Consider the following 72,089-nt stretch of genomic DNA (forward strand, 5'->3'; position numbering starts at 1 on the left):
TTGTGTTGTTTTTTTAGTTTTTTTTCAATGTTTTGGTCGTCTTTTACGACACTTTTGTCACTTTTCCAGATTTCTTTTTTGTTTTTTCCCCATGTTTTTTTAAGCCTTTTTCAGAATTTGTCGCTTTTTCAGATGTTTCAGCCAATCTCTGCTCTTCATCGTTTTGAAGCTTTTCCCAACATTTTTCGTCACTTTTTTTCCGATGTTTTTTTTTTTTTTTTTTTTTTTTTTTTTTTTTTTCTGACATTTCTGTCCCTTTTTTTCAACGTTATTTTATCTTTTTTTTTTTTCTTTTCATCAAATGCTTTAATACATTCAGTGAAAGTAGTGAACTCATTTGTTTTTGCGTGTGCAGACCGTTTGGTTGAAAGAAGTGTGTGTGTGTGTGTGTGTTGCACAGTATTCCATATGAACTGAAACACTACTGTCACAGAAGTTATTAATCATATGTAGAAGTGAGATATTCTGAGCAATGCAGAGTTTACATGAATCAGAGCCCTCTTATTTAGTGTCTGTTTAAAATTGTCGTCCCATTTTCTTCCCTCAGAAAGCGCTATGAGAAGGCGGAGGCGGAGTACGTGACGTCCAAGCTGGACCTGCACAAGAAGACGGAGGTGAAGGAGCAGCTGACGGAGCACCTCTGCGCCATCATCCAGCAGAACGAGCTGCGCAAAGCCCACAAGCTGGAGGAGCTGATGCAGCAGCTGCAGCTCCACGCCACTGAGGAAGAGAGGGGCGGCTGCGCGGAGACGCAGAGAAACGGTCCGGCGGAGAGCGGGGAGGGAACGGAGCAATCGTCCAAAGACTGTCGACCCACGGAGGAGGAGACTGCGAAGGAGGAGAATGGCGGGGGGGGCGTCCTGCAAGAGCCCCGCCCGATGACCGAACCACCAAAGACTGAACCGAACTGTAAAACTCTAGAAAACTGTGTTCAGAGTGAAATCATGGCCTCCTGATGCTCAGAAATACAGATTTAAACATCTGAACATTATCATTATCACACATGTCGCACTGTAGGGATCCATATGGAACACTAACGCTAATGTTTTCCACTAATACTGTCGGCTAGATGACGCGATGCTCGATGCTGTAGCGTCCAGGGCTGGGTATCCAATAGGGATGCACCGAATCCAGATTTTTGGGGTTCGGCCGAATACGGAATCCTCGTCCCGTCCTCAGTCCACGAACACAGTAAACACATTCATGAAGTAAACAGTGACTGTCCTTCCTTTGCCGTACCTGAAGTTGCTGCATTCTGGCTGCTGTCTGTAGATTCCTTCATGCTCAGCTCGTATTCTTCCAGATGTTTCATACCAGATGTTGTAACAGCGGTGATGTTGTGTATTGTTTAGGGTCCTCGCCACCACCAGACTAATCAGCATTGCAGATTGAACATGTAGCTGGACTTGAATGGCCTTCTTTTGACTGAAAGTACTGCCAAACAACACTTTTTCTGCTCACCAGTTCCATTTCCACTTCCTCTCAGCCTGCTGCATTGAAGGCTCCACCTACGTAAACACCTTCCTGTAATCAACGGCGCCGTCATTACGTCGACCAGCGTAGCGCAAGCGTAGGGTTCAGTCTGGTGGAAAAAAAATCTAAGGTTTGGCAGAAACCTAACCCCGTCAAAAAGCTCCAATATTCGGCCGAATCCGGTGCATCCCTGGTTTTAATTCAGGGTTCATACGTTTTGAAAAAACCTGGAAAAGTTATGGAATTTCTTTTAACACCGCATAATAATATGTGATTAATAAATGTATTTCACGTCGTCCTAACCTCACCGTTCTATTCGGGGCGCGATATTACGACTCCCACTATGAACTACATACATTATCATTCATTTTATTGTTAAACCTCTGAGGGGAAATTTGAACACTGATTTTTATTCTTATTTTATAATGTCGACTGACATTTTCAGGAATACATAGTCAATGGAAATTAGACAAAAAGTCATGAAAAAGTATTAGTTATAATGCGTATGAACCCTGTTAATTGCCCTGGGCCACCGCGTGTGTTAACGTGATGTCAGTCTTTCTCCCAGCACTGTACGTCCACTATATCAGATTAGTGCAGCTCTATTTGCTATGTTGCTGATTCATTTATTACATCACTTGTAATAATAGTAATCTGGGCAGTATTGGTGTCTTTCAAAAAGAGATTTTTCTGTTGCAGATTAGTAGTAATCATATTTATATATATCTCAAGTATCGAAAGTTGGCATCAATAATCTGATCAGATTTGTAATCATGTACTAAATATTCTTGATGGGATAGTTCCTGATTTAAATCAAAAGGTTTAGATTGTACTTTATTTGGGCAAACTTGAGCGGCTGCTTGTTTTTAGACGTGAACGTTCAGAACTTCTTTTGTTCAATGAAAAAGAAAACTTTGTAGAAAGGTATCGAGGTATTAGTTTCGGTGAACACACCCAGCCCTCAGAATCATATTCAGCTGCAGAGTAAATCCGAGTCAAGTCTTGCAGCCATTATCCTCAGTCAGTCGCTTTTTTTTTTTTTTTAAATGTGTGTGTGTGCTTCCAAACAAACCAAAAATCTCCTCTTCCAAACGTGTGGTTCTACATCACATCTCTCCGAGCGAAGGCTGTATTCCAACCGTTTTTACCGTTGTCTCTTTGTGGCGAACAGTGAAAGATATGGGTGCTGTTTACTTCCTGGAAAGTCTCCCTGTTTTCACGCAGATGGAAGGAGGCATCAATCCGTGTCTATCCCCAAACATGAACCCTTCCTGTCTCATGTGTTGTAGATGAACACAGAGCTAACTGTGGTCTTTGTCAGTGCAGCGGAGGAGCAGCCGCGGGCCTCCTGAACGGTAAGATGATATCTGTTCACGTCCTGAATGTGCAACTGATTTCAGCTGCAGTCATTTCTCTCGCTGCTGCACAATGTGTCCAAAATAATATATGACAATCTGATGAACCTTATACATATGTGGGTGTGTTCTGGTGCAGGATGACTGAAAGCTATTTAAATGGGGTAAATATTTTTTTTTAAAAAGGTGATATTTAGGTATACACTACAGTATGATATTTTACTAAAATAAACTCTAGAAGAGTCGTATGTATGTATGTTGTCTTTCATGTTTACCACTTTACACGTTTAGATCAGAGATATTCAACAGGGTGGGGGGCAAAATATGTTTAAAGGGTACACTGTGTAGTGTTTTAAGTATTAGCTAAAATCAACGTCTTCATTCATAAATATGTCCTCATCGGTGTAAAATGACCTCTGCCGATGATCTGACTTATCCTCGTAAGCGAAGGATTTCTTCTCTGTATTGACATTGGACGGGCACGTCCATGTCGTTACTGTAAACTATAATGGCTGAGAGGGACATAGAGCACTAGCCTACCTGTCTAGCTAACCCACAACGCGTTTTCGTTCCGAGCCAGCGTCACGTGACTGAAACCAGCTGAGACGGAGAAAGAGATCAGTGAGAGGCGCTTGTCACTGCCCCGGCAACATCTGAAAGCCTGCACTGCCCTTTAGTTCATAATGGAGGATCACACTTATGGGTCATACCGAGGAATCCTCGTCGCCAAAAATGCGAAAATTGGAAGACGTTGTCATAGCTTCTTGGTACGTAACGGCTACCGTAGCTGCGACACGCATTTGATAAAGCGAGGAGCTAAAGAGCATGAACTCAAAATACAATTTCACCGCTAGATGGGAGACATTCCTACACAGTGGACCTTTTTTTTGTTTTTTTTAACTTTCTTCTTTCGAAAATAAAAATGTGTGAAAATATTCAGTACATTAATATACATCAGGGGTGTCAAACTCATTTTAGTTCAAGGGCCACATCCCCCTTATTTGATCTGAAGTGGGCCAGACCAGTAAACCCCTCCAGAAACTTGATCTGCCATAGAGTTTCTGTCAGCTTGATGTTGGCAAACGCAAGACGGCGTTCTACGGCCGTTGTAGGAAAAAATAATAATGTTACGGACCTGGGACAGAGGGGTAATATTCAGAGAAAAAAACGTCCTAAATGTTACGTTAAAAGAACTCCGATCTTCTCTGTAATTAAAGTGGTACTTTTGGAATTGGAGTTAACTACTTCTCTGCAATTTTCACACTTTTGCAAAGTCATCCAGTGGGCCTGATTGGACCCTTTGGCGGGCCGGTTCTGGCCCAAGGGCCGTGTGTTTGACACCCCTGCTAATAGTAAAGATAAACTGGCCTATTTGTGATAAACACCGTTACAGGTAAGCTAGCCATAGTTCCAGGTAATGTTAAGGATTCCCTGTGCCTTCCACATGCATGTTTAACATGAAAACGATGCATAAAGAATATATTATACAGGGATGTACAAAAAAATCGATTCATATATATATTTTTTTAATTATTTTTTTTTTATTGTATGTCTACTGCAATCACATGGGGAAAGTAACTACATTTACATACTGTGAATCGTTTTTGAATCAGACATTTTCTGGATCGTGCACCCCCTAACATTATATCCATTGATTTCCATCCCTGCAGCCCAGTTTAACATGCAACTTATTTGTATACTATTTATGTACAATAGTAAGGGGTCTCTTTCAGCTAAGGGGTCCCTGGCTTAACAACCATTGCAGACCCCTGGTTTAGATGATGAGTTATCTGCAGGGCCGGGGCTCGTCGGGCTGGAAGGAATTTACACGGGGAGCACTTTGGGACTCTCATCGCTTTTGCGAGTCGGTTTTAAACGTGCAGTAAGTGTTTCTGTAAAGCGCTTTGAGATTTTACAGCGCCCCGGTCACATCTGGCCGTCTGAAGGAGAGGCCGTAAAAGCAGCTCTTTTAATTAGTTGGGAGGTGGAAGCTCGGAGAGGGAGAGCGGCCACCGTCCCGTCTGTCCAGGGGCAACGTTTGAAGTCCTGAAGGAGCACATTTTCACCTCCGAAATTATAAAGACATTTCACACACAAAAAAAGGGACAAAATGATGTCATGTACACAAAATCCACTGGTGGAATGTAACTAAGTACAAGAGTTACTTTCCTTAACTTGTAATTTAACTTTATTCATCTTCTCCAAAACATTTATTTAGTTACTTTGCAGATTCAGCCTCTTCTAAAAATACAAGCTTCATATTATGATTCCATTTCAAGTCATTTTTGGCTGTAATTGAGTCCTAAAAGCCTTAATTTCTTTAAAAAAGTGAGAGTCTGCCAGTCATGTAAATACATTCCAGACTGTCTTTTTTTTTTATTCTTTTTTTTTTTTTTTTATTGGCAGCCAGATTTTACAAAGTACAGCTGTGAATACTTACATGTTACATGCCCGTTTTTTTTTCTCCCACTTACAGTGTATACTGACACACATGACGGGAAGCTGATACAATATCGGTTCACTGATGTCCATTTGTGTTATCGAGTCTTTAACTTCCCTTGTCCTCCCAAAATCACATTTTACCATCGGGGTCCCAGAGGGGAAAAACAAAGAGGTTTCCGTTAAATAATAATAATAATAATAACGACAGCATGTTACTGATAATCATTTTCAAATGAAGTAAGAACACATCAGTCAAAGAAAACATGTACATTCAAGCTAAGGGACGGGGGACATGTCCCTCCCACTTTTTTTAAAATCCTGTTTGTGCCCCCCCCCACACACACACACACACACACACACACAAACACACACACACTTTCAAATTGTGTACATTTTTGACCACAAAATGATTCTCTGAAGTCTTAGCGATCGGCCCCTTATATTAAACAATAAAGATATTAAGACATATTTTTCTTATGCATAGTTTAGTACAATTCCTTAGGGCCAAATTATCTCTTGATACATTGCTCTGGAACTATTCTGGGCGTCACTATACAGAAAGCTGAGTTTGTTCTGAACATGTTGACGTGAAACACACGGGCATCAGTTATGAGCAAAAATCCTTAAAAGGAGAATTCAAGAAGATGTGTAAAAAATGTCTTTATACTTCAGAGGGTTAATCATTTCCTGAATTTTGGGTCATCTTGGTCCCTAAATGTATGTAGAAATGCAGTAAATGGAAAACATTTCACACAGACACACACACACACACACACACACACACACACATACATACACACACTTCTCAAACCAGAGTTACACTCGCATTCAAGTACCGATATATCAATATTCAGCCCTTATAGATATAGACAGAAGACATTAAGTTCTGGTACAATCTTAACTACGTATACAACTCAAAACACACACACACACACACACAGACACACACACACACACAAAATCCAGATTAGTTTCATTGCAGATCAAGTACTTTCTGACAAATGAAGTTTCTTTTTTCATAATGGTTTAGCAGCAACATTCATCATTCTGTCAGAAGCACACCCATCATTTACAATATTTAAACAAGTTGATTTAAAAATATAAGATGTAATATTTAGACGTGACAGATTTGTTTCACTGGTTTTGAGAAAGAAAAGTTTTTAGGAGTTATAGACTTTATCTTGGGCTTAACCAGCTACAACATTAACACAGGCTGCGTCCATGTTGATGCATCAATATATAAATACATAAGGCTGCTTCCATGTTGATGCATCAATATATGAATAAATAAGGCTGCTTACATGTTGATGTATCAATATATGAAATACATAAGGCTGCTTCCATGTTGATGCATCAATATATAAATACATAAGGCTGCTTCCATGTTGATGCATCAATATATGAATAAATAAGGCTGCTTACATGTTGATGTATCAATATATGAATAAATAAGGCTGCTTACATGTTGATGTATCAATATATGAATAAATAAGGCTGCTTACATGTTGATGTATCAGTATATGAATAAATAAGGCTGCTTACATGTTGATGTATCAGTATATGAATAAATAAGGCTGCTTACATGTTGATGTATCAATATATGAATAAATAAGGCTGCTTACATGTTGATGCATCAATATATGAATAAATAAGGCTGCTTACATGTTGATGCATCAATATATAAATACATAAGGCTGCTTACATGTTGATGTATCAGTATATGAATACATAAGGCTGCTTCCATGTTGATGCATCAATATATGAATAAATAAGGCTGCTTACATGTTGATGTATCAGTATATGAATACATAAGGCTGCTTCCATGTTGATGCATCAATATATGAATAAATAAGGCTGCTTACATGTTGATGTATCAGTATATGAATAAATAAGGCTGCTTACATGTTGATGCATCAATATATGAATAAATAAGGCTGCTTACATGTTGATGCATCAATATATAAATACATAAGGCTGCTTACATGTTGATGCATCAATATATAATTCTGATCATTGCTCTTTTATTGCTTTTATTCAGTTTTATATGTCCTAAGGATTATTTATTGTATGCACCCAGTGGAGTAGCGCTCCTAATTTTGCTGTATTGTAAAGTACAATGACAATAAAGGCATTCAAATTCAAATATAAATAAATAAGGCTGCTTACATGTTGATGCATAAAAAAATACTATGATTTAATATGGTGATATAACAAGATAAAACGGGCCAATTAGCATAATGAGTGTTAGTATTGTTTTGGTACTTTAAGTGCCAGTCTGTCCTCTTAGCTCTTTTACATGATGGTAGCCAGTTTCTCTTTCAACTGTAATGAAAAAATCCCATTTAGGTTTTTATTCCTTTTTGTTTTGGGGAAATATGTCGAAAAGCAACAAAAAAAAAGAGAGCAAACAGAACTTAACAATTATTTATCTTTCTCCATATGTTCACGTGCTCCACCTCACTGCCTCATTTTAAAATGGGAATATTACTAATTGGTGGGGGGGTGGGGGGAGGAAGGTGGGGGGGCTCGCTGTGAAAATAAATGTTCTCTGGATTATGACAAAGAAAAGTGAGAAGATGCAGGCTGCGGAGATTAAGGCATCCTGCCGTGTGTGTGTGTGTGTGTGTGTGTGTGTGTGTGTGTGTGTGTGTGTGTGTGTGTGTGTGTGTGTGTGTGTGTGTGTGTAGCCTACTTCAGAGAGCCGAGGGTTTATAAAGTAAAGTGTGATTTATGTGGCGCTGGCGTCCCTCGACAGGTCGAGAAAGACCCTGAAACCCGAGAAGTCCGAGAGAGAGAGAGAGAGACAGAGAGAGAGAGAGAGAGAGAAGAAAAAGTCCAAATCAAGTTTTCCTGAAGACTCTGCGCCATCTGGACGAGCTGGGCTTCACCTCCACATCATCTGAACTCTGATCTCACTCACTGTCACTATGACACAACATAGAACATGCATGAAGACAGTCGAATAGTAATGCTTTTAATGTGAAAATATAGGCTAGGGGCCTACTGCAGGGAATCCCGCGCCTCCGCTTTTATTGAGGCCCAGTTTGCTTTGGCGATTAACAAAATCTTGTCCGGATGAATTTAGCATGCTTGATAATTAACCCATAATTAACTCATTTCTACTCTCGATTTAAAGCGTCACTGTTGTAACCGAATTATTGTCACCTTCCATAAGAACCCACTGGTCGACTCAAGGTGGATAAATCTGCAGGATAAATAGAAAATGAAACCCTTTCAACCAAAAAATTTACGAAACGTAAACGGAATTTGGCGTCATGACACCGCGAATTAAATATTTGATTAAAAAAAAGAAGAAATTAAATTCGACCAAAAGTAAGCGTAGATGTTCATGAGGGGGTTTTATATATATATATAGTATATATATATATATATATATATATATATATATATATATATATATATATATATATATATAACAAAAACAGATTTAATGAATGAAAACAGTGATCTTTTTCTTCTTTTCTTGTTAAAAGTCTGAATCCGAAATGTAACTTTATCTGACAGACAAATGCGTAAAAGTAGGCCCTCCAGTATACATTCTTCTGAAATGTATACAGACTAAATAGAAAAAATATGAAGAGTATGTTCTTTTTGAAAAACGATTCACCATAAAATGAACCTAAACCCAAACAAATAACCGAACCAAAACCCCAAAGAGACCCGCGCAGTAATGAGATGATCAGTTGTATGTTTGCGGTGTTAAACGCTCCCTCGGAGCGGTTTGTAATAATGAGAATGAGCGCGGCTGAATTAATGTAACACGGCCCCTCGCTCTCTGTAAACTCTGCGTGTTGTTTTAATCAGGAGCAGGTTGGCTGTTTGATGTCGGAACGCCACAGCCCGTTTACAGTGACTCAGCAGAGCGGCAGCAACAACACAAACAGAACCAGCCCGTTTACAGTGACTCAGCAGAGCGGCAGCAACAACACAAACAGAACCAGCCCGTTTACAGTGACTCAGCAGAGCGGCAGCAACAACACAAACAGAACCAGCCGTAAAACCTAAAGAGATAGTTCATAGAAGTACATTCACTCAGAATGGCATAGTGGGGGGGGGGGGGGTCTGGCTGTCCTCCCCCAGGGAAGTTTTGAGCATCGATGACTTCATTTCCTGTATTCGGATACACCTTTATGCAACAATCAACGGTGGTAATACCTTTATTTAGCCTATGTGAAGAAGAGATGAAAATTCAAAATGTATCAAAAATATAGGCTAATGGAAAGTATGTTGTTACGTCATTGGGCATTTTTGAGAGGGTATATGGAAATCCAGGAGCTTTCTTAGTGGGTATACTGAGTCTACCTGCGTATCACGTAGACTACACCGCTGGTCTTCAACGTTTTTTAGGCCAAGGCCCCCTTAGCTGAAAGAGAGACTGAGCAGGGACCCCCTATTTGTTGCATAATAAACTGGGCCTATAATAACATGTAGAGCCTTTACACATATCTACTGTATGTATGGTGCATACAGTACTAAGCTAATAAAATAATAATTATTGACATATTCATATATTTATACATCATGTTTTAATGTTAAACATACATGTAGCTCAGTGAATCCTTAAAGCTGAACTGTATCTGTGGATGACATCAATGTTGTCACTAATAGGCCGACTTATCCTTGTTTATAATTATAATATGTTGGACTCATGTTTATATATATATATATATATATATATATATATATATATATATATATATTTTCCTTCATTCATTCAACCTTTATTTCTACCTGAGAGATCAGTGAGGGGCGACTCTTTACAATGTGTAAATAAGAGTATAGTATAGTGTAGTGGCTTTCTATGTTCGTATCATGCTGTTGCTTCCTTTTATTTCTTCATTTGTCTTTCTAACTGACTAGATGTCATTCTCCTATTAGTTCTACATCGAGTCAAAGCTGAACAGAGACCTAAGAGAGGATGTGATAAAGCTGTTTGAAGAAATACATGTGAACACACTGATGCGTGAGTGTATCCCTTCATTTGGAACCCTGATGGCTGTCATGACATTTGAAAATTGTTCCTCTGTTTGTAATTGTGAACAAAAGCTGTCTCAGCCCATTGTGCTGTTATCTCTTATCCCGGAAAGCTGCAGGATTTTTGATTCAGGACGTGACGAACTGCACATACAGAAGACTTCATTCCTTTCTAAAAACTTGACAGATAAGATAAGGCTTTATCAAGGAGGGAAAGTTAGCATCACAGCTGCACATACAGCAAACGAGAGCGATACAGGATACAGATATACAACGTGACAAATACTCAATAAAAGTCACAAAGCATATCGTTCATATCGTGCAGTTTGTTCCTGATGTTCCAGATCAACATGACCCAGCTGATGTGGGAAGTATTCAGTAAAGAATACCATAAAAATCACTCATTACAAGTCAAACTCCTGCACTTAAAAGCCTAATAAAGGTGGACGGACATCAGTAAAAGGTACTTATGCGTCAGTGTAAAAGTCATCATGTGTGATGGACACTGTCGGTGTTATATTATTATTCATCTACTTTGTATAGTCGACAACAACAACACTTTTATGAGTTGATCAAATGTTTTTTATAAGTAACAACAGCTGCACCGTGGAATAAAAATCACAATACTGCTCCTCTTAAATGTGGTGACATTTTACACTTCCTTTCACTACCATGTACAGTACGAACACCACTAACACCAACTTCTTACTAGTTTTACACTTCTTTTTGGAATTCATGGTCAATAAACCTTATTTATAGGAAATTATACCTAATCCTGGAAATAAAAAAAGCCGAAATTATGAATTATTCAGACTAATATTAAAGGAAGGATAATCACAGAAGGGTATATGTCAACGTTCAGTCGGGACATTTAGGTTTTATTTTTTCAAATGCTAAAAAATTTAACAAAACACCCAAAATTCAATGAAAGTAGAAGTTTATTCAATTTAATAGCTTTTGAAGAAAAATGTATAAAAGAACATTTAAAAAAAAAAGTGACAAAATGTTGGAAAAAAACAGCAAAAAACGTCAAAATGCGCAGAAAGATTTCGACAAAAACGTTGGAAAAAGTGACAATTTTTTTTTTTTTAAAGTGACAAAACCAACGGAAGTATCGAAAAAGACGACCAAAATACTTTTTTAATAATTTTAACTTTTGACCCAGAGAAACAACTCAAGGGTTAAGTAAATTAATAGAAAAAATACAAGAATAAAGTAACAAAAACAAAAATAGAAATGATCAAGTAGCTCACAACTGAACCAACAGTATTGGGTAAATGCACGTAGTCACACTTTGGACCCTCTCCTTCCCACATTACATCACACAGTTACTATTTGACTGTTGTTACAACTTGTCGTACTTGATGTAAGCAACGTTTAGTCACTGATTTACAAAAAGAAAGGAGCCTTCAAGATTTCAAACATCAAGACACGCTGTGGTGACAAGCTGCACCAAAAAAAGATGTGTTTTTGACTGCTGCTGAGATAAAAACGTAACCACGGCTGTGGCTGGTTTACTTTAAAATAATCAGAAATCCAGATTCATAGTTCTGTCCCTGCATATGAACATATGTACTCATATATATCAACTCTATTCAATATGATGGAGGCATATACAAGTCATCATGGGCTCCAAAAAAGACATATTCACACTGTGGAGACTGTAAAAACATGTGTACCATGTGTACCATGTATGTACATATGTGTGTGTGTGTGTGTGTGTGTGTGTGTGTGTGTGTGTGTGTGTGTGTGTGTGTGTGTGTGTGTGTGTGTGTGTGTGTAAATATTTATAATAAGAGATAGAACTGTAATGTGAAAAGTAAAGGATGTGATTGCTCCCTAACAGGCCAGATGATTCTGGAGACGTTCCTTCCCCTAGAAAAATATACAGTAAGTATGTAATCTATATATTTGGACATCTTCCAAGTTTGAATGTGTGTAACTGTGTGAATGTGATCAGGGCTTTCCTGCAAAACAGAGGTTCCCCTGAATAAATACATAAATTGTACACATTGTGTTGTGTCTAAGAAATGTTTAGTATATAGGAGATATAGAAGTATAATGTGAAACGTTAGACTGTCCTTCCGCAGAAAAATACAAGTACCATGTTATGTAATCCATATATCTGGGCAGCTTCCAAGTTTTAATGTGTGTAACTGTGTGAATGTGATCAGGGCTTCCTCTTAGTGAAACCCCCCCTAAATATAGTAGGGTTAATATATGTAACCTTATGTTGTCTATAAGACATATTTAGGAGTATAATGTGAGAAGTAAAGGATGTGATTGCTTCCTAAGAGGCCAGATGATTGTGCAATTGGCGTTTTAAGGCCGCAGTGTTGTGACTCCTCTGCCAGCCTCCTCTTGAAGCTGCAATCAGCTCCGAGTCTCCCAGTCTGCGTGAGAGTTGCAGCTCCGCAAGCAGCAGTCGTGCACGCTAAGAAATCCCCCGGTGGGTGCAGCCGCCGCAATCAGCCCGGAGCGCAGGGGGGAGCAGCGTGTGTGCAGCATATGGTTCCCTGCACAGGATGTAAAGAGTCAACAAGGAGGCCATTTACTCCCAATTAGGGAAATAAAACAGGACAGGGGCCAAAGCGCTACTCCAATCAGCACCAGGGGTCACTGGACAGACGCGGCGGCGGGGTGGCGGCACCGGGACCGTCATCATCACCACCTTCATCATCATCATCATCATCATCCTCAGCCCCGGGGCCAAGGCGGCACAGAGGGACCGAGCTGATCCTGGACCAGCAGAGACCAACCGGAGCTTTGGTTTTTAAGCATCCAGTTTGATTGACAGGTATGTTGGAGACGTTTTTAAAAAGAGGAAGAGCGTGCGCCCATATGCAGAGGCCCAGTCCTCGATGCAGCGGCTCCGGGTTCGAGTCCGACCTGCTGCCATTTGCTGCATGTCTCCCCCTCCCCCCTTTCCTGTCTACAGCTGTCCTGTCTATTAAAGGCTAAAATGCCCCGAAAAATATCTTTAAAAAAGAAAAGAGAAGACAAGTACCTCAAACACCTGTACTTAAGTACAGTACTGGAGTAAACGCACTTTGTTCCATTCCACCAGATATCACATAAGAGACTTGAGATTTTGGGTCGTGCAGGTTTTCCATCGCTCTCCTCACAGCTGATTTTAAAGGATCAGCTTCAGGAGTTCATAGGATCATGTGAATCAGCTGTGTTTGGGCCGGGACTGACAGATGTGAAACATGAGGGACACGGAGTACTCCATCCGGGAGTACACGTTTGGAAACGCTGTACAAGTACCTTCAAGCTGTTCTTAAACAGCTGAGTTTGAGTTGCTTTAAAGAATGCAAAAGAGCCAACAGGCTGCCAGTTCTTACACAGAAGTATTGACAAAGAAACAGAACTTATCATGATGTGCCGATTGTTGTTATATCATTTCTGAATATTCGGAATAACTCAAGACAATGTCGAAGATGTTGAGGGTCTATTCTAGATTGAAAAAATACTTTTTTGCGCACTAGGGCTGGATATCCCATACCAATACCTTGACTTAAATACGGGTTCCTGAACGCTACTTTTTTAACGATACCAATTTTATAAAAATACATTTTAACAAAAATAAATTACAGCATTACACATTACGGCACACATCTTTTGATTTATGTTTCCGCTCCTACTCGGTGATCCCCTGTGTCTCTGTGTAACGTAGAGTTTTTCCTGTAAGGTTAGACAGCCGATCACAGACATTATCAGATGTTGGTAGAAGCACGCTGCGCGCTGATTGGCTCACTGACGCTGATGAGATTGACTCCTTAGGTATTGAATGACGAGGCGTTTTCCGATACTCGATACTAAGGAGGCGATTCGGTCGTCGTTCAAATACTAAGAGCCAAAATATTCCCAGACTGAACTTATGATAAAGTGCCGAATGTTGTTACATCATTTCTGACTATTCAGAATTCAGATTATTAACTCGAGACAATGTCGAAGATGTGGAGGGTCTTTTCTAGATTGATTCTCGATTCATTTAAGTTGACTTGTGTCTATCCTACTGTCTACTTTATTCCCTTATAATGCCCATATTTAATGCTGTCTTTTTTTTTTACTTTATCCTTGCACTGCTATAGTGTTTACATTACTATATTGTCCATATTTAATGCTGGTCTCTAGACTTTATCCTTGCACTATTGGACTTATTTGCACTACCATCATGACACACCCTCTCATAGAGCACCTCACCATGCAGACTGAATCCCAGGGTCAGTCCCTGTCCTGTCACTGCAAGCCTCTCATGCTTATACATCCCTTATAGTACATTCATGTGGATTTTTTATTTAGTATCTTTTCTTTTACTGTCCATATTATTCGTGTGGATTTGTTATTTTATCATCCTGTTTGTGATGTATGTGTATGTTGTGTGTGATGTCTTTAAGCTACTGGGACCGTGAATTTCCCCTTGGGGATCAATAAAGTATCTATCTATCTATCTATCTATCTATCTATCTATCTATCTATCTATCTATCTATCTATCTATCTATCTATCAAATCCTTGTTATGGGCACTTTGTTCAGTTCAGTACGATGCAGACAGGACCTGTAGGCCGTTATGATTTTGTGGCGTGCGTCTTAAACCACTGGGCTTCAGGACTCCCTCACAAAGTATTTCTTTATGTTCAGGCTCTCTGGGCTAAAAAAAACTAAAACTAAACGTACCTCAAAATTAAGTTCAAGCATAGGCGTAATTTACCCCCCCACCCCCACACCCACACCCAATAATCCAAACTGGCCGGTGCAACCCCCCCTCCCCCTGATCCCAAAAATGTTATTATAATGATGAATGAAAAATATGAACTGTTGTAAAACATGATAAGTGGTTGGCCTTTCTCCATTCAGTGTACTTAGCAAGCAAAGAAAAAAACCTTTTGTTTGTTCAAATTGTTGCAGAAAAATTGTGTTTGATGCCCAAAATTTCCTGGACTATCCAGTTAAAATCTCCCCCCCACACACACACACACACACACACACACACCTGCTGAGAAGAAAGGGCCTCGCTATGATAGCTGGCGATAAATGTTGAACCCAAAGTTATGCCCCTTGACTTCCAGTCTTCTGTTCGCGACGACCGAGACAATCCAAAACATTTTGTAATCTCTTTCCTCTCTGCGTGACTCTTTGGTTTTTAAATGTGCTCTGGAAATAACCGTGACTTGATATTATCTCCAGTTATGAGGCCTGAACGTTTGAGTTCATTTTTTAATTCATTAAATCAAGCTCAGCTGTTTGCAGCAAATATTTTTAAAATCTGCTGTTTTCGTTGTTGACTTCCAGTTAAAAAAAACAAAAAAACATTTATTTTATTTGTTCGTTTTTCAGGAAACTTAAACGATACATAACTAAATCAACATGCAAACATACACAAGACAAATAAAAAAATCAAACAAACATTTGAAAATCTAATAAATATTATTACGCACTTTCTTGGGTTAGTTTCTCAACATACACAAGACAACAAACTAGACAACTAAACAAATAAAATAATAAAAAGGCAATACAAAAATATATTTCAAAATCTTTCTCTCGCAGCTGCTAATCACCAACGTCCAGCTCACTCCCACCACTCAACATGACGTGTCAAAAAAAAAAAAAACTTTCCACAAAAATGACAAACTTCTAAATGATGAAATGTTTTCACGCTGAAGCAGATTTTTTTTTAGCGACAAAGTCCATTTGAGCCACACTCTCCCTGCTAACGTCAGCTCTGCAGGATGGCATGTTCCCTTTGAGAGATGTTTGGACGTTTCCATTCGCCGCAGACAAACCGTGGCAGCCGGAGCAGAAACGGGCCACTTTCACATCCAGCTCTGAACAAAGAGAGAGAGAGAGAGAGTAGGGGGGCCCTGGAGGAGAAGACTGGGAGTCTGAGACTTCTTTTTTTCTCTCTCTCTCTCTGCCCTAGCTGGCACCGGAATGGACTTGTAGGCAGGAAAAATGAATCTGTGGGGGAAAACTAATGATGAAAAAAGTCGACTCTATCCCTGTGCCTTCATTAAATACATGGAAAGAACGAGAGAGGCACATCTGGATTCAATCGGCATCCCTTTGATGGCATCAAGTGTTCTTTTCCCAGATCAGGGGGCTGGAAGCTACGGGATGTCTATGGCAGCTTGGAGCCCAGAGTCGACTCCTGCCATCCCAACACATGAACCCCCCCCCCTCTACACATCACCTCCACCATCCCTCTCCCTCCATCCCTTCATCCCTTCACCCCCACCACTAGAGGTGGGAACATTTTCTGAGGCTTTCCGTCTTCTTTTTTTTTCTTGCTCTTGAAGTTCAGAGTGAAAAACGTTCTCATTTTTTCACTCCGCCACATTCATGTGACGGCGGGGAGTTACTGCTTATGCTGTGCCGGTTCAGTATATAAATAATATGACACAAAGCATTTCTGACCAACAAGTCCTCCAATACCATACGCCGATGATATAGCCTGTGGTTGTGTATTTCCTCCGCTCTAATACGACCCACAGGAGCGTTTTCAAGGAGGAGTAAAAAACATGATGGACTCTTCACTGTAGTTTCTTCGCGGGAAAGTCGCTGGACGCCACAATCTTCTGAACATAGTCACACCGAGAAACACAGAGAGAGCTGTGTGGAGCTGATAGTCTTCATTAGCTTTGTATCAACTCATTTGGCGACGGCATGAATGTAACGGACGCTCATTAATATCAAAAGTTACGCACTAAAGCTTTAACTTTGTGAAACGGTCACATTTTGGTTAAGTTTAGGCACCAAAACTACACAGTTCAGTTTAGAAAGACAAGATAAGATAGCTTTTATTGTCCGGAAGGACATTTTTCTTGGACAAAAAAACAAAAAAAAAATATCTGCTGTTTCACCCTCTAAGGTCTAAGGGCATTTTCACACATCTTCTTAAATTCATCTTTTTAAGGTATTTGCATATAACGGATATGTATATTTTCACATCAAGATGTTCAGAATAAACTCAGCTTTCAGTATCGTGGCGCCCAAATCTGTCTCAGAGCAATGTGTGAAGAGATAATTTGGCGCTAAAGCTGAAACTGATGTTGTTGTTTCCTCAAATCTCTCTAAAACAAACCTTAACTTATGATGTGTTGTACGAATTGTTTCGGTGCTTGACATGAGTTTACCTCAGTAGTCTTTAGGTCAAACATGATTAAAACAGTAAATAAATGTCTGAAATGAAAACATTTTAACATCGCTTTTTGAGTCAGAGTTTTGTCAGACATCGTTTGGACGCGTCAGTGTGTCTTTCGTCCTCAGAGGGTTAAAGAATACAACACAACATAGTGCAGACATACATACACACATAAAGTACGCAGACAGACTGTTGCATCACTCTGCCTGGACATGCTCATGTTGCATGACCAAAGATGGTGGTTTGAGTCAAAATCAGACGTTACTTCCAGTTCTGCATGTGATGCTGAACGTGACGTCTTTACAAAGACATTTGGCGCTCTTATACTTCCTCACTTTACTTCCAGCTTTGGCCTTAGGCCTCAGAGGGTTAAACTGAGGAACATCATATGTGTAATTCTCTACCTGAGAATCACACACTTGTGAGAAATCAAGAGGCTGATTAAAGTGTACGTTTGCAGCTGCTGACGGATGACGGACAGCTGTGTGGGGTTGTTTTAATTAACAGCAACAAGACTTGTCATTTAAAACGAGATAAACTTCAGCGCAGCAGTTTTATATCAGGAACCAAATATCAGGAGCAACATGTCCGCTCTGCTTCTGTCCAGTGAATGTAAATCCAATGTTTTCTCTCTTCTGTTTTGTTCACCAGCCTGTCTCTCTCTGACTGTGTCTGTCTGCTGTTTGCTGCTGAGAAGAGGTGGAAGAAGTACTCACACTCAGACCTTTGACTTAAGTCAAAGTATTAAAGTAGTAACACCACAGTGTATAAATGATCTGTTACGTGCAAAAGTCATGCATTCAATTTTTAATTCAAGTCAAAATATAGGAGACTGTCATCCCTGAAAAACATTCCCATAGGTCCTTTGTTCAGCAGCAATTACGACTTCAGACACAATTTTTAGCCCGTAAGTTACGACTTCAAGTCACGACTCACAATTTGGTAGCGTTCCAGGCAAAGTCACGAGCTGGCTGACTAAACATTGTGCCGTTGGCAGGGTTCAGGTTAGCCTACCTAACGTTAACGTTAGCTAGTGGCTACCTAACGTTGACGTTAGCTAGTGGCTACCTAACGTTGACGTCAGCTAGCGGCTACCTAACGCTGACGTTAGCTTGCGCTAGCTGATACTAGCGATTTCTAGTCTGCGACATATTTTGGGCTTCATTTAATAAGCATAACCTGTAGTAGTACACAATCGTATGTGTATTGTTTTGATTACAATGTGCGGAATTACTTTACGTTGCCTATTTATGTCTGTTTATTTCTATTTCTCACCGCCGTCTGTACAGCGCCATTGTTGTTTATGTGTGTGTGACGTCAAAAACTGTAACTGGGAGTACAGCAATCTGGTACGCGTTCACGGGGAGTAAGTTACGGGTTTGGCTGCCGTTCCAGGGCGCTTTCACGGGTAGAAGGTTGTGAAAACGTACAGGTTGCCTGGAACGCAGCATTATATTTACGTTTATAATGACAGCGCCCTCCAGTGGTCATAGTAGTTCTGACGGGAGCAAAGCAGGAAGTAAGGTGACACAGTATAAGACCGCCGCCGAGTTCAGCGTAAGGAGGCAGGTTGGGGGGGGGGGATGGGTCAAACAAACAGGACTTTCACCCAGGAGACCGGGGATCGTGTCCCGTTAGAAAACAAAAGCGAGTTGTTTTGTGACTGTTTTGAAGTCACATGTGGAATCGACGGAAGTAACGTCTGATTTGGGCTTTTAGTTTGTAGCAACAGAGAAGGTAGTCCTATAGTGTATATCAACGACGTTTCATTTCCGGGATTGTTCGGGTGCTGACGGAAATTCCGCCGGATGTCCATTACCTTCCTGTTTTTCTGTGTTGGTGTTCTAAACTCCTGTGAGGACTATGGTTAACTGCTCCTCAGATCTCTGCAGGGTAAATCCAGACAGCTAGCTAGACTATCTGTCCAATCGGAGTTTTCTGTTGCACGACTAAAACAACCTTTGAACGTCCACATGTTCCACCAAAACAAGCTCCTTCCAGAGGCTATTTAGCAGAGGTACCGTGGCTCCGTCCGGAGCTTAGCCCCGCCCAAGACGATTGTGATTGGTTTAAAGAAATGCCAATAATCCAGAGCACGTTTTTTCCCCATCCCTCCTTCGCGGCTCTGTGGAGGAGGGTCTGGCAAAGCGAGACTAGATTTGAACCCAAATCACGATGTTTATCTACGTAAACCTAACTAAGTAGTTTTTGGGCCTGAACCTAACCAACCTTTAACGTGGTTAAAACAGCAACTGTGTAAAAATGTCAACTAGTGCAGCGTTAAATGTTGTGTTCACCAAAAACTAAACTCCTTTCTCCACCACTGTACAGGAGAGGAGGCTTCAGAGGCAGATATCTCAAAACCCAAACTGTCTGCAAGGCTGGATCCCACTGGAGGTAAGTGAAAATGTGTTTTTTTGTGATTTGTGTGCGCTGACCCTGTAATTATGTCATTATTTGTGCACCCGCAATACCAAGGTCCCTTAATTAGGTAAGTATAATGTAACTTAATCTAATTCGGAGGACAAACCTGTTGTTTGTTAACAGCACAGTCAACATCTATGGCTTCATGAATGCCAGGAAAACTCAAAAGTATAAAGTTCATGCTTTCAAAGCTTGGGCCACAGCGACGGTGGCTCTGCAAAATACTCTCTTGAAGGAACTTGATATGGTGGAACATTTGCACCCTGCATGAGAAAACGTCACATACAATATTAGATGAAGTTAACTGTTGACACAATACAGTAACGTGAGCTATTTAAATTAGCTGGATACATGGTTAAACATCTCCGTGTGTACTTGGTCCACAGCAATCCCACCAATCGGTCCCAAAACGTCCCAGTCAGAGAGGAAATGACCTAAACATATTCTTTGTAAATCTTTATAATCATTCCCCGAAAGAACTGAGCAGGTCTGTCTTGTTGAACCATCCCAAGTTTCTTCAAAACATTTCATTTTCAGCGTGTAGCTCGCTAGCTGATATCGGATGTCAGGCTTTTTGATGGGAATGTACTTCTGTTGATCCAGACTACATTAAACCCTTCTAAAACAATTTGGGTTAGCACATTTGGGGGCCCCTGGTGACCCTAAGCAGCTCCTTGCTTACAGTTATTACAGTGCCTTAAATGGGCCGGTACTCACCGGCACTTCTGATTTTTTGTCCACATGCGTACCTTTACTTATATATACAGACTGTATATAGTCTGTCTATGGAAAATCAGATATTGCACCCCCATATAACCGGAATGGAATGTTTTTTTTGTTTCCTAACCACATTTTCAGACACTGCGATGACTGTGAGACCGGCAGTCGAATCGGGCTCCTTAGATCAAATCGTCTTCTAAAAGATACACCTATGAATATAAATATATCCAAGACACATCAGAATAATTAGAATGCCGAATTAGGATACTACCTTTTTTGGTCCTCTTCAGGCACTAGTTATTCATCTAGCCTCTAGATTTCAGCTGCACTTGCTTATATTTGTGTCCCCTGCTGCCCTGACAGCTCAGCCTCATGCACACAGATCTGCAGACAGACTGACTGGCACGGGTTAGGGTTAGGGTTAGGGCACATGGCATTTGGAGGAGTCAGAGCGGGTTTATCAACACACAGACAGTGCTAGCTGACTCTGCTCCTATACTCTCAGCAGCCAGGGTGCTGATGGTGCTGATGTTTCTGCTGAAGGAGGGGGGGGAGGGAGAGAGGGAGAGAGAGAGAGAGAGAGAGAGAGAGAGAGAGAGAGAGAGAGAGAGAGAGAGGGAGAGAAAGAGAGAGAGAGAGAGGGAGAGAGAGAGAGGGAGAGATACGGAGAAAGAGAGAGAGAGAGAGAGAGAGAGAGAGAGAGAGAGAGAGAGAGGGAGAGAGAGGGAGAAAGAAAGAGAGAGGGAGAGAGAGAGAGAGAGAGAGAGAGGGAGAGATACGGGAGAAAGAAAGAGAGAGGGAGAGAGAGAGAGAGAGAGGGAGAGAGAGAGAGAGAGAGAGAGAGAGAGAGAGAGAGAGAGAGAGAGAGAGAGAGAGAGAGAGAGAGAGAGAGAGGGAGAGAGAGAGAGAGAGAGAGAGAGAGAGAGAGAGAGAGAGAGAGAGAGAGAGAGAGAGAGAGAGAGAGAGAGAGAGAGAGAGAGAGAGAGAGATACGGGAGAGAAAGAGAGAGGGAGAGAGAGAGAGAGAGAGAGAGAGAGAGAGAGAGAGAGAGAGAGAGAGAGAGAGAGGGAGAGAGAGAGAGAGAGAGAGAGAGAGAGAGAGAGAGAGAGAGAGAGAGAGAGAGAGGGAGAGAGAGGGAGAGAGAGAGAGAGAGAGAGAGAGAGAGGAGAGAGGGGGAGAGAGAGAGAGATAGAGAGAGGGAGAGAGAGAGAGAGAGAGAGAGAGAGAGAGAGAGAGAGAGAGAGAGAGAGAGAGAGAGAGAGAGAGAGAGAGAGAGAGAGAGAGAGAGAGAGAGAGAGAGAGAGAGAGAGAGAGAGAGAGAGAGAGAGAGAGAGAGAGAGACAGGAGAGGGAGGGAGAGAGAGACATAGAGAGAGGGAGAGAGAGAGAGAGAGAGAGAGAGACACAGAGAGAGACACACAGAGAGAGAGAGACACAGAGAGAGAGAGAGAGAGAGAGAGAGAGAGAGAGAGAGAGAGAGAGAGAGAGAGAGAGAGAGAGAGAGCGCCTGGAGGTGCGGCAGTAACGGCCTGCCTCCCCGCGCCTAGCTGCCGCTCAGCTTGCTGTGCGCGCACACGGAGCTTTGCGCATCTGGTCGTCATCAGTAGCAGCAGCTCCTCCTGCTCAGATGTGACTCAGCCAGAGTGGGAAGACAGCTTCTTCGTCTTCTTCTTCTTCTGCTCAGAGGACTTCTGTGAAAAAACTTCTTCAAAACTTTTCTCTCTGCGGCAGCAGCAGCAGGACGCGCTGATTTTTCTCTTGTTTTGGCGTTGACGCGCGCCGCCGGATGGATTGTGTTTAGGGGTTTGTTGGGGACAAAAGCAGCCGCAGGCGAGGAGAAAACTTTGCTGAAGTTTGTTTAAGCCCTGCGCGGCTAATCTGGATGTGAACAGACCCGCGTTCTGCTCGGAAGAACCGGAGTCTGTCTCTCTCTCTTTCTCTCCCCCTCTCTCTCTCTCTGTGGCTGGTTTGTGGAGGCGCGGATCTTGTTGGCTCGCTTGTGATTCTTCTTTTTCTTCTTCTTATTACCGCACCGTTTCTTTCCGCCGTTCCCCACTTGCGTCATGACTTCTAGCTATGCACATGTAATGGACAGGCAAGCATCGATATCAAACCGCCTGGAGAGTCCGATCACGTCTAACCTGGACAACCTGCAAGCCAAAAAGAACTTCTCGGTGAGCCACCTGTTGGATCTGGAAGAGGCCGGGGAAATGGTCGGCACCCAGGCGGACGAGAGCATCGGGGAGGCGGGGAGGAGTATGCTGGAGTCCCCGGGGCTGACCAGCGGGAGCGACACGACCCAGCAGGAGAGTAAGTTTAAAATAATAATAATAATAATAAATAAATTAAAAAAGGAACTGGAACGGAGCAGAAGAGGTCAAAACTTTCACAACTTTTACAAATATTAAAACTCATCTCTGGTGTGTTTTAGTGCAGAATGTGAAGACAAGGAGTTTTTAGTCTCGATCTAGGGAAAACCCTGCAAAATGTCACAGGAATGTAGTTCTAATGAGCAGCTGACGACTAAAGTCATTTGTTTTCATTATGTTTCTGGCGTGTGCCCGCGTGCGGAGCGCATGAATGGAGCTGTGCAGAAAGCAGCAGCCGCGCGCATGGAAGGAATCCTTTAGTGAGTTTTGGCAATGCATCATCCCTGACGGCCTCCCCCTCCACTCGGCCATTAATTTACCATTAACACTTTGATGTCAGTGAGGTATGGTGATGTTGGTGGACATGGTCAGTGAACTCGGGGGCAATAAATCTCTCTCTCGTGACCTAAACGAGGCCACATTTTTCTGACCTAGCGCGTTTTCATCTTTTTATTTCACAGAATAAAATCGAGTAAATAAAGCATTTATTTTTTAAATACTAAGAGTCACATACCATTAATGCGTCACAAATATGCTAGTTTCATGATAAACATCTGTATTGTATATATATAATTATATATATTTTTCGCTCATCATTCCTCCATGTGTGTTTGCGCAAAAATGAGGCCGATCCAAGCCGCGTTCGGTGCGCTGAGAAGCGGATACTCTTCGCTGAGCTGCCGCTGACGCCCCAGACTGAAAACCACAGAGCTAATATTTGCAACTTTATTGTATAAAAATGTGCCGTTACGTGCCTAAAACTCCGATAAACTCGTCGCTCGCGCTCTCCAAACGCACCGTTGAGAGAGTAAATAAACTCTCCCCCCCCCCTCCTCTTCCTCCTCTCCTCTGCAGCGGCTGACAGAAACGTTACAGGCTTTAATGGGTGTTATTGTTAGTTTTTTAAAAGGCTAAAAATCGTGTGAGAAATATGCGGGAGGAAGTGGCCGGGTCACGTCGTTAATTCACGGTTATTTTCGGCCTGTCAAACACGTTCAGAACGTCGGAGCCTAATCATTTGTCATAATTACCGCGCGTGTCCTCGCGCACACAATTAAGGAATCAAATAACAGCATCTCAGATGGATCGTATCTTAAACTGACTTTAAAATGAATCAGTCATGTTTCGATGAGTAGAAACATTTGGTGCCTTTGTTTCGTATAATGTTGAGGAAAGAGTCCGATTTACGCAAAATTCAGAAATAATAATGACACGTTTTGGAGCCGCTACTCGCGTGATTAACATTTAGTTTTTGTGATTTACTGACAGAAATGTGAAAGCAAAAGATATGACTTTTAAAGTGAATCAGCCGTGTTTGTGGTTTGATTAGAAACATATTTGGGATGTTTTATTTTGTCAAGTTGAGGAACGAGATTTACGCGCGATTTAAGAATAATGAGTCTCTAATCGTGTAATGGACATTTAGTTTTTCTGCTTTTCTGACAGAAACGTGAAAGCAACAGATGCTCTGAATGACTTTGGGCATTTTTTCCTATAATTCTTTTCACAAATCGCCATTAATTTAGGCTATACATCTTGGAAATTCTACAAAAATAACACATTTCAAAGTAAAATGCAAAACATACAGCCTATAATCGTGTATTTAACATTTACTTGTTATGATTTACTGAGAGAAACGTGAACGCAACAGTTGCTCTGAATACCTTTATGCATTTTAAATTAATTTCACAAATCGCCATCAATACATAACTACATCATGGAAAATACTGCACGACTCAAACAACATTTCAAAATAAAATAGCAAACATTTGAACGTATTTCTGTTTCCCATTATGTTAGGGATCAGCAACAGGAGGACTAAATAACTTTGACTGATCGCTGCTAATGACATCAGTCTAATAATTGCACGTGCACGGTGCTGGCCACTCACAGCTGCAGGATGATGATGGTGATGATGAGGATGAGGGAATGGCTTTGATTGGCTGCTGTAAATGTCACCCTGCACGTTTAATTACACGCTTTCTGAGACCAGACCGCCGCTCTGCACGGGACACACAGAGTTCCCTATTTGGGATATTTGGATTTTATATTTGTGTCCACTTGAAGCAAGGCTCACACTCGGAGCTGCCAGCCAGGAACAAAGTGTACATCTCTTTCTAAGCTCCTTATTTTTTTTTTCCGTTTTCAAAGTTTCTATATCAGAAATATAGCCCCAAAATAGCACGGATGGTTCCACACGACGCTCTCTGCATGTAGTTCACTGTGTTATTAAATAAGTGAACTGATTTCCAAACGGTGCCCAGACTAAACTTGGACATGTCTGTGATAATCCATCACTCTGATCTCATAGTCAAAATAATTCACAATTTACTTCTTTAACTAAAATAATGTATAATTTCATATAAATTAGGTGCATTGACCATACATTTACAAAAAAGAGAGTGTAGTAATAGTTTGGAATGAAGTTGGCTGAGACGATGTTAACAGAGAATTGGGTGATCGTTTGTATAAACGTTATAAACTGAACTGGCAACACAGACCGCGGGTCAGTTTGAACCTGAGAGGACACGAGCCTGCATGCTCGACGGGAAGACAACAGATGATAGATAGATTCAACTGTATTGTCATTGTGCAGAGTACACGTACAAAGACAACGACATGCAGTTTGCGTCCAATCAGACGTGCAAAAAGAGCAGAAAAGTGCAATATGATATACAAATATAGACAGGACAAGAAATCTAGTGCAGTGTAGACAGTAGTATACAGTTGGTTTACAGAAGGTGATTTATTAATTAAATATAAATATGTGCAGTGTATTAGCAGTTACCTTATAAGAGCAGAATAAATATGGCTATGTAATATGAACAATGTATGAACATGTACAGATATGTACAGTGTAGCGGGAATACTAATATATATATGCAGTGTATTAACAGAATATATTATAATAAAAACAGAATAAATATGGATATTCAGTATGAACCACATAGACAGATACACAAGGGTTACATTGACAAAAATGTTTGTTTTTTTGTAGCTATATTCTTGCATGCCAAACCTGCCGCGCCACGTTTTCACATGTGCAAAGAAAGCAAGATTTATAACAGCTCAAGTCAAATATTGCATTAAGATATATTCAGCATTTTTTTTATGTTGTCATGTCACCGTTTTTTCTACACAACATCGTGCCCTTTATTTACTTCTGAAGGAGTCATTTAAGTATAGGCTAGGTACAATTTTATATTCATATTTAACAAGTCAAATAAAGTCGTCTTTATGTATGAAGCGCATTTAAGACAACACAAGGAGGCACATAGAAGACAAGATGCATCAAAACAGGAAGTTCTAGGAGAGCATGAATCAAATCAGTAATAGCGATATTAAAAAACAAGGTAGGGAATTAAAATTAAAATGAGAGGATTCAACAGAAGCCGAGCAGCCTCAAACTGAACCAAAAGCAAATGAACAGAGATCGGTTTTTTCGATTCGATTTAAAATATGAAATAGCGGAGCATGGCTCAATATGATTTAATGGAGGCATGACTCAGGGACCGAGATGAAGAGAGGAAGACCATAACTCATAGGCCTAATTTACAGGGGGGGGGGGCGTAGTTACTGGTAGTTACTAACAGTGGCCAGTGCAACCTCCTAAATATCTAATAATATTTTCCTTTACATAAATAGACATTTGCATCATAAATTGACGCAGAAAAGGCACAAGTTGGTGCAGAAAAAGATCACCAGAATGCAGGAAACGAAGATCTGTTGAACCCAAAGTTGCGCCCTTACCATAACTGACTTTATGGCATTTTAATATGTATTTTCATGTCAGTGACACGGTCCCCCTCTCCCAGCAGACACACGTCAGTTTGTTGTTGTTTGTCTGTCGCACTTTTCTCCGTTTGTTGCGTCACCAAAACGGGCGCCCGGACTAATAAAGTGCGTCAGGATTATTATTCGAAACCTCGAGTCTGCTGCTTGGTTGGTTGGTTGATTGGTTGGGGGGGGGGGGATGCGCGGTCTCTGGTCAGCCATGTGCGGCTGCCTTCAGCCTTTACAGCCGCACTTTAGTCAAGAATCAGGAGTCACACACACACACACACACACACACACACACACACACACACACACACACACACACACACACACACACACATCAAACGGAGGAAACAAGATGGAAGGCAGAGGAGAGATTTGTATTTCATCTCAGCTGCAAAATGTTTCCTCAAAAACCACAAATATACAATCTGTCATTTATTTCAAACATCTCATCTTCATGTAAAGTAGAGCTCAGTGTTAACACACAGAGGTCTATCTCGGGGGTCAACAATGGGGGGGAATTAAGATTTGGAGCATATCAACCACTTCATTTCCTGCATTCTGGTGATTTTTTCTGCAACAACTTGTGCCTTTTCTGCATCAATTTATGATGCAAAATGTCTTTATTTATGTAAAGGAAATTATAATTTGATACCATTTTTTTGGGATGGGTTGCACTGGCCAGCTTTGATTATTGGGGGGGGGTTGTAATCCCCCCCCGTAAATTAGGCCTATATATATGTAAAGTGGAGAGGTGGGGTTCAGGTCTGTTCTCTACTCTGGTCATTTCTGCTATGAAGAGGGAAATATTGTTCTTTCTTCGGCAATGTTCTGCATAAAGCAAGAAAATGAAGTAGAGCTGAGTTTAGCACACAGAGGCGGGCTTTCTTCTCATATTTTTTACAGTTTTCTGCATAAAGCAGATACTGCAGCTACGTGTTTACATGAAACGGTATGGCAGGAACATGTTCAGAAGAACACATTAGCATCCAAAAATACAAACCAAAATGCACCTTTTGAAACTCATCTGACAAGTTTTACTTTGCAGATTTACATTTTACAGCCAAAACTTAATGCAGTCATTCAATATTTTTGTTTTGTTTTAATTGTTTTAATCTGTTGTTGTTCCACCCTGGGGGGTTCAGGACCCCCGCAGAGGGGCAGGCAAGATAAACCCCAAAGGTCAAAAAAGATTAACAGGATTAGGAGAGAAAAAGAATCTGCTTCACCAAATGCTGTTTATTTTTCCTGATTGTATTTTTAATCTTTAGTTAAGTCTGAATACATATGAATTGATTTTCTTAAAGACATCCCTCTCCCCAAACACACCCAGCTAAATAAATCAAATGTAGAACCGTTCATACAGCCCACGATGAAAACAAGAAACATACTGAAATAGAACTCTCACTGACGAAAAATAAACCAAAGCATAAAATGTCAAACATAAATCCTTTCCGTGTTCCTGTATTTGTGATTAAACATAGAAATATACAATGACATAATAGGTGGGACAAAATAAACCCTGAGGACCCACCCAACGCTGAAATATTTAAATGATTAAAAGTCAATATAATAAAATAAATAAATACAAAAACACAATGTTAATGGTTTTTTAAAAATATTCCTTTAATATTTTTTTCTTGCTTTATTCAACGTTTTCTACTCTTTCCCCCCAGTATACACACCCCTTAAAACAACTTATTACCACACCTTTTACAATTATTTTTTTCAAAATTCATGGTCAATAAACCTCATTTATATGATTTTAATACCTCATTTTTGAGTTAAAAAGCAGAAATTATGGAATATTTTGACAATTAAGTTTAAATCCGAGGAAGACTTTAGTCAGAGTTTAGTCAGGGAATAGTTTTTAAACCATTTAAACCGTTTTTGTTGTTGTTTTTTTTTCAAATGCTGTAAAATATAATATAACATCTGGAATTCAATGATATTGCGAAGAATGTTGTATTGAACTAACCGTGTTGTATTTTTTTTGGGCAATTTTGGTTAAAAGAAACCCATATTTTTTGTTAAAAACGGGTCACGTTTGACCACGAGGACATCAGGAGGGCTCAGACTTCAGCCAACCAACGACGAGGCACCTGCTTTTATAAAATCCAGGCTGTCAACATATTATATATTCTATATTTAATAACTACATTTACGAGGAGTGATATTATATATCTTGATACACGATTGACATGCAATTTACAAAGATGTTATATTTATAGAAAATAATACATTATAGATAATATTTAAGAATGAATGACATCATTTGTTTGCAGTTCTTAATGTTGACGTGCCACTTAATGACCAGTCACCACTGTATATTATATATTTTATAAGTACATTTAGGAGGAATGCTTCCTCTGCATTCCACCCGTCCTAACTACCTAGGAGCCGCGTGCAGCCATCGTCCAGCTCCAGCTGTAATGTCAGAGCCTATACGTCAAACGGCAACGGCGCCACTTCTCCTTGTCCCTACGGTGGGAGGGAAACCGGCGGAAACACGCAGAGAACTCGCAAACCCCAAACCCTGCAAACTTTAAAACCACTAGATCAAAAACCTATCAGCTATCACCACTGCCATATCACTTCTAAATACAACTTATTTCATTTTGACAGTTTTTTTTACATTTTCTAGATGCCTGCCTCATTTTCAAAATATTACACCAGGGGCGCCCGGATAGCTCAGTTGGTAGAGCAGGCGCCCATATATAAAGGTTTACTCCCTCGAGGCAGCGGGTCCGGGTGTGGCTCCGGCCTGCGGCCCTTTGCTGCATGTCATTCCCCCCCTCTCTCTCCCCTTTCATTTCGTCAGCTGTCCTGTCAATAAAGGCCTAAAAATGGCCAAAAAATAATCTTAAAAAACAAAAAAAAAACAAAATAGCACATGGGCTTGCACCTCCACCACTGGGTGAATGTATAGACAGAAGAACAGTAGTGGCAACTAGGGCAACTAGGGCAGCCACCAGGGGAGACTGTGTTGTACAGTATAGACGTTCAGTAGTAAGTTTGGCCAAACAGCCTCCTCAGTACGGGCCTCACATTATTGGAACTGCCTTCCTATTGAACTCAGAGAAAGAACCAGCTGTCTATCATTTAACGTCACACTCAGGAGATGGATTCAAAACAATCAAAACTGCAATCATCAATAGCTGGTTTACCTCATCCTAGGTACTGCCCTTCTTTGTATTGTACTTATTTTTTATATTTTTATTTTGTCCCTCTCTCTCTTCTCTATCTTCTTTTTTAATTTGCTCTCTAGCTTTCTTGCATTCTTTTTTATTAATATAATATGAGGATGTGTTGACCTACCAAGGGACAACAGATGAAAATGAGCTTTATTTTGGCACATTTACATTTTGAGTGTAAACTAAAAATGTCAATTGATGTGCATTGTCCCTTTTAAATAAACAAATAAATAAAAGAAACCCCACACAGAAAAGATCCTGCCCGGCCCGGCCTGGCCCGGCCTGGGGATCGTACTCTAGCAGCTGTGAGGCCGCTGTAACCACTGAGCCACCGTGTGCCGTTGTGTATGCAGAGCTTTGAGTCCCTCAGATGCTCAGGCTGCAGGGGATCTGAGGGAGCTGAGAGACGGGACGCTCACTCATTTAACACTTGTGTTTTCCTCGGGTCAAATGACATCAGTATAACGGGTTTCTTCAACCAAATTTCCCCCCAAAAATAACATGGATGCGTGCATGTACGTTGGCTTCCATACAACGTCCTGCGCAGGTAAAGTGAATCATTACTGCCATTGAATTTTGGGAGTTTTATTCAATTTTATAGCATTTTGATAGAAAAAAACTGAAATGGTTTTAAAACAGCATCCAGTCACTGATTATCCATCAACATCCTCTGATCAAAATTATTCATAATTTCAGCTTTTTCTAAACTCAAAATAATGTCATTTCAATCAGGTTTATTGACCATGAATTATTTTTAAAAAGCGCCAAAACTGTTATTTTTTTATTTTGACCCTGGAGGACAACAAGTTGACGGCCAATATGAAGACAACACGAGGGTTAAAACCATCTCAACATCACTTGTAGAGCTGATAGAAAAGCACTGCAATGACTTCTATGATTCAATTAACACAAAAATGTGTGTGTGTGTCTGTGTATGATCACAGTCTTTTTCCCTGTGAAAAAGACTGTGTATGTGTGTGTGTGTGTGTGTGTGTGTGTGTGTGTGTGTGTGTGTGTGTGTGTGTGTGTGTGTGTGTGTGTGTGTGTGTGTGTGTGTGTGTGTGTGTGTGTGATCACAGCCTTTTTCTGGATGTGAAAGTGTTATTTTGCGGTCTTGTTGGTTCCACCCTGCAGGAGCATTTAGTCTGAACATTTAGACACACGATGCATCTGGAAGGTGCAACACGGATTATATATTTATCTTGCTGTGCACACTGTGGCTCCGTCTGCATTTCTCCGTTTTATTTAGATCATTTGTTTAGATAAATCTAAATAAAATAGAGAAATATGGAGCCACTTGTTTCTTACTTTCAAGTGTACTTCCAGTGATCACTACAACTCTTTGTGTGCATTCATTTGTTAATATATTCCATTTTGCTTTTATTATGTCCGCCAACGAGGCAATGTTTTCGGTTGGGTTTGTCTGACTGTCAGCAGGATTACGGAATACGGAAAAACTACTTCCCTGATTTTTGTGAGACTTGGTGGAAGGGTGTAGCACGGGCCGAGGAAGAACTCCTACATTATTTTTCACTTTCACTGCTACGTTGTGAGCTATAGGGCTCGGCCTTGGCGGAGGTCTGCGCTCTCTGAGTGTCTTATAGTTGTCTGTGTTTTGAGATAACTGTCTCTGACATTTCGGGCCTTCGCGATGAAGATGAATAAGATTTAGTTGCACAAAACTTCACTGAGGATAATCCACAGAGCGCACTGTCTCAGAGTAGATGGGACATTGTTTCCAGAAGAAAAAGTTACTGTGGAATTCTTGTAATGAGCACTGCAAATATGTCTTTTATTTTTATCTTTTGGCTGAACACAGCGATGAGGCAGGGCATTTTTCTTGTACTTTATTATCAAAGGGCAATGAGACTGAAAGTAATCCTCATAAAAGTAAACAAGACAAACAAGGGTAAATACAGAATCATTATTACAGGAAATAAGACAAAACTCACTGTTCAAAACTCACTTTTTACTGTGGAAGAGATTTCTATTTTAGTCCGCCCACATAAGATAAAACGGTTGCCATAAGAGAGAGAGAACTTGTCAGCCGAGCCTTTAACGGTGTACTTTATTTTTTCTAGGTGGAGAAATTGCAAAAACATCAAGTGGATATTGGATAAGGCGTCTTGGCAGGACATTTCTTTGAAATCATCACAGTCATTTTGTGTATTTTCTTTTCTTAGTACTATTTTTTGGGTATGTTTGCAGAAAGAGAGAGAGAGAGAGAGAGAGAGAGAGAGAGAGAGAGAGAGAGAGAGAGAGAGAGAGAGAGAGAGAGAGAGAGAGAGAGAGATGCAACTAAGGTCGAAGGTCAGGTTGAAAATAGGGACGTTGTCGTTTACGTGCTACGCCACAGCGACGGCCGCCACTTTGAATCGGTAGTAATCTGCATCCAAACACACAGAGGATTGTGTACTCTTCTGCTCTCTTTACTTCCAGCTGCTGTGCTATCATCAGATTATCAGAGATGCAAACAGCGTTCAGATTTCAGATCTCGCACCTCCTGTCACTGTTTAAATGTTGATGACGGTGAAGCTCTCGATCAAAACCTGCATCTTAAAGGTGCTCCCAATCTTAAGTGTGCATCCGTGGGAAGATCATTCGTGTTGTCTTCTCCGACCATGCACTGGTTGTCCCTGCGGGTCAAAATAGAAAATTAACACGTTAATTGTAATGTTTTTTTTTCTTCTGGTGATTTTGACATTTTTTCTGATTTTTTTTGTCCATTTTTTTGACACTTTTTCCACTTATTTTGTCAGTTTTTTTATTTTTACCGTTGATGGTTTTTCCCACTACCACCAGTACTGTAAACACGCCACGGACACCAACTTATTACCACTAGTGTTACACTTATTTTTTCATGGTCAATAAACCTCGTTGGATTTTTAAATTCTATCTAATTTTTGAGTCCAAAAAGCTGAAATTATGAATTATTTTGACTAATATTAGAGGAATGTATGTTGATGGATAATCACAGACTCGTGTATGTCAAAGTTGAGTCAGAATACTGTTTAGAAAGAAAATAAAACAACTCAAAATTCAATGAAAGTAGTGATCATTAACTGTAGCTGCGAACCTGGAACCATCCATGTTATTTTCTCGGTAATTTGGTTGGAAAAGAAACCCATATTTTTTTTTAAATATAGACATTTTGATAACGGGTCCATTTTGACCCCGAGAACAACAGGAGGGTTAGGTTGCATCAGACAGACAGGTCCAACTCAACGTTATGTTTGGCTTATATTAAAGAACTACCATTAACGTATGAAGAGTTATCGATATATATATATATATATATAAATGTGTAAGCAGTATTTAAATGCTCATTCAAAGTGACCAGTATTCTATTGGGTTGTTTAAATATTACAATACAGAATATCTTTGGTATGTAACATACAACAAAGAATGACTGTGTTGTTATTCTCCCCCTCTGCAGATTTTGAAACTGTGAAAACCGTACTAACAATATACCAGGAGACATTAAAAACTCTTCATTATGATCCTTTCTTACTGGGATGAACTTCAATGTTGCATCCTTTAAAGCTCTGTTATTATTGTCATTTCTGATTGTGGTCTTGAAGCAGAAAACGCAGCGCTTTCAAGCCGGGGAGGGGACTTCCCTTCCTGGGGAAAACAAAAGACTCTCCCAGGAAACGCGTGTTTGTTCCTCGGGAATGTTAAAATCCAAACCACGATCTTTTTCCTAAAGTTAGTCGGTTTTGGTGTCTAACCTTAAAGTGCTCATATTATGCTCATTTTCAGTTTCATAATTGTATTTAGAGGTTATATCAGAATAGGTTTACGTGGTTTAATTTTCAAAAAACAACATATTTTAGTTGTACTGCACATTGCTGCAGCTCCTCTTTTCACCCTGTGTTCAGGTCTCTGTTTTAGCTACAGAGTGAGACCTCTCACTTCTGTTCCATCTTTGTTGGGAGTCACACATGCTCAGTAGCTAGGTAAGGACTACTAGCCAGTCAGAAGCAGAGTATGAGGGCGTGCCCTGACAGTAGCTAGGTAAGGACTACTAGCCAGTCAGAAGCAGAGTATGAGGGCGTGCCCTGACAGTACCTAGGTAAGGACTACTAGCCAGTCAGAAGCAGAGTATGAGAGCGTGTCCCTGACAGTACCTAGGGTAAGGACTACTAGCCAGTCAGAAGCAGAGTATGAGGGCGTGTCCCTGACAGTACCTGAGTAAGGACTACTAGCCAGTCAGAAGCAGAGTATGAGGGCGTGTCCCTGACAGTACCTAGGTAGGGACTACTAGCCAGTCAGAAGCAGAGTATGAGGGCGTGCCCTGACAGTACCTAGGTAAGGACTACTAGCCAGTCAGAAGCAGAGTATGAGAGCGTGCCCTGACAGTAGCTAGGTAAGGACTACTAGCCAGTCAGAAGCAGAGTATGAGGGCGTGCCCTGACAGTACCTAGGTAAGGACTACTAGCCAGTCAGAAGCAGAGTATGAGGGCGTGTCCTGACAGTACCTAGGTAAGGACTACTAGCCAGTCAGAAGCAGAGTATGAGGGCGTGCCCTGACAGTAGCTAGGTAAGGACTACTAGTCAGTCAGAAGCAGAGTATGAGGGCGTGCCCTGACAGTAAATAGGTAAGGACTACTAGCCAGTCAGAAGCAGAGTATGAGGGCGTGCACAGTGAACTGTTTTCTGTTGGAGATGATAAGTCCCTTTGGGGTGGACTTTGGACTTTTTCACTTTATAAACCTATAACATGCACAAAAAAGATATATGACACAATAAAGGAAAGGGGAAAAGCCAAAACGTATAATATGAGCACTTTAACTGTCGTCGCCACTTGCAATCACTTTTTGCCGGCTAAACTCAACTAGCAACGACCACTGAAACGACCCGACAGCACGGAGCTCTGTGACCGGGCGTCAGTCACCTCTTTTCAAAAGATATCATATGAATTGGTGTGCATACATTTGCGTACGATATTGTACGAACCCTTCAATCAGAATGCGTTGTTTTATGGTAGGCCTACTAGTCTCGCATCACCAGACCTTCCTCCACAGCGCTGCGGAAGAGGGTCTAGCTAGTCCACACAGCATTCTGGGATGGGAGGAAAACTGGCTCTGGTTTATTGGCATTTCTTTAAACAAATCACAATCGTCTTGTGCGGCGCTAAGCACCGGGAAAAGCTGCGGTACCGCTGGAAAACAGCCTCGGGAAGGAACTTGTTTTGGTGGAACGTGTGTACGTTCAAAGGTTGTTTTAGTCGTGCAACAGAAGACTCAGATTGGACAGATAGTCTAGCTAGCTGTCTGGATTTACCCTGCAGAGATCTGAGGAGCAGTTAACCATAGTCCTCAGAAATCTACTGGAGGTTATAACGCCATCACAAAGAAAGAGGGACATCCGGCGGAATTTCCGGCGGCACCAGAGCGATAAGAAACTTCGTTGCCGATATAGACTATAGGCCTACTTTCTCTGTAGCTACAATCTAAAAGCCCTGCAGATGTTCTAAAAGTTCTCCTTCCTCCTCCCCTTGTAGATGAACAGATGAACACGGAGGAGAAAAAGAAGAGGAAGCAGCGCAGGAACAGGACCACCTTCAACAGCAGCCAGCTCCAGGCTCTGGAGCGAGTGTTTGAGAGGACACACTACCCCGACGCCTTCGTCAGAGAGGACCTGGCCCGCCGCGTCAACCTCACCGAGGCCAGAGTCCAGGTGAGCAAAACAAAAACACATTCAGGGACTTTTATTTTGACACGTCCTCCCCTCTTAAGGCAGTTACACACCAACCAGACGGCCGACCGTCGGCAGAAAAGGCAGTTGGACTGATCAGTCTCCCCGAGTTGGTCAAAAAAATGCCTCAGAACACCGAAGAGACGAGACGTAATACGTCTCCATAACAGCAGGCGGCGCTAATCTGTATTGTCTCCCAAAAAATGAAAACCGCCAGCTGATTGGACGAACGTGTCACGTGGGTCTGGTTTCTCCGGAAATTCACAGCCAGACTGTCATGGCGGCTCGTTCAGAATACGATCTCATATTGGACTAAAATAGTTCACCGAAACGTGTTTCTGAAAACATTTGAAGAGAGAAATAGGCCGTGCAGCTGCTGAATCTGTCTTCATTTCAGATCAACAAAGGTCAGTTTAAAAGATTTTAGTCCGATTTTGAGAGACTTAGTCACGCTCATCCTGCTCGCCATTTCCAGGTGAGTCCCGACTGCCCTGTCTCTGACTGAGCATGTCAGGTCGGCCAAAATGAAGGCCGACAGCTGCTCCAACGGACGACGGCACGGAACACACCGAACAGACTCGAGTCACTGACCGCGCCAGACTGTCCTACGGCCGATAATCGGTGTGTAACTGCTTTTACAAAACAAATCCCTTATTCCTCGATCCTGTGAAGGTTTTTTTCTCCAGCAGCAGTGATTTATCAGACAGCTTTAACCTTTGATCAAAGAAAAAGAAGCTAAAAAACTCATCAGATTTGAAAGAAAGCCGAGTCATGAAGTAGGAAGAGACCTGTGGGCATTAAACAACTTTAGGGACACCGAAATAACCGGATATTTATAGACACACGGACACAGAAACTGCTTTATTTGGTACATCAAAAACCATTCTTGACGGGGCGCCCTGGTAGCTCACCTGGTTGAGCGTGCGCCCCATGTCCTTACTGCAGCGGCCCGGGTTCAATTCCAAACCGCGGACCTTTACTGCAAGTCATTCCCCCTCTCTCTCTCCCCCCATTCCTGTCTACAGCTGTCCTATCAATTAAAGGCAAAAAAGAAAAATATTCTTAAGGCTTTGTCTCCCTGTGGGTCCGCAGGACTCACAGCAGGATTTATTAAATGATTCATCAATCAATCAGTCAATCAACGTTTATTTATTTAACCTTTTACAGCAGGGGTGTCAGACATATGGCCCTTGGGCCAGAACGGGCCCGCCAAAGGGTCCAATCAGGCCCACTGGATGACTTTGCAAATCGTTTAAATTGCAGAGAAGTAATTAATAATAGTAATTAACTCTGTGGCAGATAAAGTTTCTGATCTTTCTGGAGTAGTTTACTGGTCTGGCCCACTTGAGATCAAATAAGGGGGATGTGGCCATTGAACTAAAATGAGTTTGATACCCCTGCTTTACAGCAACCAGCAGGTATGTAAAGTGCTTAACATCTAGGACCAAGAATAAAAACATAACGCACAGTAAGATCAGAAAAGGGAACATAAGAGCAGGAGGAAGAAAGGGGAAAATGTCACATCGCTACTATGTATTCAAAGCCATTCTAAAGAAATACGTTTTGAGGGTTATATTTAAAAAGAGCTGCGTCTGTAATAGTGTGAATGTCAGGTGGGAAAGCTGTTCCAAAGTCTCGGGGGCAGCAACCGTAAAAGCGTGATCAGCCCCACGGTTTGTACCTTGACTTTGGGACTTCTAAAATAAGTTCATTGGATGTCCGCAATGACCCGTTGTTCTCACGAAGGGTTAAGATCTGGGTCAGATAAGCCGGGGCGTGACGGAGAGTTATGAACAGCTGAGTTTGTTTGTTTGTTTGATCAACAGAGCAGCAGAACCAGCCGGTTATTGGAGAGAAGTTTTCTTAGAAACTGGAGCACATGTAGTCCCAAAACAGGACACGTCTCTCTCCATCATCTGTTAGCTCTTACACTTATACATTCAATCCTACGTAATGGCTCCTACTTATCAGGACGTATTAACCATCCTGTGTCTGTGTCTGTGTGTGTGTGTGTGTGTGTGTGTGTGTGTGTGTGTGTGTGTGTGTGTGTGTGTATGAAGAACCCATGACACTACCCACTACCAAGGGCGTAACTTTGGGTTCAACATTAGTGGGGGGGGGTTGAGAGCTCCAACTATCTAGGGTGGTCCCGGGACATGTGTGCATGTATTTAAATTTTTTTTTAATCGATAAAAACATTGAAAAAATTGTCGAAAACAAACTCGAGAAAAGAGACTCAAGCGTCCAAAAGCGACAAATGTCGGAAAAAGCAACAAATACTTCGAAAAAAGCGCTACAGACTTCGAAAAAATTGTCCAAAAAAAACTCAAAAAGGAAGACAAAAACGTCCCAAAAATTGTCCTAAAAAACCTTGAAAACGGCGACAAAAATGTTGAAAAAATGGCAAATTCATTCAAACATCGAAAAGGAACAAAAACTTTGGCTTTGTGGAAGACTTAGGTGCCCGTTTGGCGGGAGGTTTAAGCATCCTTTCCTCAAGAAAATGTGAAGTTTTTGAGTAAAACAAAATGTAGTTTGTGTCTCCTTTTGGCATTGTGTCTCTTTTTGGTCCTTGGGGTTGTTTTGGCTCTCTGTGGTCATTTGGCGTCTCTTTGTGAGTCGGTTTGTGTCCCTTTGCGGTAGTTTTGAGTCTTTTTTCTCTCCATCATTTAGGACCGTTATTATCACCATATCTGTGTCTGAAACATTGGAAAAGCTAGAGCGGATAATACATAAATAACCCTCAGAAAGCTTAAAGAGAAAACTTAAAGCTAAAGAAGTCCAACTACAGTCATAAGATCTGAGGGAAGTCTTTCAGTTACATTCATTTGGCTCAGTTGCTGCACCTAAACCTTATAATGGTGGAGAAAACCCTGCTGTTAACATGTTTATGTTTTGTATAAGGAGGTGATAGGAACGTGTCAGCGCCTCACAAACATGATCTCTGATAGAGGGGAGTCTGTGAGCGCTTTTGTAAACTCCCCAAAGGGGCTGGATGTGATCACCAAAGTGGATGTAATGATGTCTAATTTCCTCAGCGGTTTACAGATCAGTGATAAACGCCAAATGTGCAACACATGACGGCGGCAGCAAAACAGGAGCTAATATGACGCAGTCATCGGCATAATGAGTGACATAACAACCTAGTTATATTCTTAATGCAACTAGAAGTTTTTACTGATATTGGTCTTTGGGAAATTGTAGTAGTGGGAATAGGTGTAGATTACAACCCCCTCAGTAATCACAACTGGGCTTTTTCTAAAGTTTTCTGTTCCTTTTTAATGTTTTTGCTGCTTTTTTTCAACATTTTGGTTACTGTTTTCAAGGTTTTTTTGGACAATTTTTTCCAATGTTTTTATCGCTGCAAAAAAATAAATACATGCATACATGTCCCGGGACCTCCATAGATAGTTGGAGATTTCAACCCCCCCCCACCAATGTTGAACCCAAAGTTACGCCCTTGGTAGTGGGTAGTGTCACACACACACACACACACACACACACACACGCACACACACACACACACACACACACACACATATACATACACACATACACACACGCACACACACACACACACACACACACACACACACACACACACACACACACACACACACACACACACACACACACACACACACACACACACACACACACACACACACATATACATACACATACACACACACACACACACACACACACACACATACACGCGCACACACACACACACACACACACACACACACACACACACACACACACACACACACACGCACACACACACACACACACACATATACATACACACACGCACACGCACACACACACACACATACACATACACACACACGCACACACACACACACACACACACACACACGCACGCACACACACACACACACACATGGGTGTAGATTTGGGGGGCTGCAGGGGACACATCCTCGTTAATATTTAGAATACCCTCCAATAAAAACAGGACGACTTCTATTCCCACAAACTGCTAACGATGCCTCCGGTAAAGGAGCAGTCTGCAAACTCACCAGCATCGGTTGCAATCTCACATCAAATGGAAGGAAGATGAATCAACTCTGCACCGTTTCAGCCATAGACGTAATTTACAGGAGAGAATAATCCATTCTGGCTTTTTTTTTTCTTTTTCTTGCCCTTTTGGACATTCTTGTCGCGTTTTAAATGTTTTTTAATTTCACTTTTTTTTGTTTTATTTTTGGAAGGTTTTAGTACTTTTTCCTAATTTTTTCGCACCTTTTCTGATATTTTGTAGCTTTTTTTTTGACAATTGTTTTGATATTTTTGTCTCCCTTCTGGTGTTTTAATCCTGAGTTTTTGTCGCCTTTTTGAAGTTTTTTTTTCAATGTTTTCGTTCCTTTTTTCCATTTTTTTTCTTACAATTTTTTCCATGTTTTTGTCGCTTTTCTCAATCCATGAAGAGATGTCCCGGGACTTCCCTAGATAGTTGCAGACCTCAACCCCCCCAATGTTGAACCCAAAGTTACCGCCCTTGTTTGAAGCAGGAAAAGCAAGTACTGTGACATTTCCAACATAAATTGGAGCGTAAAAAATCACCAGAATGCAGGAAATATAGTGTTTGATGTGCACAAATGTGACTTGAGTCTAACAAACGAATTAATAAAGCTGCTTTAGTTTCTATATGAATTATGAACGCTTTAGTGCAACTGAAAATAACCTTTAGTTCCACTGATATAGAACCGAGACTGAGATATTATGACATATTTTACCACAAAACATAAATGAAATACAGTTGAAGAATGAAATAAGTGGAGGAGTTTGTCTAACCAGCCAACTCAAGGAACAAAAGCCTGAATATAAAGCCTTTGATGCTGAAACCGGCGAACGCAAAGAAGACTCTTCCGATTAGTTAGCGAGTTTTCATTTTATTTAAAGTCCCAGTGTGTAACGTGTTTAGTTGTTCATTATCAAAATCTGTGTTGCCCATTCACAAACTTCTCCTTTTTCATGAATATTTACCACCACCATCAATTCCAAGTATTCCTTTTGGCTTGAAATTTTACATTTGCATTCACATGAACTGGGGTAGACTCTCCATATTCATGCTCCATCTTGAAATACGTTAGCCGGTAAGGGACATACAGGACATACTGCTCCACCCTTCACGTTTTCTCTGTCACATGATAAACTCACAGCTGCTGCTAATGCTGCTAACGGGTATCGTAGCTTCCCGGCCCCCGGCAGGTTTGAAGAAGGAAACATGGAGGACCAACACGTACTCAAAATCCAGATTTCAGGAACATAGCTGTAGCTGTAGCTGTAATACGTACTTTGAACTGCGTGGTGCGAGAGAGTTGATTGCGATATATGATCTCAACGCTAGATGGGAGAAATTCCTACACATTGGACCTTTAATCATTTTTATTTGTCAAGAACAATACATATAGGCGTCGTTACATCTAAAGTGAAACAGATGCAATGTATGTAAGACTTCTAGGCTCAGGCTACCTTGCAGTCCTTGTCCTTGGTCAGGCTTTTAGGAATGACATGCGTGGTACAACACTATAAAATAGAAGTACAAACTAACAGCTGAAGCAGACAAACAGGCAGTCACAGATGCATAAAAAATGCTAAAGCGACCACGGAGCAGCAGCCACGTACAGTACACGCATAGACCGACGACACAGCCGACTGAGGCAGCAACCAAGATGGTTCAAAGCCGACAATTAAAGCAGTCACATAAATACATCTCTACAGATACATAATATGTATACATAACAACATCTCTCCTGTTGTCGTCGAGTCAAATCAGACCCATTTTCAAAGTGTCTATATCAGAAATTTTGATTTCTTTCAACCAAATTGCCTAAAATGAACATAGATGGTATAAGTAAATGAAGGATCAGTTCACTACTTTCATTGACTTTTGGGTGTTTTATTCAATTTTATAGCATATTTAGGTTTATTGACCCTGAATTCCAAGAATAAGTGTAAAAGCAAGTACTGCGCAAGGCTCGGTCTATAGTAGACTGCACAAACCACCCCCTTCACTCTGAGTTTGTAATACTCCCCTCAGGTCGCAGATTTAGAGTACCTCGTTTCAAGACCAATAGGAGTAAAAACTCCTTTGTCCCATGTGCAATAAATCAGCTTAATTTGCACATGTAATGTAGTACTTTGTTTTGTTTTTAGAGATTGCTCCAGTGGTGATAACTTGTGTTGTGTGTATTACATACAGGAAACCTTTGTTGTACTTATGTCTTGGATTGTTGCCTCTATTTGTATGTTGCTTGAATGTGTTTGTTTCTTTTTCTCTTTCACTCCTGACTGCAAAGTTTCCCATTTAGGATAATAAAGTAAACTGAAAACTTGTGGTATAAGTTGGTAATAGGGGGAAAAGGGTCAAACGTAAAAGTGACAAAAATGTGACAAAGTGACAATCAGATAAACAACGCGACAAAAAAGCAACAAAAATATCAAAAAAAGCGTAAAAAAACCCCGTTAAAAACACTAAACACTAAAAAAACTTCAAAAAAAAAAAATGTGCCAACAATTCTTGAGCCGGGAGGACAACAGGGTTAAAACCAACAGTAGATGTACACTCTGTGTCTGTGTCTCCACTGTCACTTTCAAATCAAGACAAAAATGCCTGAAAAACTGTAAAAATATGATAAAAAAAGACACAATGTCCCTCACAAATATAACTATAAATCTATTCTTTTCCAAAACATGCCTAAGTGAGTGTGTTTTTCTATGACTGAATTGTAATAACAGATATCCAGGAAGAATCACTGTTGACTCAGATGGAAAAGAACATTTAATTGAGATTTAATCGACTGTTTAGTGTAAAGTCTTTTCTGATCTAAGATCCACTCTGGTGTAACGGACGAGCCGTTGCTCAGCGGCCAATCAGCACGGCTGTGGGCGGGCTCAGGGACTTCACTTTGACGCGTTTTGAACAACATACCGCTTACCATCTGTTGTACATTTCTGAGTTACATTTCCAAGAAATGAAACCTGTGTGACACGCTCGTGTTTTCAGTCAGCTAACACGACACTTCACATTTCAGAGAACAAAAAGCAGACTTTCTTTGCATTATTACATTACCTGTCAAAATGATAGCATCATCAGGTTTAAAAACACAGTGACCCACCTGAAAGGTTTGACATTATCGGTAAACATGTAAAGACCATATCCGTCAGGACAGGTTTTATTACATTTCCGATCAGGTTTTTAGGAAATTATTACAATGTTGGGTGCTCCACCCCCGAGTTATGTAAGCAGAACATCAAAAGAAAAGGTCCAAAATGACTTGATGTTGCTTAACCCTCCTGTTGTCCTCGGTATGTATCAATAATTTGGGTTTCTTTTAACCAAAAAATGCTCCAAAAAAAACTGAATTAAGGTGGCCAGAAGCCTAAATGTAGCACAGATTTAGGTGATAATTTATACTTTTTGCTTTACAAACCAACCAGAGGACAGAAGGTAAGTACGTGCATTGAAAGCGTTAAAACCGTCCAACAAAGTGCAAAAAAAGCATCAAAATTGTCCAAAAAGAAGCATCAAAAGAGTTAAAACTGCCAAAAAAGAGCAACAAAAAAGCGTCAAAGTGTCAAAATAGTCAAAGTAATTCATAATTTCAGCTTTTTTTAAACTCAAAATGTAGGTATAATTTCACATAAATGAGGTTTATGGACCATGCATTCTGAATATACGTTAACTAATGATAATAAGCTGGAATAAGAAGGTGTAACATGGAAATGGTTTATGGGTTTATGGGTTAAGAAGCTGTGAGCTTGTGTATCTGCATTTAGGGAATCCGATTTTCTTTAATCCAACCGCTAAAGAAAGGACAACGACAGAGATTTTTCCGAGTCACTCAAACTGCAACTGGAAAAGTGTGAAAGTCAGAGAAACAAACAGTGATTTTTATCAGGGAGGAGGACATGCAGTCCCCCGTGGCCCCCAGTGAAAATGACTCCCTTGCTTGCACTGGATACACTCTGAAATGTACAAGCAGCTCAAAATAAGTTCATGCAACTATCCTTTTAAAAGCAGACAGGCCTTGTACACTTGTTATACATGTATGACTACAGAAATAATACAGTATATCCAATGCATTCACTGCAGATGGATGTGTAAGTACAATGCTTTTTTGTCTATTTTTTCTTTGCCCGTTTTTCTGAACACAACAGTGAGCGCATTTGCTCCGTGGGAAGAGTGAGAAGGAAAGAGGAAACGGTGCTGCTGGAGGGAGAGAAAAGCAGCACATCTGTGAATAATGTGTAGCAGAGAGCGATGCAGAAAGGCTTTGATAAAAGAGACGTTGTGCTCATTCCTGAGGCTGTGCGTCAGCGGACAGCGAGCCCCTGCGAGCGCCCACGGCATCCAATAATGGATTTGATTTCACAGCGAGCAACAACATTAGCACCCCCCGAGTCAAGTCACATCATCGTGTGTTTAGAAAGGGCAGGGGTGGGGGTGGGGTGGGGGGGTATGTTCTTCAGAAGTAATCTCTGAGAAGGAGATGAAGGAAGTGTGTGTGTGGTAGAGGGTAGATATGCATGTGACTGAAATTAAAGTCTGTACCTGAGACAAGAGTTCAGAGAATCATCTAGAAAGTTCTTTAAAAAAACTTCTGGTTTGTTTGATTTGTTGTTTAGGTAAAGATGTTATATTATATGTAGTCTCACATTGCCAGACCTTCCTCCACAGCGCTGCGGAGGAAGGTCCGGCTAGTCCACACAGCTTTCCTGAATGGGAGAAAAAACGTGCTCTGGTTTATTGGCATTTCTTTAAACCAATCACAATCATCGTGGGCGGGGCTAAGCTCCGAACGGAGCCAGGGTGCCTCTGCTAAATAGTCTCAGGAAGGAACTTGTTTTGGTGGAACATGTGTACGTTCAAAGGTTGTTTTAGTCGTGCAACAGAAAACTCAGATTGGACAGATAGTCTAGCTAGCTGTCTGGATTTACCCTGCAGAGATCTGAGGAGCAGTTAACCACAGTCCTCACAAATCCACCAGAGGTTAGAACGCCAACACAGAGACAGAGGAAGAGGACGGACATCCGGCCGAAAATGAGGGACATCCAGGGAATTTTATGCTTGACTTTATTTGACTTCACTTACTTCAGAGAAACATGAAACAAAATGTCTCATGTTCAGGAATACAACCAGGAATTGTGTACTTTTTTCTTTTCTTTTTTTTTTCTTTTTCGCACAAATGGTCCAAAAAAGTAGAAAAAATGGAACCCTAAAGAAATGTGTATGGTTGTGTTTAAAGACTTTTTGCTTTCACTTTTGTCCCCTCTGGTAACAATGTATGGAATTTCATTCTGTCTGATATGTGCCATGCCTTCGCCGCTAGGCATCATCTGATTGGTCAGAATCTGCACTCATGCCAGTGAGGGAAACGCCAGAGCAGGGGGAATGAGAGGGGGTAACGCCAGAGCAGGGGGAATGAGAGGGGGAAACGCCAGAGCAGGGGGAATGAGAGGGGGAAACGCCAGAGCAGGGGGAATGAGAGGGGCAAACGCCAGAGCAGGGGGAATGAGAGGGGGAAACGCCAGAGCAGGGGGAATGAGAGGGGGAAACGCCAGAGCAGGGGGAATGAGAGGGGGGAAACACCAGAGCAGGGGGGAATGAGAGGGGGAAACACCAGAGCAGGGGGAATGAGAGGGGAAACACCAGAGCAGGGGGGAATGAGAGGGGGTAACACCAGAGCAAGGGGGAATGAGAGGGGGAAACGCCAGAGCAGGGGGAATGAGAGGGGGAAACGCCAGAGCAGGGGGAATGAGAGGGGGAAACGCCAGAGCAGGGGGAATGATAGGGGCAAACGCCAGAGCAGGGGGAATGAGAGGGGGAATGTGGCCAATATCTTTGGCTACATTGACAACTCGCATCCACACTGCTCTGGTGTTAAGAGATATTCGTTTTTAAGCAAAAATGTATCAATGTAAATGTAGCCTGAGTCAAGGGTACACTTTGATATCTGTTTATTTATGGCAAGTAATATCATTATCGGGATATTCAACAATGTTATCGTATATTTTCCTCATATCATGCAGCCCTCATCAGGCTCTGTCCTCCACCCTGACCTGCACACTTCTTCCTGCTTTGGCACTGAACCTGGTCTTGTCTTTGATTGCAGGTTTGGTTCCAGAACCGGAGAGCTAAGTTTCGCAGGAACGAGCGCGCCATGCTGGCCAGCAAAAACGCCTCGCTCCTCAAATCTTACTCCGGAGACGTGACGGCGGTGGAGCAGCCAATCGTACCGCGCCCTGCACCGCGCCCAAACGACTACCTGTCCTGGGGCAGCGCCGCCCCCTACAGGTAGACTCCACAACAACACACACACACACACACACACACACAACAACACGCACCCACACCTGTTCACACTGCGCTGCTTCTGTACTAACGCTCGGCTAACACTGCTGTTCTGCAGCACAGAGGAAGAAGTCAAACTCAGTAAAAGTTATGTAAAAAACAAGTAGTCTATTGGGGATATGTAGAAGGAAGAAAGGGAAGAAGATGAAAGAAAAGTAAGGACAGCAGGAAGAAAATGAGTAAAGAAACTACACACAAAAGGAAGGAAGGAAGGGAGGAAGGAAGGAAACAAGGAAAAATCTCCCAAAATTCTGTGGCCAGGTTAGCTCAGTTGGTAGAGCGGGTGCACATACGTAGAGGTTTACTCCTCGATACAACTGGTTTGACTCCGACCTGCGGCCCTTTGCTGCATGTCATTCCCCCCTCTCTCTCCCCTTTCATGTCTTCATCTGTCCTGTAAAAATAAAGGCCTAAAAAATGCCCCAAAAAATAAAAATCTCACAAAATTCAAAATATTCCAAGCGAAGTTGTACTGCAGTACCTAAAACTACTACTACTACTACTTCAGCACTGACTTCTCCTCGGCTTTCTGCTGCAGAACATCACACACACAAGTGTCTCCAGATGAAAAATACCACAATAACCACATGTTAACACCACCGTAACACACACACACACACACACACACACACACACACACACACACAGACGCTGCTCTTTCTGTTATTGTTTCATTTCCTCCTCTTCTACCTACACATACCTCTGACCGTCTCTTCTGATCCACCTGGACTCAAACTGTCAGCACGCCGTCGTTTAATGTTTGTTATTCTATATTTTTCTTATTCTCTTCAAATCCCATCTTCAGACCCAAACCAACAATGTGTTAGTCCACCGCTCAATACTGTCTGACTTCCTGTCTGCGTCTCTCAGCACCACCTTTCACCAGCGGCTTCCTAAAACAGCAGCTCACCGTCAAACAATCAGGAGCAAAACGTGCATTTGCCGGGGACTATTTTCAGCGGCGTAGTGATCCACATTTGGTGCTCCAGTGAGCGTTTGCGGCAGCAGGGCGGTGTGTGTGTGGGATTGATGCTGACTAAAGAATAAACTACAGTGTGTGTGTTCATAATGAAGGAACATGTCACCCAGTGACACAGAGTATGTCATTGATTTGTGTTTTTATGAGACCGTTCTTCCCTGAAATACCCCCCCCCCCCCCACAAGTCGCAGCAATTACGTCCTATATTTACGTTTCTAGTGGCGGTGCCCTCTAGTGGGGAAGTAAGGCAACGAAGTATAAGGGCCACTTTACAGTCGCCGTTCCCGACCTGTCGTGCGCCAATGTGACGTCAAAACGACGTAGATCTCGCTGGCTTGCCAGGATTTTAAGTGCGCGACCAGAGGGCGAGCACCACTCTATTTTTTATAGCGGCGTGCGACAAAGCGGAAACAGGAAGCATGGACGAGTTCGAGGGCAACCGGACTCCAGGACTCTCCGAGTGACTGCCAGTCTCTCTTGTAAACTTACCGGGTTAAGATGAGTTCTTTTATGGTGAATGAAAGGCTTGATCTGATCAAGTAGGTCATCCAATCGTTGTGCAGACGTTCTGAAGTATTCAAAGTGCTTCTCTTCGCCATTGTTTACCTTTTTCCTCTTCTTCTAGTTCGTAGAAAGCGCAAAGTCTGTAGCCTTTCCTCATTAGCGCCACCTCTGTTCAGAAGAAGACTGCAACTAGCGTCGCGACCACTGTGACCGTTCCACAACATTAAAGACTTTTAAAACCTGGACCATTCAGTCTCTGGTTTAGATATGAGGTCTTATTTCCTGCCACCGTGACACTAATTCATGAAAACGCTCCTGTGGGTCGTATTAGAGGGGGGGTGGGGGGGAACAAACAACACATATCGTCGAACGGTTTGGAGGACTGGTTGGTTGTAATGATACATCAGGCTGTGAGACACACAATACTTGTTAGGAGAAACATTTATTCTTGGTTTGAGTCTTTTTCAACGGGATGTGTTGACAAGAGGAACTATATCAAAGACTTACTTTAGAGACTTTTGTACCAATTACTTTCAACGTTAAGATAAAGATTGTAGGCGTGCAGTCCGACACTCTATAAAACAGTTTTGTTGCAGCTTGATGACAAAATGACTTTCAGACATGCAGCTGTGTACACCTGTTTCTCTTTTTTCTTTTCCTTTTTCCTGTCTCTCTCTTCTCTGCCATGGCCTTCTGCCTCTGTTTCTCCTACACCGCGTACACAACAGTCCTATCATGCACACACATATACACACACATATATATATATATATATATATATATATATATATATATATAACTCCAAACTAATTGTGTTGAATAAAAACAGCCTTTTGTTTGACTTTGTTAATTAAGCAACGTCAGGCTTCAATATTAAAACTCTGAGCTAGAGACATAGGGGGACACTTTACAACGACAGACGAAGACAACATCTCCTCACTGAGATTTACTGATTGTTTAGGAAACCAGAAACATTGATTGTTACTCTCTGACTTTTCCAGATTCTGTGTGTGTGTGTGCGTGTGTGCGTGTGTGCGTGTTTGCGTGCGTGTGTGTGCGTGTGCGTGTGTGTTTTCCTGTCTCTCTCTTCTCTGCCGTGGCCTTCTGCCTCTGTTTGTCCTACACCGTGAACACAACAGTCCTATCTTACACACACATATAACTCATCTAACTCCAAACTAATTGTGTTGAATAAAAACAGCCTTTTCCTCGCCCTCAGTCCCATCGCTCCCCTCTGTCAGCATGAGCAGGGCGGGCCCAGATCCTGTGACCCTCCTGACGAGGTGATAATGTGAAAACAAACCGTATGAAATCCTCTGTTGACCCCTGTGACCCCCCCTCTCTCTCTGCTACACCACACCAGATAATCCACGCTACACAGAGAGACAGAGCTCTGGGCAACATTTTTTGTGACTCTGGTTACATTGGTTGTGATTTACAGTAATCCTCCGTTATGAAACACGGGTGTAAAATGTCAAACCCCCCCACGCGGCCGTGGCTCAGACTCCCCGAGAGCTTTTTGGCCGGATGCGGAGCAGCGAGGGGGGATCTTTCTTTGTGAAGCAGGAAATAATGCTACGTGGAACACGCTAATGTGGTGCTAACACTTGACTGTATATGATCCTAAAGCTGGTATCCGATGCCGGAGGGGGGGCCAGTGCGAGTGCCACAGAAAATGCTGCCCTCAGAGAACAAGTACGCTTTCACTTTACTACATTCCTGTTGAAGAAAACTCGCCGTATTCTCCTTTTTTAAAGAAGAATACTGCAGTTTCTACATTTTAGTACATTTAGTGTTTTCCAAAAGAGTTGTTTTTTCCTGACTGTGTTTCTTGAATTGGATTGTGTCTTTTGAATGTTTCTCTGTCCGTTTTACACTTTTACACTTTAAAGGATCGTACCAGTGTTTCTGCACATTTCAGCCCATTTTCAAAAAGCATTAATTTAATGTTTTTTTTTAATAATTTCTTCCTTTCCTCTGGCAGCCGTTGGTTTCTACAGTAGAAGAGAATCGACCAGTGAGCATCATGTCTGCTCGTTTGGTAACTTTCTAAATCCATCTGCACTGAATTATCACACAAGAACCGCACAGTGTACACCGCTTTCAACACCAAACACTTGACCCAATGGAAAGTAAATAGAATAGTTCTATTTTAACCCTCTTTTATTTATTTTTTGGATTTCTTTATTTAAAAGGGACAACGCACATTAATCAACATGAGTACAGAGTCCAACATTTAAATGTGCCAGATTTAGCCATACAGGCTAATTATCATCTGCAGTCCCTTGCAGGTCGATGGCTTAAAAACAATAGATAACACTACACCAATACAACAAATACACATAAAACAAGAAAGACATAAAGGCATAGACAGTTATAATGACACAACCACTATTCCAGATCATGACTACTGGCAGGTTGATGGCATGAGAAAAACATAACACAAGTATCATACACAGTAGACACAGGTGAAAGTGCATAGACACATATTAAAAACGCATCAACAACACGTTAAGCACACACAGAGACACTACTGTAGCGATAAAGACAAACTTTCTGTATTAAGGCAGCATATTTGATGAATGAAAACTCCTTTTTCAACACTAATGGTCAACCCTTTCAACACTATTGTCGCTTTTCCCAATGTTTTTGTCACTTTTTTCAACGTTTTTTGTCTCGTTTCTCGGCGGTTTTGAAGTTTTTTTCCATTTTGTTTGGTCACTTTTTCCGATGTTTTATCGTTTTTTTTGTTTTTTGCTACTTTTTTTTTTTAACATTCTTTTATTTTATTTTTTTTTTTTTTTTTTACAAATGCTATAAATTTGAATTAAACAACCACATTCAATGAAAGAAGTGAACTTGTGAAGAGTAATGGTTTCATGGAACCCAAATTTCTGACAAATTTGACCCGAAAACAACAGGAGGGTTAAAACAGAACTAGTGTCAGATAAATGGTTAAAAGCTGTTTTATGTTAAATGTTCACAAAAAGATGATAAATACCCTCATTCCTTCTTAATTCTTATTTCTCATGTTTCAAGACTTGGAAAGGACAGTCAGTAGTTATTTAGACGGAGTCTCTTTGTGCAGATTATTGTTACGCAGCTCCTGCAAAGAGTGTGTGGATGTGTGTGTGCCTCCTGATGATTCATGAATGAAGAGAAACAAACTGAGTGAAAGTCACGAGAGAAGTCTGTAGTTTGGGGAAAGAAAGTGAAAGACATAGGAATAGACACTTTAACAACAACAGATCACCAAAATAAAACACCGCCGTAAATTGACTTCTGGCATGAACTGAAAACAAAGGCGCTGCAAATTTATGACTTTTTGGTTAAAAACAAAACAAAACAAGTGAATAAATCATGCACGGAGCGGAAAAAAAACCTGTTTTGCAAAACAAAACAAACAACAGACAGAGATTTAAGGTGAAAAAACAAAGTACAGAGAAGGGAAAAAATGAGAAAAGACAAATTAAACTACATTTCTCAAGAATACAAGAATTTCTTTCGAGGGAAAAACAACAAAAACAATCTGACAGGATGTTTCCTTTCTCTCAGGACCTTCATCACACTTTATCCGTCAATGAAGTCCCTGGGAAATGTGGCTGAAAGCTCGGGGACTCTGGGCTAAAACCTTTGTATTCGTCATTCTGCCATTTGTTCTACTTTGTCAATTAAGCAACATCAGGCTTCAATATTAAAACTCTGAGCTAGAGACATAGGGGGACACTTTACAACGACAGACGAAGACAACATCTCCTCACTGATTGAAAAGATTTATTGAGGAATTGTTATTCAAAAGCAGAATGATTAGGAAACCAGAATAAAACATTGATATCCCTCTCCATGTCCAAACAAACCATGTTCATAACAGTCTCGTACAATCAAAGTACAATCTGGCTCTCATTAAATGTGGTGTGTATAAATCTGAATTGTATAGATCTTCATTGTTTTTGACCCCTTAGCTCAGAGAGAGAGAGCAGGGACCCCCTACTACATATATTGTATAATATGAAGTTGTATTTTAAAGTGGGCCTACAGTAACATGTAGGGCGGCCTAAAGCCTTTATACATACCTTTTTAGTGCCTAGACTACTAAGCTATTAAAGTAATGATTGTTGGCATGATTTTATAAATTATGTTTTAAAGCTTTAGTGCGTAGCTTTTTGATATTAATGAACGTCCGTTACATTCAAGCCGTCGCCAAATGAGTTGCTACAAAGCTAATTAAGACTATCAGCTCCACACAGCTCTCTCTGGGTTTCTCAGTATGACTATGTTCAGAAGATTGTGGCGTCCGGTACGTGCTCTGGTTTAATGGCATTTCTTTAAACCAATCAGAATCGGGTTAGGGTTAGGGGTGCGCAGTCACGGAAGGTTTGTATCATGTGGATGCGCCGACAATGTTGTTGTCATTACTTAGAATTCCTCATGGGGACGACAGAAACTACGCACTATAGCTTTAATATTAAACATGTGGGAGAGTTAAGATTAACTATAAGGGCCCTATCTTGCACCCGGCACAGCGCGGCGCAAAGCCCGACACAAAGCCCGACACAAAGCCCGACGCAAAGCCCGACGCAGAGCCCGACGCAAAGCCCGACGCAAAGCCCGACGCAAGTGTCTTTGCTAGTTTAAGACCGACACAGTTTCCCGTCCAGCGCCCACGTTATTTAAATAGCAAATGCACCTGCACCCATCTGTGCGCCCATGTGCGTGCTGGTCTTACAGGGAGGTGTGTTCAGGTGCATTCTGGGCGTATTGCTATCTTGAGGCAGCGGGAAGTGATCGCGCCATGACCAACAAAAACCTGGTCTAAAGTCAATAACGCAGCATTTCATTGTTATTTTAACAGCAAATTAGTAAAATGCTCCTAGGCTCGTGCACAGCGCGCACACACTATGCTTGTTACACACACAGGGACGCACAGCAGCACACACACATGCAGAAGATTACAAATATAAATAGTACGGTGCAAATCCTCCATCATAACGTGATAAGATTGACAGTTGGGGTCACACGATGAAAGAGATTCAAATTGTTTGACCTGCAGTTAAGTTAAGACCGGAGTTTAGAGACTGAATATTTGCAGTCTTTCCAGTTTCCAATAAATCCAGTGATTACTTTAATTACATTATGGGTGTTTTATTCAATGTTATAGCAGTTTTTTAATGGTTTCAAAACAATAACCTGACTAAACCTGGACATAAACCAGTCTGTGATCCACTCAACATCTTCTGATCTTAACTATTAGTCAAAAAAAGTCATTAATTCTGCTTTTTTTTAAACTAAAAAATTTGGTATAATCTCACATAAATGAGGTTTGTTGACCATAAATTCCAAGAAAAGGTGTAAAACTCCTGGTAACAAGTTGCCGTTAGTGTTGCATTCAAGTGACAAAAACATTAAAGAAAAAAGCGACAAAAACAATTCAGTTTTGATTGTCAGAAAAAGAGGTACAATACAGGTCCATTTTTATTCCCTAAGGTACAAACTTAGCAAATATTCCCTTAAAAGTACAAAAATGTATCTTGCCAGTACAAGTATGCACCTTCCATTGTCCATTGTGGATTTTCCGAGGTGTAAGGTACATATTTGTACCTTAATGTTTAAATGTAAAACGGCAGGAATTAGTGGATGCTCATCACAGTAGAACATGAATGTCATCTCTCAATATATAAACACAAGTTAAAGGACAATTCCGGCACAAAACAAACCTAGGGGTTATTAACAGATGTGTACCCACTCTGTCGCTCTCTGGGACATGTTTTCATGCTAATCGAATGAGTTTTTAGCTTGAAAGACGCTAGCGCGGACCGCCGATTAGCTTACGACGCTAGTATTCGGGGCACAGGGAACGTAAAAACAAATCGCTATTTATACCACTAAAAAAGCTCAAAATATCACGAAACTTCAACGGTAGCATAATGAGGGTCCCTAAATGTTAACCGAAGCATTGAGAACTTTGTAAGTGTACAGACAAGTTTGCGTTGTAAGCTAATCGGCGGTCCGCGCTGGCGTCTGTCAAGCTAAAAACTCATTCGATTAGCATGAAAACATGTCCCAGTGAGCGACAGAGTGGGTACACATCTGTTAATAACCCCTAGGTTCGTTTTGCGCCGGAATTGTCCTTTAATCTATACTATATTCAAACTCAATAACTCAATAACTGTCAAACTAAATTAACTGTAAGGTTTTGGTATATGTGCAAAATAAGAGAACACAAGGTTCAAGCTGCTTTTAGCTGCTTTTAGAAAAGCCATGTGATATACAGTCAGGTCAAAATGTGCAAAAACACTGGTTCAGTTCCTGGAGGGGATTTTTTTCGGGGTTGTGAGTGTCTGAGCGTCAGATTTAGTCTACATCTCCGTACATGATCAGTGATACCTGTTTTTGTTCCCCTTTTCCATATTTCCACAGCTGCGGCTCACGCTGAGCTTCAGCTCGCTGTCAGCCACAGGTGATGTAACCCCCCTTTTCCTCCCCCCTTGCTCTTGTCTCTCAGCGCCATGGCAACCTACCCGCCCACCTGCTCCAACACCAACACGTCCCAGGGCATGAACATGGCCAACAGCATCGCCAACCTGCGGCTCAAAGCCAAGGAGTACAGCTTGAACCAGGTGCCCACGGTCAACTGAGAGGAGGAGAGGCCGGGGAAACGCTCCGCCGCTGGACCCCCACGGACGGACACCGTTTCTGGGTCCAGCATCATCTCACACACCCCGGATCGTGAAGCCTCCTCTTCTTTTTCACGGAGCAGCCCCTGTGGCGATACTACACCTATATGCAAAAATTGTTTGGACACCGAGCGCTGGCAGGATGTTTTTCCAAAGCCGCCTTTTTCTTTTTTTTTTTTACATTTTTACATTTTCCTGAGCATCACTGAACTCTACTTTTGTACAAAAAAAATATGAGACACCTAGACTGGATGCTGTAGCCGACAAATATCTGCGTAGTTTTACCATTTTGTGATTGTGACTGAAATGGAAAGTTTGGGTTTTTTTTAATCAGAGTTGTTCTCGACGGAGACTCGTGTAAGGACTACGTGGATTTTCCCTTCGTCCCCCGTGGCTGTCGGATAGAATGACACCAGATTTGGGATCAACAACATTATTTTTTCAACAACAAAACCGCGAGGACTTCCTCTGACATTTATGCAATTAAAAGAAAAAGATAGATTTGTTTTTCCACATTTCTGTTGTTCATGTTATACCACTGATGACGAGCATTTTGATTTTCATGTAATAGTCCAATATAAAGGAAAAGGCTAATGTATTTCTGAATCCAAAAACCATCTCTTAATATCCTATGATATCCTTTATTTGTAACAGAATAAAAACTTGTAAATTAATAAAAATGCATTACAAGCAATGCAACAGCACGGTGTCCAATTCAACAGATCCCACAAAAGAGAGCTTTTTTGGGGCATTTTTAGGCCTTTATTTTTACAGGACAGACGAAGACATGAAAGGGGAGAGAGAGGGGGGACGACATGCAGCAAAAGGCCGCAGGTCGGAGTCAAACCCGCTGCATCGAGGAGTAAACCTCTATATACAGCATGTGCGCCTGCTCTACCAACTGAGCTAACCCGGCCACGCAAAAAGAGAGCTTTTTTTAAAGATTATTTTTTGGGCTTTTCCGCCTTTAATTGACAGGACAGCTAGGTGAGAAAGGGGAGAGAGAGGGGGGGAAGACATGCAGGAAATCGTCACAGGTCTGACTCGAACCCTGGACGTCTGCGTCGAGGCATAAACCTCTAAGTATATGTGCGCCTGCTCTACCCAGTGACCCAACCCGGCCACCAAAAAGAGAACTTTTAAGAGGGAAATCTATGATTGCTTCAATGCAGACAGACTTTAATCATGCTTCAGAAAAGTATAAAAAAAAAAGAAGTTGTATTGATAGTTAAGAGCATTTGGGAGAGCAGAATGATCTTGGAGCCCGTGCATGCTCCATAAAAGAGAGATTTACAACTCGAGAACAGATTCTCCTTCACAGAAACCTCAAGCTGTTCCTGCTTTGTGTGTTTTCCTTTCTCCGTGATTACCACAACCTGAATATTTCCATCTTAAAAACAGGATATTTATGAGCAGGGAAATCCTCTCCTTAATATGGAGGGCCCCTGGGCCTCGTTTCCCTCCGCGGCTGTCATACAAGGTGTTTCTTCTACTTGGCCCCTCGTGACCTCCGGCGTCAACAAACACACGTCGACACTCGTCCTCGTATGGCGCACACGGGCCATAAAAGCGGGCTCCAATCAAAACTGCAGCTGATGTGGTAGCTTTTCCATTTTTCTCACACAAACATGTTGTCTGTGGGAATATTTTTTTTGGAGAGTTTTATAGTTTACAATTCAGAAATACCTGAGAAAAGTGCAAACGCTGATTTGCTTCTGTCTTACACCAAACTCCCTTCAAAACGTTCAACATTTAATATTGCTTTGGCGATGGCGAACATTATATACATTGTGAAAGTTTTTCTACAACATGTTCTAAATTGTTATAGCTTTCTGTTAAATTCGGCATGAAAGTGAACACATTCACTTTCAGTTATTTCAGGAAACTTTTATCTCGTAAAGTTTGGTGTTGGCTTTTGTCTTCCCGCTGTGTCTTCATGCTGTTCCTTTGGCATCGATCATTATTCAGTGTTTCAGCCTCCTGTTTCCTTTTATTTTTCAAGTGCTCTTACTTCAGTTCAGCTTTGACATGCTGGTACTTTACTGGAGTATTTACAGAATACCTTATTATATCATCGTTTTTCACTTTACTGATTCAGATTTTACATTCAACATGCCATATGCTCACAAAACATCCCTGTTGCTGAGTGAAAAACAGCCTCGATGAAAGTACGTTATCGACTTTTTGTAAAGAGTTTTAGAGGGGAATGAAGTCTCAGAATGTGACTTTGACTTTCGGCGTGTAATCCATCTGATCTGAAAGCAGGACAATCTCCACGAAAGCATTAAAAATGTAGGGCGCTTTTCATCATTTCATTATCTCCAATGTGGGAGGTTTTTACTGCTCTGAATTGAAATTGAATGTCGGACTTTTGCCTGTAATATTTTCTCCAGTGAAGTAAAGGATTTAAGCACTTCTTCCGCTTGTTTAAGTCCAGCTGTGTGTGAGCTGAGCGAGGGTTATAGTCGTAATAAAGAGGTGCTTCATTGACGCGATGACTCAGGTTGTTTTTTTCCTGACTCGTATGCCACATAAACAAAAAAAAAAAGGGATATTTCTCTTTCTTTTCTGTCGCTGGTTGTTTCCCTGAGCCTCGCTGATCCCTGACTGTGGTATGTCCAGTGTCAGACCCCTGTACCCCCCTGCCCCCCCCCCCGCCAGGCGCCCGCTCTCACCTTTCACGGCCAGGGCCTGGCCTGACCTGAAGTGATTCCAGATGTGGAGATCTTTTTGACCCCCCCACCCTTCACCCTTTCCCTCCTCCTCTTTCTTTTCCTCCTCCTCCTCCTCCTCCTCCTCCCCTATTGGCCCCCGAGGCCGCGGCCAGCCACTCCATCAGGGCTGACAGAGTCCCCTCGGACAGCGTCTCTCCTCGCCTCAGCACATGACATACAAGGCAGCCCCCCCTCTCACCACCACCACCACCACCACTCCTTCTCCCTCCCTCCCTCCCTCCCTCTCCGTCGCCCTCACCCACCCACCCCCATCCTCAGCAACACATCTGGAGCTCATTACAGAGGAGACAGTGAGAGCGAGGGAGGGGCGGGGAGTCTGCGTGCACAGTGTGTGTGTGTGTGTGTGTGTGTGTGTGTGTGTGTGTGTGTGTGTGTGTGTGTGTGCAAGAGAGCGGGAAAGAGAGTGTTTGTTAACCCTTCTCCCTTAAAACATCCACCTTTTTTTTTCTTCCTCTCCCCTCTTTTACTCTCTTTGTTTCTTTTCATCAGCGGTGGAAGAAGTATTCGGATCTTTTACTTCAGTAAAAGTACTAATGCCACACTATAAAAATACTCTGCTGCTACAAGTAAAAGTCCTGCATTGAAAATGCTACTTAAGTGAAAGTATTTAAGTAGCATCAGGAACAGGTACGTGAAGTATTAAAAGTAAAAGTACTTGATACAGAAAACTCCTCCCATTTCAGAAAGTGGAAACAATCCAAGTGTTTAATCAGCTAATTATTTCAGCTGTGACCTATATATTGTTGGGTAGTTTAATTTATAATAATACATCGTATTTTATGAAATACACGTGTTTTGTGAGCAAAGATCTTCATGTCTAAAGTAACTAAAGCTGTCAGATTAATGTAGTGGAGTAAAAAGTACAATATTTCTCTCTGAAATGTACAAAGTGGCATGAAAAGAAAAGACTCAAGTATAGTACAAGCACCTCAACATTTGGACTTAAGCACAGTACTGGAGTAAATGTACTTAGTTACATTCCACCACTGCTTTTCTTTCCTAGCTTCTCTAACTCTCCCTTCGTCCCTCCTCTTCTCGCAGTGATCTTTGTCCCGCTGTCAGTGCCACATGATCACAAATACTTTATTAATGAGTGGTTTTGGAACAGCTTTTGCTCGGCACATGAAAAGAAAAAAACCGAGGAGAGAAGAGAAAATCTCGGAGCAGCTTGAGTGAAATACTGCACAGCTGTTAACAGTGTGTGGTTTGGGTGAACAACCAAAAGAATTTCCCCGAGATGTGGAGTTTCCACGCAAAGTCAAGTTGACTGAGAGGTTGCACTGTTTGTGTGATTAAGTCACTATTATTACACACTTTTCATAAACACAGATGCAGGCTGGAATACACCCTCTGTTGGGTTATAAAGGAAACATAATTAACTTCAAACTGCCATCTCAAGGTGAACGCTGATGACCATATGTACGGTACGCCGATTGCCAACGAGTGCTTGTTTCTTTTCTTCAGGATGCGAGGAAATCTGGCTGCTTTTTTTCCCCATGAAAAAAAAATGATGATGTTACTTTTTTTCTGATTAGCGTGGACTATTTGTGAAAGTATGCACAGGATTTCACAATAGTTTAATGGCCTAAAAGTCATTAAATCCTCTTAGAACCTGGAGACCATGTGAACTTCAAAGGGTAACTCCAGTTCAATACTCTGCTGCGACGATGTCCCGAAAACAGCCCATAATGTCTTCGAATTACATTCATGTTGGACATTTCTGCAGGTTACTGTTTTCCTCAAGTGCCATAGGTGTAATATACAGGTGGTTACAACCCCCCCCCTAGTCTCGCATTGCCAGACCTTCCTCCACAGCGCTGCGAAGGAGGGTCTGTCTAGTCCACACAGCATTCCGGGACGGGAGAAAAACGGGCTCTGATTTATTGGCATTTCTTTAAATCAATCACGATCTTCTTGGGCGGTGCTAAGCGCCGTACGGAGCAACGGTGGCTCTGCAAAATATGATATGCTCAAAATTGTGTAGGCGGCTTAATGTTTGGAGTCAGGGGATTCTGAAAAAGAGATTGATTGATATTTGAACTTGACACCCAAACAAATTAATTCCGCCCCTCTCGCTCCTGCTGCCTTTCTCTTTGTACATCCATGGCCTTTCCCCTGTCCTAAGCACAAAGACAACAGTGTTTCCTGGCACTTTGTTTGTTTCCCATTTACAGAGCCAGGTCTCCGTATGAACACCGTAATTCTTTTCAACACACACAGAACAGACAGCTATTGGACTGTTGAATTTGACAAAAGATGTATTGGATTAGAACAGCCGATACAGAGTACTGATCCGATACTAGGGTGTCATATATTTGATCATGTTTTAACAGCTGTGTACTACGATCCTTGTATGGATTGTTGTTCGGTCTGGCTCGGGTTAAACTCTTTGTGAAACATGAACAAACACAAACAACGAAGGCCATGGAACGTTCTTTTATTATCCAGTTTGACAGTCAGTTATAACGGAAAAAGAGCATGAATAAACTACTGTAAAGGAGATTTTCTTCTGGGATAAATTCATGGTATCGGATCGGTGCATGGACTCCAGTACTTTCCAATAACGATACCAGCATTTTTTCCGAACGTCTCTAGTTTAGATGAACGGTGTTTGGCTTTCCTCTGTGGCGTCACAGAAGTCCGCCGAGGTCGAAGCAAAACAACGTGCTTCAGGTCGTCCGGCGGATCTCAGCAGACCTCCGCTGCTGCGCTACTCCGTGCATTGGCGCCCCGGAGGGAAACCAAACACTGTCCACACAAAGATGACACAGAGCTGCATTAGAAACAGCAAAGTATCCCTTCAAGCATGGTTGAGTTTGCTGACTAAAGATTTTTTTTCTTTTCTTCCTTAACCATCACAAAGTTGCCGAGTGCAGATCTGATGTCGTTGAACATCATCTGGGGTTTTACGTCGTCCAATATCTCTAATATAAACAGGGTTGCAAGAAGTGTCGCCAACTGAGGCTCCTTGTTAAAGGATGATTCCGGTTTATTATTATAACTTGGGTCTTATTTCTGAGATCTGGAACACAGTTATATCCCTAAAAAGAGTTAGTCAGATGATCAAACAGGTTGTAAACAAGCAAACAGAATAATACAGGTTATCTAAAGCACCTGAGTGCACCTGACAGGTTGCTAATAATCCCTCATTGCACAGGAGAACTGTGTGCACACAACTACAGTAACTATGGCATAAATTAAAGTTGAAGCAGGAAGTGTTTCACACAGACAGTTTGGGTCATAATTTCACAGATTTTGTCCATTTTTCTTCCAAATACGTTCGACTAACCAAGAGGTTTGTTTCCAAACTGTCTGATCACCTGACTGCTCGTGTTTATTTAGGATCCTCATTATTCTTTCTGAGGTCCTTACAACTCTCTTAAAGGGTAACTTCCATTTTCTTTAACCTGGAAACCCTATTTTCCTATGTGTTTGTGTCTAAGTGACTGATGGGAACAACAATCTTTGACATTGGTCCAGTATTAAGAGAGATCGCTGTAGTCGGCAGCGGAGAAACAAGCTACAATGTAAGTTAATAGGGCAATTATTCAGCTTTTATTCACCTTCACAAAAGTGCTCGTTTTGCCGCTGACAGACTCAGATTATTATTCTAAGTGTCTGACAACATTATGGAAAGAATCTTTTCAGTGATAGAGCTATAAAAAACTCTTTAAAACGTTTCTGTTTAATCAGAAACAGCTCTGAAATCGCTAGCACTAAACCCACCAGACTCTATTGAAAAAAGCAATACTTTTAGCGTGTATAGAGCCAACATATTTTCACATGTAAATCTGTAAACTATGTGTTTATTTCAACCAAAACTAGAGTTGTGATGGTCGGAATAAGTGGAAAGATGACCCATAAAGGCTTTTCATACTTTTATTTTGTTTCTGTTGACTTTGAATGAAGTGTATTTTACGATGCTAAAATTACTGTTTATTTACATGGAGTCTGGTGGGTTTAGCTCACGCAATTTCAGGGATGTTTTAATGTTTAAAAAAAAGGATCTTATACTTTAACAGAAATGTCGACCTCCTTAGAAATCCTTCCCATAATGTTGTCAGACACTTAGAATATTAATCTGAGTCTGTCAGCAGCAAAACGAGCACTTTTGTGAAGGTAAATACAAGCTGGACCATTGCCCAATTAACTTACATAGTAGCTTGTTTCTCCGCTGCCGACTGCAGCGATCTCTCTTAATACTGGACCAATGTCAAAGATTGTTGTTCCCATCAGTCACTTAGACACAAAAACAAAGGAACATATGGGTTCAGATTGAAATAAATGGTAGTTACCCTTTAATGGGACAATGCAATAATGAATACGCAAGAAACTAAACATACACAACACATACTAAGACAAAGACACACACATACAATATAGATGGTTTCTTTGTTACAAGAATATTCCTAAAAATGCACATAATGAATAGAATAGTGTATTTTTCTATTGGTCACCCAATTTTCCCATGCTGCATGTAACACAGCGACAAAGATAGTTTCTGTCTTGTCCTGGAAGTAACTTAATTACGGTGTTCATAAAAAGCTTCTGGCTCAACTTTAAATGGCGGCTCTGAGCGTTCTGGTCCTGGATGAATTAGCATTTTTCATGTCTCTGGGCCCCGCCGAGGCCCCAAAACAACAATTATGGTGAACAGCATGACGTGAGCTCCGAGAAATCGTTACTATATATAAGCATCGCGCGGAGTTCATATTCCCCCATGGCACATGAACTATTTAAAGTATTTGGAGGACTTTCTCGGTCTCTTACAGGAAGTTTCGCCCTCTCGCAGCCGAACACGTGTACGACCTGGGAAATATGTAAAAGGTCTCCGGAGCACAGATAATAACTGACCACAGGGAATATGTTATTAGGCTGTAACCCTCGTGTTGTCTTCCTGTCAACCATGCACTTGTTGTCCACCCGACCTGGTCCGTTTCGCCTGTTGATAAAGCATAAAGTATTATCTTAATACCGTACTAACTTATTACCCAATTCTGTGGTACATCTTTAAGCCAACTTCATTCCAACTGCGTTTCCCTCGGATCAAATTTGACCCGTTTTCAGAGTTTTTCATATCACAAATATTGGTTTCTTTCAACCAAATTGCCCAAACCAGTCTGTGGTCCACTGAACATCCTCTGATCTTGACTATTAGTCAAAATAATTCATAATTTCTTCTTTTTTCAAACTCAAAAATGAGGTATAATGTCATATCAATTAGGTTTATTGACCATGAATTAAAAAAACGCGTTGAAAAAAGTGGCAAACGGGCGCCTGTGTAGCTCACGTGGTAGAGCCTGCTCCCATATACAGAATGAATGAATGAATGAATGAATGAACTCCCGTGTGCGTGTCAGTCGCTGAGCAGCGCCATACTATCCATATGTAACTGACAGAGGCGCAGTCCTCACCACAGCGGCCGCGGGTTCTGTTCCGACCTGCGCCCTTTTGCTGCATGTCATTCCTCAGCTCTCTCCCCTTTCATGTCTAAAGCTGTCCTATCTAATAAAGGTATTAAATTCCAAAAAATAATCTTTAAAAAAAGACAGTGACAAAAGCTTGGAAAAAAGCAACAAAAATGCAGAAAAAAACACCAAAAAAGTTCTTTTTTTCTTTTTGTTTAGAAGGAAAACAACCTAATGGTTGACGGAAGGACAACACGATTGTTAATGTATATTTCTTGCATTCATGGTCAATAAACCTCATTTAAATGAAATGAAATGATACCTAATTTCTGAGTAAAATGAAGAGAAATGATTAGTTTGTTTTGGATTATAACAGACTGGTATATATGTCAAATATTAGCCAGGATATCCCCAGGTCAAAATGAACGGATGCATTTTCATTCACAAACAACGGAGAGCTGACAAAAAAGGGGGGGAAACTACTTCAGGAAGAATTGTCTTGAAAATGGGTCAAACATAAGGTTTAAAGTACATTTTGGGTTTGGGTCCTTTAACCGTCCTGTTATCCTCGAAATTTGGGTTTCCTTCAAAGAAATTGTCCAAAGAAGTAACGTGTTGGTTCCATACAACCATTACTCTTCACAAGTAAAATAAATGATCAGTTCACTACTTTCATTGGATTTGGGTGTGTTATAAAATGTTATAGCATTGATAACAATTTAACAACATTGATAAAAGAACATTGAATAAGTGACAAATGATGGAAAAAGTTTCAAAAATTTGGAAAAACAACAACGAAAACTTAAAAAAATGCAGAAAAAAGTGACAAAAATGTTGTAAAAAGTGACTAAAACATTGGCAAAAGCGACAAAAATTTCGACAAAAGTGATCAAAAAATAAAAAAAATTAAATTCTGACCCGGAAAAACTTATAGTTCCATGGTCAACGGGAGGACAAACACAACGGTCTCTTCCACAGTCGACACAAAGCAGTAAAAGCCTTTAAAAGACAGCGTTATCTGAAGAGTGTAAGCAGAGCCTGTTGACTGGTCGTGATCATACCCGTCAGTGTTACGTGTGTGATACACTGTCCAAACTTCAGGCTCTTTCAGCTCACTTTGAAGACACATTTTAAGAGGATGTTGATTGACTTGGAGGCAGCCACATCTGGCTGTAGATGTTTTGCCTGATGTGTTTAGGATTGTGGTTGACTTTGAAGGATTTGCTGTTTCAGTTGATATATGTTTTTAGTGTTTTTGTGTATTTTGTGTGTGTATGTACTGTATGTATGGTTGTACTGCTGCCTGTCTTGGCCCGGACACTCTTGAAAAAGAGATTTTTAATCTCAATGAGTCTCTTCCTGGTTAAATAAAGGTAAAGAAAGAAAGATATAAGCGAGGGTCAGCAGAGCTACAAATCCATCCTCTCCAACGGCTCCAACGGCTCCAACGGCTCCAACGGCTCCAACTGGCTCCAACTGGCAGGTTTCAAATGAGTTGAAACAGGAAGCAGCCCAACATCAGAGACAACTGGGACTTCCACCCACCCGGGACAGTTGAGCTGATGACAGTATCTGAAGTGTCCATGTGTAACCTTTTCACAGATTATCAGCTGTCTCACTCCCTCTGCTGGACGCCTCCGCTCCACACAGCTGCAGCTCAGGAGAAGCTGCCAAAAAACTGACCAAGTAGTTCCTCAGTTAACCTTTGTGTTGTCTTCCCGACGACCATGAATTGTTGTCTTTCCTTTTTCCGATGCTTTTAATGCTTTTTGAAACCTTTTTCTCAACGCTTCTTTAAATTCATGGTCAATAAACCTAATTTATGTAACATTTTAGCACATTTTTTTAGCTAAGAGTTAAGAGCAGAGGATGTTGAGTGGATCACAGACTGTCAAAGTTTAGTCAGGATATGGTTTTGAAACCATTTAAACATTCTTTCCCCAAAAGACCCCAAAATGTTATGGAAATAATCATATCTTTTTTTTAAATGTTGTATGGGTTCCGTACAACGTACATCCATGCATCCATGTTATTTTTGGGCAATTCGTTTGAAAGAAACCCATATTTCTGCATACTTCCTAAAACACCTTATCTTGTTTAAAAAAAGTGATAGAAATGATCATATTTTAGCCCGTTTTAATCGGATATCAACCTATCAATAATCGTCTACAAATGCGTGTTAGAGAAGAAAGTGTCGGACAGGTTGCTGAACTAGAATCAAGAACTTGATCTTAAGATATACCACACCACAGGATTCATTCAGCTGTTCTGGAGCTTTCGATTACAACTCACTGTCTTCCTCGGCAGATGGAGTCTCCAAGTGGTTGATTTGAAGTGAAACAAACTGAACTAGAGAATGCAATGTCTGAATCACTCGCGGTGTGAATGCTGTCTGCTGAAAGGCTGACGCTACACGGGATTGCCGGCTTGAATGTGCAAGAAGAAGGTGAAGTGTAGTCGGAATAGTTGAACAAGTGGGAATGGGTTTAACCCTTGAGTTGTCTTCCTGTTGACAGGGAAACTTTCTGTTTTTCTGGGTCAAAATGTAAAATACAAACGTTTTGGTCATATTTTTTGACACTTTTTTTGTCGTTTTTGTCACTTTTCTCGATGTTTTTGAAGCTTTTCCCCACGTTTGTCACTTTCTTCCAATGTTTTTGTCACTATTTCCAAAGTTTTCTGCGCTTTTTGGCGTTTTTGTAGTCCCCCCGACATTTTTTTTTCAAATGCTATGAAATTGAATAAAAAAAACCAAATTCAATGAAAGTAGTGAACTGATCATTTATTTTACTTATGAAGAGCGTTGCATGGAACCATCCAAGTTATTTTTTTAATAAAAATAATGTATTTATCGAGGTGTTTTGGACAGTTTTCTTGCACTTTTGTCACCTCTCTTTTTTGTTTTTTTTCTCTGTTTTTGGAGCTTTTTTCCAATATTTGTCGCCTTTTGCATAGCCTACATGTCCCAGGACAGATGGTGGGAGATCTCAACCCCCCAATGTTGAACACAAAGCTACGAAATATAATGATATAATATGTTTTTTTAAAGCTGATGTGTAGCTGAACTAGAATCTTGATAGAACTTGATCTTAGAAAATACCTGAAACGAGATGACAAAACAATTACACCTCAAGCTCCCTTCAGCTGTTCTGGAGCTTTCGATTATAACTCACAGTCTTCCTCGGCAGATGGAGTCTCCAAGTTGTTGAGTCACACTGGCTGCACTGTGGGAAATAAGACTTTACAGACTCAATTACAGACAACAACCGACTTGTAATGGTTGAATTGTGTGTGTGTGTGTGTGTGTGTGTGTGTGTGTGTGTGTGTGTGTGTGAGAACATTTCCAAATCCTTCTGACTTTAGGAGAAATGTTTTGACTCCCATTACAAACTGTCTTGTAAGGTTTTTAAATACTATCAGGGGCTGAGTATTGTTTGAAATGAATATGAATTTGATATTCGATCATAACACTAATATTGCATACTATCATTTAGAGTCTGAGAGAGAGATTTGACTTCTTTAATGTGGATATTTCTGTGATGAAATTATGCTTGTGTGTCTCTGTCTCTTTGTTTTTCTCCCGGGTTCCTCTGTGCTGCTGACTGAGGCCGAGAGGAAGAAACTACAAACTCCATCTGTAGTGGAGTTGGCTCTAATGCGCTCCACGCCGGCCAGTTGGAGATGATTATTGGGAGAAACACGACACTGCATGGGCTTGGATCAAATCAGCCGCATGTGGGCACATGTTACAGGTTTGGGCATGCATGTAGATGTCCGAACACGGGATAGAGAAGTGTGTGTGTGTGTGTGTGTGTGTGTGTGTGTGTGTGTGTGTGTGGTAAAAGAGAGAGGGATACAGTTTATGTGCCTTTTGATCAGCGCCTAAACTTGAGGCTATGAGGAATGTTTCTTTTTCTCCTTTGAAGGCAGCTTGAGTTTTCTGTAATAGTTTTGGTTCAGCTGGGGCCTATGTGTGTTAGTGTGTGTGTGTGTGTGTGTGTGTGTGTGTGTGTGTGTGTGTGTGTGTTCAGCGTGGTATAAATGGGGGGGGCGAGCTCTGAAATGAATATCATTGTCACATCTTGTGCCAGAGCAAATTCCGCGTCCAAAACGAGCAGTTGGAAAAATCTGCCTTAAATTTTCCTTCACTGGTGGCTGTGCATGCGTTCTGCCCCTCCAACCGTACACACACACACACACACACACACACACACACTAACTTGCAGATCCAGTTGGCCTGCAGCAAGTGGACCCCACAGTTTATTTTTTTCTCAATTATCCATTTAGTGTAAGTGGCAGGCGCCTGATGGGCTCCACGCCGAGAGGAAATGTTTGCATTGTCCTCATTTAACAATGGCGTTAAAACTAATACCTGATTAGCTCTGAGAGACAGATTTGGGAGACAGCTGGCTGTGATGCTGCTCTGTTTCTTTGTTTTTCTAGTTCCAGTAATTGCCTCCTACCATCACCACCTCTCTCACACACACTCACTGAGACGGCTGTTTTTAAAACTTTAATTAGCTTTAATCAGAGTGTTATTTTTATTTATTTCCGAGACAACTTCTGTATCTGTGCTCAAAACTTCTGACGCTGTGAGCCTTGGCTGGATTGTCTGTCTAAACCAGAACTTTACTGAGTGTTTATCCAAAAAGGAACGCAAGGAGGTGATCACACCGCCCCTGCCCCTTCCCACCGCACATACACCCCCCACTCAATACGCACTGTGATTCTACAGAGGAGCGTAGCACAAAATTCTGGGCCCTGTAGAAAGGCATTTTCTATGGGCCCCTCCCCGCATCCACAGCTATTCATTCTAGCATCTTTTTGGGCCCTCCTCACATGAGGGCCCTGGGTACTCAGTCCCCTGTTTCCCCCCAGTCCGACGCCCCTGATTCTACATACAAACACACTTTCCCATGATAATGTGTGTCCAAACGTTTGACTTGGTACAGTATTTACTCTCTTCTCACTAAAAGTAGTCAAATTATTGAGTCTTAGAACATTTGAATCAGCCAATCACATCCCCACCATGTGTATGTTTTGACATCTAGCCTAGAAATCTAGACACACCCTAGCAGCAGCAAATGTAATTTGCATCCAGGGTCAGACTAGCAACTCTCCGTTGGCTTGCAAGCTGGAAAAACCAAACTCTGGTCAGGCAAATCACATCGTGTATAGAGTCGGTGGGCGGGGCTTAACATAATGACGGCAGAGTTGCGACGGTTCCGCGTGAATTCCCTGCTACTTGAAAACAAAGAAGATGGCTGCTGCTGCCTTTGGAATCGGCTTTGGCCGCGACTCTGGAAGACTTGGAGTTCAGCTTTTCTTTGAGAAAAGAACAAAGAATGGCACTGAAGTCATTCTTAACAAAGGAAGATGTGTTCGGAGTTTAAAGATTAATCTATCAGGCAGCGTTGCTCTGGTTGGTTGGAGCGCTATCCTATTGCGTGCAGAGGGAATTTGAAAGACAACCGTTTATCCCGCCCCTCAGATTGAGCCCTGCCAATGGTAAGTTCTTTAGCATGTCAGGCTAAAGGACATCAGCTCAGTTACACCCCCCCCCCCCCTCACCGAGTATCTGGACTTGTAGAAATGAGTCCTTCATGTGATCCAGACTCTGTTCACGCTCTGCTGCACGAGCACAGCAAAGGCACAGATGATTCCAGTACACATACAGCGTGATAAACCAAACCGAGTTCAGCCAAGCAGCCATAGAAGCTCTGACGCTGCAGTTTCCAGAGAGGGGGGGGGGGTAATTACAAGTTTTCCATGACAGAGACCAACTCGGCAAAGCAGAATCTGAATTGAATGCAGTGATAATACATTATGAAAAACGACTTATCATTAAACATCGTCCAAGGGTTTTCAGTTGAACGACCCACTCCTCGGCTCTGCAGTTATTTTATTTATTTTTTTACATCTGAGGAATTCTGTTTTTCTTTCGAGTCATCATCAGTGTGAATAGGCCTCTTGAAATCTCGCTGACGCCTCACTTCCCCCTGAGGAACGACTCTTCATCTTTATCTCCCCCTCTTCGCTCATTGTGCGTGTTGTTGGACTATTGTGCTGCGGAGAATCTTTTTCTCCTGAACCAGACAGACAGGCAGCCTGCCCTGCACACACACACACACACACACGTTTAATCTACAGAGACAGCAGGAATGATGAGAGTGGGAGAAAATGAGGTGGAGACGACAAAGGGAGAGCAAAAATCTGAGAAAAACTCAAAACTCTGACCTACTACAGAGTCCTTTGGGTTCAACATTGGGGGGGGGTTGAGATCTCCAACTATCCAGGGAGGTTCCGGGACATGTCTGCATGTTTTGAGAAAAGAGACAATAACATAGAAAAGATTCTAGAAAAAAAACTTGACAAAAAAAAAAGACAAAAACATTTAAAAATGCGACAATAACCTCGGAAAAAAACTTGTCTAAACAACGTCAAAAGGCTACAAATATCAGAAAAGGAGAGAAAACATTTGGGAAAAGCACCAAAAACTTAAAAAAAACAAAAAAAAATCCAGAAAGGCGACAAAAAAACATCGAAAAATCCCAGAATGGGTTATTAGGGGGGTCCTCCCCCCCCCCCGTATATTATGCCTCTGAATATGGAACTTTTATTCCTCTCCTCTAATATTTCTGTCTTCAAATCTAAACCAGAAAACGTCACAGTCACGGTTTTAAACACGTTAACGTTGAAACTTGCTACCTTAAGGCACAAATACTACTTAGTTAAGTAAAAACATCGCCGGTTAATAATAATAATAATAAGATAAGATATACTTTATTGTCCCTAAAGGGAAATTTGTTTTGGACTCTGTCCGTTCCGCAGCTTTACAAAGACAACACAAAATACAGAAAATAAGCATCTGTCAACACATACTTGCATTCAACACAAAATGATATAGTATATAGTGAGCACATTAACTCCTCCTAGCCTACATATTGCACAAATGCCACATTTCCACATAACCTATGCAGTACACAATGACATATTGAACGTTTTCGCTGAATGTGACGTAGGTCAACAAAAAGTAAACAGTAACAACAACAAACAACTTGCCGTTTACTTTTTACTTTTTAGTTATGTTTAGGCAACAGTGGGCGTGGTCTGCAGTCAGCTGCAGTGGAGGGAGGAGGGGGGGGGCAGTGCCAGTTGAGTTGATTGTCTCAGCTGATTGTTTTTGTACTAATTAAACTTTTGTACTAAAGTCTTTATATGCAGGAGTGTGCTGGAGCTTCAGATAACTGCCACACACCACGGAGACAGGACACTGGGCTGGGAGCTATTGTTTGGTTTGTTCTTTGTTAAAAAAGTTGTGCGCAGTATTTATATGTTATGTAATTGTGTGATTGTTCCCTGTAATTTGGGTATTGTTTTATGATGAGATTTTTTTTTTTATGATCCTATTTTCATTTGTGCTGTAAACAGGGCAACATTGGAGAAGCGAGCTTTGATTCTCAGTGATCCTCCCTGAATAAATAAAGGTTATAATGTTGTAACGTGTGTGAGCAGTCGGAATAAATACTGTTGCTTGGAACTTGTCTGTCTCGGCAGTGATTTGTGCTGAGGTAACCCACGGTGGCAGCGAGTCCTGCTGCAGTTATGTTTAGAAAAAGATGGTGGTTTGGGTTAAAATCAGAAGTTACTTCACTTACAGCTACGCACGTGACTTTGTTTGTTCGGGTTGTTCTGTGAATGTAAAAAAAACTGTTTCCTTATATTTTAAAACAGGACACGACCCCGGTGTCCTGGGTGAAAGTCCTGTGTTCGTTATATTACAGCCAGTGGTGTAGTCTAATGTATTGTACTGGGTATACTGTACTGTATATTGGCCAGAATCTGCCTTTGGGGGAGGGGGGCCATATCATAGTGGGGGGGGGGGGGTCTTGATGTCCTTCCCTAGGGAAGGTTTGAGCATCAACGACTTAATTTCCTGTATTCTGATTTCGTATTGATATAAACTGCCACTGCTGCTGGATTTGCATCCTTTGACATTTGATATCACTGACATTTCCAATGCCTTGTGTTGTCTTCCCGTCAAAATTTTTAATTAAAACTTCTATTTTTCTTTTTCTTTTTTGAACACTTGTCACTTTTCCCGACATTTTTGAAATTTTTTTTTGAATTTTTTTTGTCACTTTTTCCGACGTTTATGTCACTTTTTTGAACAATTTTTTCAAATGATTTTGATTTTTTTTTTTATTATTATTATTTTTTCTTCCCGCATTTTTCAGCTTTTTCTGGCATTTTTGTCACTTTTTTCAATGTTCTTTTGTCTGGAAAATAAGGTAAGGTAGCCACACAGGTGTTTTTGTCACAAATTGACCCAGGTGGAAGAACATTTAGTTTTCATCTATGGAATTGATTGTAGAGATTGTTACCTGGAGCTGAGGATCAAGTGATTTGCTTTGTTACTTTATAGGTGTTTTCAGTTATTCTGGCTGATTAGACCTCTGCCCAGGTTGAAGGTGGGCCGGGACTTAAATATGGAAATTCATTACTTCACAAATTTCATCTACCAATAAGACTGATAAAGGTGTCATGTGTCTTGCCCTAACAGGTGAAACAGAGCTAACTGGAGGCTCAGGAAGCTGTCAATCAATCAGTTTATATACCCCAACAGGGTCCTGGGAAGAGGTCCAATCAGCCAAGTGTGTGGGTGTCCAAGGCCTTTAACCTTCATCGCCATCACCATCTTCATGAACAGCACCGTCGGTCAACGCCATCATTCAAAGTGAGTGACTCAACAAACAGAATTCAAAAAATACACATTGAAAGGTCCCATATTGGTGGCCAGGTTGGCTCAGTGGATAGAGCAGGCGCACATATACTGAGAGATTTATGCCTCGATGCAGAGGTCCAGGGTTTGAATCCGACCTGTGACAATTTCCTGCATGTCTTCCCCCTCTCTCTCTCTCTCCTTTCTCATCTAGCTGTCCTATCAAAATAAAGGTGGAAAAGCCCAAAAAATAATCTTAAAAAAAAAAAGAAAGGTCCCATATTGTAAAAAGTAAGATGTCCATGTGTGTTGTGATTATATAGGCCTACAGAGCTGTAACAGTCATTTCCCAGCTGCAGTGACGGTGCAGAGATGCCAAGAGCACAGACATGGAAGACCCAGAAACGCTGACCAATCAGAGCAGACTTGGCTTTTTCAGGAGGGGGGGGGTCTTAAAAAGACGGGCGCTAAAACGGAGCGTTTCAGACAGGTATATTCAGACAGACAGTATCAGAAAAAGAATGTGTTTTGAACATTAAAGCATGCAAAGATGTTCTGTTAGAAACATAAAATACAAGTATGAACCTGAAAATGAAAGCCTGGCCTCCCCTGAAAAACTCCCCCAGAGGTTGTTTGTTTAGGCAGCAAATAGGACTTATATTTTCATCTATAGCTGTGGCGCCCTCCAGTGGCCATAGTAATTATGATGGGAGCAATGCAGGAAGTATAAGATTGGTGGTGGATGGGTCAAACAAACACAGGAGAGCGGAGTCCCACTTTGAAAATAAGAGTACACCGATGGTGAGTTTAACTTTATGGAGCAAACAGAGCTACGTCACGTTCTTTATCACGCGAGTAACCTTCGGGAAATGAAGTAACGTTTGATTTGAGCCCAAACCACAATCTTTTTTTTCAAACCCTTCTTTTTTCTAAACTTAATTAGTAGTTTTTGTGCTTTAAAAGGGAACTATGCAGTTTTGTTTAGCTTAATTTACCTTAACTGAACAGCTTCGGAGTCATTGTAATGGTTATATGACTTTTTTCGGATTGAATGGTGGTCGTCTCGCTCCCCCCTAGCGCCTGTGAGC

At 41.3% G+C, this 72,089-nt stretch overlaps 2 protein-coding genes across 4 annotated transcripts in view; both read left to right on the forward strand.

Moving 5' to 3' along the window:
- The window catches only part of gorab (golgin, rab6-interacting), a 13,036-nt gene extending 9,963 nt beyond the window's left edge, over positions 1-3,073 (forward strand). Inside the window, exon 5 of the mRNA XM_078258273.1 lies at positions 548-3,073. Coding sequence (XP_078114399.1) covers positions 548-956 — 409 coding nt within the window. The 3' untranslated portion in view covers positions 957-3,073. The remainder of the gene's footprint in view (positions 1-547) is intronic.
- Positions 3,074-22,133: 19,060 nt separating this feature from the next.
- Positions 22,134-56,626, forward strand: prrx1b (paired related homeobox 1b). 3 transcript variants are annotated; one of them, XM_078258274.1, is made up of 5 exons: positions 22,134-22,862; positions 35,402-35,577; positions 45,741-45,922; positions 48,682-48,745; positions 53,965-56,626. In XM_078258274.1, exons 1-5 carry the CDS (start codon positions 22,616-22,618, stop codon positions 54,190-54,192), a joined length of 897 nt encoding a protein of 298 aa, XP_078114400.1. In that variant the 5' UTR covers positions 22,134-22,615; the 3' UTR covers positions 54,193-56,626. The 3 variants fall into 3 exon arrangements, with proteins under 3 accessions (XP_078114400.1, XP_078114401.1, XP_078114402.1); XM_078258275.1 differs by lacking the exon at positions 48,682-48,745 and adding an exon at positions 49,092-49,157 and having other exon boundaries at positions 53,965-54,194; XM_078258276.1 differs by lacking the exon at positions 48,682-48,745 and having other exon boundaries at positions 53,965-54,194.
- The last annotated feature ends 15,463 nt before the right edge of the window (positions 56,627-72,089 follow it).

The sequence above is a fragment of the Sander vitreus genome, chromosome 9 (genome assembly GCF_031162955.1).
Source record: "Sander vitreus isolate 19-12246 chromosome 9, sanVit1, whole genome shotgun sequence".
Classification (NCBI taxonomy): Eukaryota; Metazoa; Chordata; class Actinopteri; order Perciformes; family Percidae; genus Sander; species Sander vitreus.

What these genes read in the sequence shown, in the direction of transcription:
- prrx1b (XM_078258274.1), top strand. Translation starts at nt 22,616, where the DNA reads ATGACTTCTAGCTATGCACATGTAATGGACAGGCAAGCATCGATATCA. An exon ending in CGACACGACCCAGCAGGAGA is followed by an intron (nt 22,863 to 35,401) that starts GTAAGTTTAAAA and finishes CTCCCCTTGTAG; the next exon opens with ATGAACAGATGAACACGGAG. An exon ending in CCTGTGACCCTCCTGACGAG is followed by an intron (nt 48,746 to 53,964) that starts GTGATAATGTGA and finishes CTTGTCTCTCAG; the next exon opens with CGCCATGGCAACCTACCCGC.